This window comes from Rhinolophus ferrumequinum, chromosome 14 (assembly GCF_004115265.2).
Source record: "Rhinolophus ferrumequinum isolate MPI-CBG mRhiFer1 chromosome 14, mRhiFer1_v1.p, whole genome shotgun sequence".
Lineage (NCBI taxonomy): Eukaryota > Metazoa > Chordata > Mammalia > Chiroptera > Rhinolophidae > Rhinolophus > Rhinolophus ferrumequinum.
The window spans coordinates 62,457,825-62,529,913 of NC_046297.1; the positions used below are offsets into that span (position 1 = coordinate 62,457,825).

The 72,089-nt window shown below is 40.1% G+C and overlaps 1 long non-coding RNA gene across 4 annotated transcripts; it reads right to left on the minus strand.

Annotated features, from left to right (window-relative positions):
* Nucleotides 1-9,258: 9,258 nt before the first annotated feature.
* Nucleotides 9,259-46,517, minus strand: LOC117033550 (uncharacterized). 4 transcript variants are annotated; one of them, XR_004424923.1, is made up of 7 exons: nucleotides 46,412-46,517; nucleotides 46,142-46,267; nucleotides 29,906-30,001; nucleotides 25,592-25,685; nucleotides 19,836-19,938; nucleotides 12,681-12,855; nucleotides 9,259-10,261 (listed from the first exon to the last, which is right to left on the minus strand). It is a non-coding gene; the product is annotated as an uncharacterized LOC117033550 (long non-coding RNA). The 4 variants fall into 4 exon arrangements; XR_004424922.1 differs by lacking the exon at nucleotides 46,412-46,517 and adding an exon at nucleotides 12,515-12,629 and having other exon boundaries at nucleotides 12,756-12,855; nucleotides 46,142-46,373; XR_004424921.1 differs by lacking the exon at nucleotides 46,412-46,517 and having other exon boundaries at nucleotides 12,756-12,855; nucleotides 46,142-46,373.
* Nucleotides 46,518-72,089: the final 25,572 nt, after the last annotated feature.

Genomic DNA, 72,089 nt, shown 5'->3' on the forward strand with positions numbered 1-72,089 from the left:
ATAAATAATCTATTTTTAATTAAAATATCGTTTTAGGGTTCACATGCACTGGAAAATTTAGTGAATGAATTTAACTATCAACGTTATGGCTAGTTAATGTACACTGATGTTTTTCTTGGCATTAAAATAATATATGCTGATAAAACTACTTTTACTGGGTAATAAAATAATCCTCATCTGGGGAGGCTTTCTAGTGGATACTTTATAGAAATCTAGGGTATTAACACTTACGAAGAATTGAAAGGGGCCTATGACCATTTGGTCCAACCTCTTTACTTTTCACAGGGGGCTCCTGAGATCCAGACAAACTGTAAAAGTCTTGAGCCATTTTAACTACTATCAAACTATGAGTTCCCTCAGATTGCCAAAGCAATATAACAGGTCCTGCCATAGTGGCCTTCTTTGCATTTAGTATTTTTTGGCTAAAATAACACTCTCAGGATATTTTTTTTCCTCCTCATAGAGACCGTATTGGTATGATTTAAAAGTTTGAACTTCGGAATCACATAGACTTGAGTTCAAATTCAGATTACTTATGAGGTCTGAAAATTAAGTTCGTGAACTCATCCTAGAAAAAGTGCTACATCCCTCATTGCTGAATATCACTGTGGTCACCTTTGAAGTACTCCTCTTGGGAAGCTATGCACTGACACCAGCGCCTAGTCCACCCTTCAAAGCAATTTTGGAACTCTTTTCCTGAATGGCCATCAGAGCTGTCATCATATTACCCTTGATGTCCTCAATGTCATCCAAATGTCTTCCTTTCAGTATTTCCTTTATCTTCAGGTAAATAAAGAAGTCATTGGGGGCCAGATCCGGTGAATAGGGAGGGTGTTTCACTACAGTGATTTGTTTACAGGCTAAAAACTCCCTCACAGACAGTGCCGTGTGAGCTGGTACATTGTCGTGACTCAAGAGCCATGAATTGTTGGTAAGAAGTTCAGGTCATCTAACTTTTTCACGCAGCCTTTTCAGCACTTCCAAATAGTAAACTTGGTTAACGGTTTGCCCAGTTGGTACAAATTCATAATGAATAATCACTCTGATATCAAAAAAGTTTAGCAACACGGTTGCAACAAGTTTGCACACTTAATTGTCAGACCTCATATAAACAATGGAATATGGCTTGGCCATGGAAGGGAATGGGTTTTTGCCATCTGTGGCAGCATGGATGGACCTGGAGGGTACTGTATTGAGTAAAGTGTAAGACAGAGAAAGATAGATGTTATACGATTTCCCTTATATGTGGAATCTAAAGCACAAAATAAACAAAGAAAACAGAAATAAACTCATAGATACAGAGAACATTGATCATTGCCAGATGGGAGGGGTTTGGAGGTGTGGGTGAAAAAGAGGAAGGGATTAAGAAGTACAACTTGGTTGTTACACAGTAGTCATGGGGAGGTAGGATATAGCATAAGGCATATGGTCAATAATGTTGTAACAACTATGTACGGTGTCAGATGGGTACTAGATTTGTTGGGGTGATAGATGAGAGAGGGTTAGGTGGCTGGGTGGAAAAGGTGAAAGAATTAATAAGTACAAATTGGTAGTTACAAAATAGTCATCGGGATGTAAAGTAAAGCACAGGGAATGTAGTCAATGATACGGTAATAACTATATATAATGCCAGGTGGGTACTAGACTCAGGTGAATTAACTTCTTAAATTGTATAAATATCTAACCACTATACTGTACGCCTGAAATTAATATAAAATACCATTGAATGTCAGCTAAAATTGAAAAATTTTTAAATGGGGGAAAGGTGAAAGGGAATAAGAGATCCAAATTTCCAGGTTTAAAACACGTAAGTCATGGGGATGTAATGCACAGCATAGAGAATATAGTCAATAATACTCTGACAGCGTGGTACAGTGTCAGATGGTGGCTGGACTTATGGTGATCCATCACTCCTTTATGTATATAAATAGTGAATAATTACAATGTACCCCTGAAACTAATATAATATTGTATGTTAGCTATATTTTTAATAAAAATCTTTTTAAAAAGAAAGGTTATATGACACTATAACTCTCTAGTACAAGGTGCTCAACTCTTCTTCTAAGCCCATCACTTCCGTAGCATATGGTATGGTCTTCCTTTAAGCGTCACTCACCAGGGCAGTGCTGTCCACTAGAAATTTCTGCAGTGATGGAAACGTTCTGTGTTTGTACTCACCAATATTGCCATCACTAGCCTCAAGGACTATTGAGCACTTAAAATAGAATAGCGTGTTGGAGGAGCTGAGTGTTTTCCTTTGCTTAATTTTCGTGAATTTAAATGTAAATAGCCACATGCGAGTAGAAGCTACCATACTGGTCAGTGCAGGTCTAGAGGTTGGATGGACAGATATTGGGAGCCTGCCTCTCTACCTCTCTTCTTTCCCTTTCCTCCCTTTCTTCCCGCTTTCCTCCTCTTTCTACTGCAAGTTTATTCCCTATATATATGCTAAAGTAACTCAGGCCACATAAGCCTTCTTCTAAGGAAACATATTTGCTTTTTAATGGAATCCTTCTAGGGACGATTCCTAAACTGGAAAAAGATAAGAATGTCATAGAATCCTGGTCAGGAAATCCTCTGAGGTTAAGTAACACCCCTCAAACCACACCTTAACAGGTAAGTATCCACTCTGCCAGTTTAGAACACAAGGCATAATAAAGCATCTCCTATATTACTTACATTGACATTTCTCGATATGTGGAGTAATATCTTATGCCCTTTAAATAACCTGATACAGATTTTAATGTCAATAGCTTTTAACGTGCTTTAAGTTATTAAGTGCTTAAGTCATTACGTCTAGACGGTGTTCTTAAAACGGGTAATTATTTCATTTTTAAAGGATTTGCTCACCTAGCTCTAGCCCTTCCACCCCCAATCCCCATGTGTCGTGTGCTTAGAGATACTACCCATGTCACACTAGTGTCTTTGAATTGTGTGTTCATTCATTGCACTAACACTAAGTTTTCTTCCTTCTACTAGTACTGGAGGAACAAAAAGAAGAAGAAACAAGATGAATACAGGCACTTGTAGAAGATAAAGTGTTTTACAGGTAGCCCTTAGGAAGGTTTCCTAGTTTCAATAGAAATGTCCCTCTTCCGTGTCTCCTGTCTAGTGTCTGGGCTGGAGATTTTGTTTTGGGAAGTCTTTGTCTCACAGTTTCTGAAGTCACATCCCTCAACAGTGACTTCTGAGGGCATGGCCTCTGGTTCCCAAAGCCCAGCTCTGTTCCTTCAAGATCTGACTCTGGAAACACCAGCTGGCTCCTGACACAGTCAGATAGGAACCAAAGGGCAGAGCCTTCTGGGTAGCTGAGTATAGGGCTGCTTTGTAAAGCTGTTGCTCCAATAAACTACTTCCTAAAACTGTGCCCAAATGTGCACTTTAACCCCCTATGGTGACTACCAGTTCCCAACTCCTCTTAGCTCTCTGAAGTATCCTTTTCGTTTCTTTCTTTTTTTTTTTGATGATGTGAATGGTTGTTTCTTGTACCCTTGTAAAATCCTTGACATTTAGTGTGGCGTAGTACCAAAATAGTTTGTAGCTCACTGATAAGCAACTTGATCAATTAGCCAAACATCCTAAGAAAATCATGGTGTAGATAAGGAAAACTGTTATCTATTCATGCATTAATAGTTTGATGTTTCCTGTTTTAGGACGTCTGTCTGGAGATATATATATATATATATATATATATATATATATATGCATATTTTCATTTAACAGCAATAAGAATTATTAGTAAGTTGTCAATACCAGTCTTACTTGTAGGTGAGGAAACTGAAGCTTATGTAGTTCAAGAAAATTCTGCAAGATCTCCCAGCTTATCGTGGTGCAGTTGACACATACATCAGGTCTGTATGGCCCCTGGAAAAGCTTTTTCCACTTTTCATATATTGAATCCACTTGAAATATCAAGCTGGTGTGAAGTATTTAATTCAAACTTCATATTTAGATCTCCGGGGCCTTTACCAGTGAGTTGTATTTATTCATTACAGCAGTTCTCACAAGACTTGAAAAATACAGATATTTGTTTGAATTAGTTTGTGTCTTTGAAAAACAAAGTGCTTCTTTAACAGTATTACAAAGTATACTTTTTCATGAAGTAAAAGTTTCTATCATCCAATTCGTCCTCATTATAAAGTTTTTAAAAATGTGTGGGTATGGGAATACGTGTATGTGTGTATTTTACCCCCACATACACACGTGTAAGTCCAACGTTGAAATTTTACTTTTGTTCCTAAATTTTTCCTTTTAGGATAAAAAGGAATCTCATTTTTGAAGACATTGGCTTAAAAAGTTAGTTCCCACTTTGGGTTCATCTAGCAGTTTGCCATGCAAGTTTGATAAAACAATTAACTTCTGGGGCCTCAAGCTCTTCACCTGTGAAATGGGACTAATGGCCAAGTTACTGTTCTACTTTTTTCTCATGGAAGTAAAGACTTATACGTGGATTGACATAACCAATACTTTGCCCTTGAAAATGAAGCCTCGTTTCTTACTGGGAACTAAAATTGTCCTTTCTTGACTTCTGTCACTTACTATTCAATAGTGATACATAAATCACATGTTCATATAACCTCGATATCATGCCTGGTTTCATATTTTCAGCATTCTCTTCACCATGAAAAATCCAGAACCTGCTCTTCTTTATTTTGTTGTCCAGAAATATCAAAATATATACCACCAGGCTTTGCATACTTGAGAAAAGAGAAAAACCTCCAGCAGTCTGAGACAGGCCTGTTTTAAGAATGCTGCTACAGCCGTCACTGCAGAACGACTGACCACAAGGTGGCAGCCTGTAAGAATATCAGGGCTAAGCAGAAGTCCTGAGCAATAATTAATTGCCTTGGTGGCTGATGTCCTCTGGCTCAGCCATCCTGACATCAAGTATCTGCTAAGGTGATAGCTGCCAAGAGGTCCATCAGCCAACCGTCTAGGAAACCACTTTTGGGCAGTGCTTTCTAAAAAGCAGTAACATCACTCTTTCATTTTAGAATGCCACAGCTTTCAGGATGCTTTATTCCACTCAAGAATCTAAAGCATACAGTGGTTAGAAAACAAAGGGGGGGGGTGGGGAAACTGTTCCTTATATTTTCCTATTGTTTAAAGTCATTGCTTCTCAGCCTTGACTACATTAGAATATCCTGGGAACTTTCAAACCAATCTCTGGGGTAGGGTCCCAAAGATTGATTTTTGAAAGCACCCCAGGTGATTATAAGTGCATTCAAAGTAGAGAACCATCTTTTCAATCTTCTCTATTCATTCATTCAGTCACCGTTTATTGCCTACTTCCTCATGTGAGCTTTGAGCAAGGTGATAGCAATGATGTAAAATGAGATTCTGCAATTGTCCCAAAGACCGCACAAGTTATTAGGTTGGTGCAAAAGTAATTGTGGTTTAAAAGGTTAAAAACAATTGCAAAAACCACAATTACTTTTGCAGCAACCTAATAGTAACTCAATTCAGTGGAAATCGATTCAGCAATCATTTATCAAGATCCCACGACACGACAGGGACTATGGGAGAGATGGAGGAGGCTGAGACGACAGAAATTCCTCGTGTTTAGCACTTCTGTTCTAGTGGGTGGTATGTACCAATAATTATGTGGGGCAGAATTTGGTATTATTAATGTCTCATCTTTCTATAACACTTCACAGTAGCACAAAGCATTTTCATCAACCTATATAAGTGGAAGCTCACCCAGTAATTCCTGAGACTGGTAAGCTAGTTAGCATTAACTAAAGTTCAGAGAAGAAGGTGGACGTGTCTTGTCCATAAGGAGCAAACTTAGGTCCTCACACCCAAGACTACGGACTCCGTGGCCAGGGCTCATTGCCTCATTCCATGCTGTGTTGGGGGGATCAGAAAAGAGTGCTTGATTTTCACTGTAAACGTATTTGTCCAAGGGTGTATTTGTGCATTTGCCTTGGGAATTTTAGTTCCTGGAAAGTGAGGAGAGGACCACTTCTATCCACATATTTCCTGGGGTCCTTCCTCTGTCCGTTCAGAGGCCTCGTCTGATGCCGTGGTCACGCTCGTATCCTTTTTATACGAGCTCCTCTTACTTCCACCAAATTTCTGGTCTGTAAAATGGTTCTGGATGTCTATCGTCTTGAAGAGAAAACTGAAAACACTGAGTTCCATCCGCAGATCTGCTTGCCGTAAGCTTCTGTCAGCCGCAGAAATGTTTGATGAGGGGACAAGGCAATTGCATGTAAAGAAGCCAGACAAGTCTTATTTTCAGAGATTTCATTCTGTTGCTAATAAAGTGTAAAGCCAAATGCCATCTGGATGGCGACTGGCACATAAGATGATGAACACGTTTTAGGAATTAACCTTATGGCTGATTTGGAGGGTTGACTCTTATGGAAGTGACGTGTGGGTGAATATAACTAACTCATGGAGTACAGAGTTCAAAATGATATTAGAATCCCTCAGGGTCAATAAACAGAGGAAGATCATCCTGGGTCACTCTTTTATTTTCCCATAACAGCAGAATATCGGCTAAGTGACTGATTCTCAGAGGACCTATGACCTTTCTATTGCATTGAAGACCTCACTGTTAAAATCCCGCTGTGGGGCTGTGGAATTATCTATCTGTTCCTTAAAGGCGGTTCGAGGGTTGTCCAGATTGAGGTGCCCATAGCCTACGAGAAACACTAAAAACTTGGAGTACATCCAAGAGAAGTCATTCGTATGATGAGGAATGTGAAGACCATTTGCAAGAGAGACAGTTGAGGAGCTGTTCAGTTTTAGGGTGAAGAAGCAAAGACTCAGAAATGAAGTATCTTTACATATGGAAACATCTATTTGTGGAGGTGAAGTTGTATTCATTCTGTCTAGCTCCAGAGAGAAGGACAATGACCAGGTTTGGAAGTGACAGGGGGGCAGAAGTCCACTTACCCTGCTGTGGAAGAATATGAGAGTTATTAAGCAGGAGAAGCGGTTGCTTCATATTTGTTAAGGGAGTTTCATGAGACTACGTTACGATTGTGCAGTGGGAATTCCTCCGTTGGGTAAGAAGTGGTTTTAGTGAACTTTCCTGGGATTAAGACCTAAAGATGGTGTAATACTCATGTTGCTAATTATGCTTATCATCTTGTCTAAGCCATTGAACTGTACTCTCTTAGGTGAGAGAACACACTTGATTGATGTTAAAAATTAGCCAGAAATGTAAACTGGATAGGTAATCCTAACCCACACTTCTAGGGATGGGGCACTCAACTACTCCCTGTCAAATGAGCATATGTATCATGTTTTTGTTTTTCTAATGTCAAATCAGCTGCGTACTAGAGGGGTCTAAGGGTCCCACGTACCTGTTTCCAGTCTACCTGTCAACCTCATATGGACCTTGACCTCTCATGCTTTATCCTTAAGTCACCTCCAACGGCGGGGAGTTTTCTGAGCACACTTCTTTATCAGACCGTTTGCTTAGGCAGTTTCTAGGTTGAAGAACTACTCCATCTGTTCCTCCACTAACACCTCTACCCACCTTACTTGCCCGTTGTCTGCTCCTGACAGTGTCATCTCAGACAGCATCTTGACTCCCAAGGCTGTGTTCATTGTTACTCCTCTGCCCCCGTGGTACCTCGTACCTCACACTCCGCTCCTTTATTCTCCTGGCACAACATCACCAATCAGTGATGACACGCTTTCTTGGCTGAGCCTGGATTCAACTTTAGAATCCTTTTCAAGACATTCCAGGCAGCCACTACTAATGAACCAGCGTTGACAATTCAGATGAAACCTGCCTGCCAGTGTCAATTTGGAGCATCCTGCACTCAGGACACTTTTCCGTGTTGTACTGAAAGAGTTCATGAACTTGCTTTTTACACAAAGCTGTAATCACCATTAGGGGAATTGCTGTCATTTTTAATTGTTTTTTTCATTCCCAATACCATGCACAGTGCTTGATACTGGTCTTCACAGAAGAGCTCTTCCTGCTATAGAAGTAAACTGGGGGATTTGGCTGGGAGCAGGCTAGAAAGTGGCAAAGAAACTCATCATAGAGGCCGTGTTATGGAAAAAAACTAAGAATTTAAGATCACATTGAAGGGGTTCAGGTCCTGCTTCCCCATTTTATTACCTGTGGGACCTGGGAGGTCACTTAACCTCTCCGTACTTTAGTTTCCCCATCTATAAAATGGAGATGGGAATTATACCCATTACACAGTGCTGCTATAAAAAGTAAAGGATGATATGCATGAAGCACTGAGTTTCGTTCCCAATACGTGCTCTTGCTTCTACTTCCTCTTCCGTGTCATCTTATTCTTCTTTCTCTTTCTGTTCCTCTCCATTCCTCCCTTTCTTCTCCTTTTTCTCATTGTGATTCATACATTTTTAATGTGGATTAATTAGTGCGTATAAGATGTAATTCACTCCTTTCTTCCCTTTACGCCTAACCGAAACCACACTCCAGAAGGAATTCTAGACCTTATCGTTGGGTTGAAACCAAAAGTGGCAGACCCTATTCTAAGGTAACAAAAGTGGCTTTCTGGAAAGAGACACTCCCTCTCCCTCTTTGGATTAATAAGTTTGAAATCAAAAGCCTTCTTGCTGAGAAAAAGGGAAAGGCTGATATGTGCAAGCATGCATGCATGCCTGGGACAACAAGTCAGTGTGGGGAGTTCTCAGGGAGAGCCAGGATGTGAGGCGTGGCTGGAGATCAGGAGGAAGCCAAGACTTCCACACTAACCTTACACATCACCTGGGCAAGTCACTCACTAAGAATCAAACCCTTCCCCCCTTGCCTGGGGATCCCTGAAGTGCTTGTAGGTTGAGAGTGTCACATTGCACTTTAGAGCAGGAAGAGGATTTGCCATTTTATCTCTTGGCCTCTGCGTCTCCTTTCTCGATGAGGACTTGTGCTGCCTACTCTGGGGTGTTGTGGGGACGATTAATTAGCTAATATTGGTAAAGGGGCCCTGGTAATGACTGCTAAGTGTTTGTACCGTGTAATTGCCATTTTTCCCCCAAGAAAATATTCACATCGTTACTAATTAGGCTTTGTGGAAGCACCTCATGCCCCATTATTTTACAGTTGTCTTCCAATTAATTGGCATCAGTACCATTTCAAATGGCACTATTGCCTATTTCCCTGGTTTAATTTTCGGAAATTTTATGGGAAGCCTGGGCGTTGCTTCTTATTCACTGTAACTTGAATAATTACAACGTAAATATAGCTTTGGGTGGTGATATTGTCAACAACGAGATTACTTTAGAGGTTTCAATTAAGACCACTACAGCACTGCAGTTCACGTGAAAGTTTATTATGGTGCTTGAGCCCTCTGAGCACTTCTCCCCTGGGTCTGCAGCTTATGCCTCAGTGTCTGTACACACGCGTAGGCGTGTGTATGCATGTGTGTGTGCCCACGTGTGCATATGTGGGTGGGTGAGTAGTATAATGATCAGGAGTGTAGCATAAGACATGACGTCAACAGCAGAGTCCTCCTTTGGCGTAGTCTTCTCTAGGGCACAAACCAGAGCAGCTGATAAACTGTTCTCACCAGAGGACAAGGGGAGAAGGGGTGGTAGATAAGGGTAAAGAGGGTCAAATATATGGTGATGGAAGGAGAACTGACTTTGGGTAGGGAGCACACCATTCAATATACAGACGATGTATTGCAGAATGGTATACTTGCAACCTACGTAATTTTATTAACCAATGTCACCTTGCTCCATTTAATAAAAAATAAACTTTTCTCCATTTTCTTACTACAACCTAGAGACGTGAGTTGGCTCAAATCAAGCATTGTTTGTTAAATGTCTATGATGTTATCAGCTATTGGAATAGACGTGTTTCATACTTTTTTCAAGTTTTACAAGTCAGTGAGGCGTCTCACGTTGCCAAAATGAAGACTCACAGAAGTTCAACAAGGTGGCCAGGGTCCCGTAGCTGGTAATTGATGAAGACAGGGCTCAAATGCAAGTCTGCCAGACTGTGAAGGCTAGGCCCCCTCCACTCTCTCTTAGACAAAATCGCTGAACTTTTTATCTGGAAGTGAGTCTTGGTCATTTCAATGGCCAACATATATCTTCTCCGGGAAGCCTTGAAGAATCGCCTATCTAAATGCATCTTCTCTCCTGGATCTGATGTTCTATCACTTCTCATAGTCTGACTTTTATTTTTTACTTGTTCCAGTGGGAAGGGCAATATAATATGATGGTGATGAAAGCCTGGGCTTGGAGACGTCTGGATTGTATTTCTCACTCTGCCTCTTCCTGTCTGGGTCATCATGGCCAAGTTTCAGCACCTACTAAGCTTCACATTGTTGATGTAAAGATGAAAAGAAAACATGTGTGGAAAGTGCTTAGAATGATTGATGGCACTTAGAAAGCACACAATACATAGTGGTTGGATGGATGGATACATAAAAAGTATGAATGAATGAATGAATGAATGAATGAATGAATGAATAGCAGACATCTTTGCTCATTTGTAAGATTACTCCCCAAATTCTTTTTTTTCTCTTGAGGTTTATTGAGAAATAATGTATACCACTGTATAAGTATAAGGCATATGGCATGATGGTTTGAGCTACACATATTGTGAAATGACTACCACAATAGGTGCAGCTAATATCCACCATTTCTCATAGAGACAATAAAAAGAAAAGAAAGAGGAAAAGAAAAAAGAAAAAAAATTCCTTGTGATGAGAACTCTTAGGATTTACTCTCTTAACAACTTTCCTATATATCACACAGTAGGGGTAACTAGCCACCATATTGTACATTATATCCCTAGTTCATATTTACTCCCCCCAATACTTGTCCCTCAAGCTTGTACTTATATCAGCTCAACAAAAATAATTAAAAAAAAAATAAAAAGGAATCTCAAGAAGATTTGAGAAAGCCTAGTGTATCTGACTAAGGCAAAGGCTTTCTGTTCCTCTGTGGTGGGAAAACTGGACTAGATCGCACTAATTATGAAAGGATAGCCAACATCTTGACCAAAATTACCACTAAGGTAAGAATACGGTGATTCGTGATGAGCTGAAATACCTATATGGGTCTGTTCTGCTGTCACTTCTTCAACCCCATTTCATATGTAGAGGACAGAATGACAGGCCAAAAGGAGGCTTAGACTTGAAATCACGGGATTTGTATCAGAATTCCACCTCACCATGTGTAATTATCTATGTGACACTTGGACCTTTGCAGAACCATCCACTATAATAATAGTAAATTGCACAGGCAGTGGTCAAGACTCCAGGAAATGGACTCTAAAGTGGGCCGTGTTCTGTGTACAAACATCTGTCCGGGAGTGAGAGGAGCAGGATTTGGGTAAAGTTGACTGCAAACAAAGGGGAATTTCTGGAGGTGGGGTGGCCCTCCGGAACTGAACTGAAAAGAGGGCCAAGCCTCTGAACCCTTGGAGATTGTCCACAGGAGAGAGGTGTAACTTTGGCCACTGGGGGACAGTTCCTGGGGAGGAACTCGGCAGTGACATTCCAGCAGCTGCAGGAATGAGGTTTTCAATCCTGGGGAAAAGTGTGAGAGGAGCACCAGGCCTGCATTGCAGTGATGAGATGAGGACGTGAACTCAGGGAGTGTGACCCTGACGACTGCATCATGATTTTTGCCTCTGCCACTCAAGGACTATTCTCATTTCCATTTTGCTGAAGAAGCTATAGACTCTCAGAGCTAAGCTGAATGCCCTAATGACCAGCTAGGAGATTGTAAGGCCCAAAATACGCCGCCAAAGCCCACGCACATTCCCTGGGCCAGTGTGTCTATCTACTTTGACAGCAAATGAGAAGTCACTCAATAGCTTGCTCAACGAGTCAACACTCCATAGCTCTCTAAAACTCGTAAGGGAAATTGTATACTTGAAGGGGACCGTGTGCGTGCGTGTGCGTGCGTGTGTGTGTGTGTGTGTGTGTGTGTGTGTGTGGTTTCAGAACAAGCAGAAGCTAATTGTTTCCTCAGCATAGTTAGTGCCACTCAGGACTTTAAAGGAGTAGTAGAAGGCCATTTCATATCATTACAACCCACTTTATAGCATTACAACCCACCACACATCAGTGGATTCTGAGTCAGGTCTTATAAATGTAACTCCATATAATCAAACCTAATATAGGCTTTTTGAGTTTCACTCACTAGCTCCATATTATTTCAACAATTATTGCATCCCAATGATGTGCTCGCTAGGACTATGGAGGTAAATGGAGCTTAGCGCTTGGTGACAGGGCTATGCTAAATCTGGACTCCAAGATCATAAGCTGATTCTGTAGATATGATGGCTCAGAGAATAAAAAAGACAAAGAAACATCTCTGAAACCTCAGCCTATTCCACCATCCCAAAGCTGACATGAATGCTGCAAAAGGAAGGGAAGAAGGGAAAGGCTTTAGGAATAGCCACGACATATCTGCTCTCGTCTCTGAAATGTCCTACAACCCAAGACGCTGTACTCATGCGTTCCACTGGCCATGCGTTCCACTGGCCTCTTGCTCAGCAGAGGCTGAGCAAGCCTCTGCACGGTTAACTGGCTCGATTGTCATCTTATGCACTCACAGGATGCCAGAGTCGCAGCCACCTGAGCTCGTGAAGCACAATAGCTACCTTGGGGCTTCTCTCCATAGCAGCGCTGGTCCAGGCACCCATCCTTCGCCCCTCCTGTGCCTGCCTGCTGGGAAAGGCAGGGTTTCACTCTATCCTCTTCCTTAATACTTGCTCTTACCTGCCCGGACCTCCCCAGGATCTGTGTGTCTTCAACCCTCACAACTAAATGTGAGAGCAGAGTCTGGCCGGTTACCTGGTTTGCAAACAGAATGCCGGGGCTTGAGTCACGGTTCCATCACTTGCTGGTGGCTGGTAGGCTACTAACCTAATCTGGGCTCTGGTTATTTCATCATCTGCAAAATGGAGAGAGGGGAATAATAACCGTGTCACACTGTGGGGAACAAAGGGGAGAAAGATATAGCTCCAAATGAATGGCTGAGTTCAGATTAAACCGTCACGTATTGGGCATATACCAAAGGCTGGGTATGTGCTGGAAACATTATCTCGTTATCGTAACGATCAACTGACACTCCAATCCCCTTCTGTGCAGTTGAAGAGATGGAGGCTTACAGAGATTATTTAACTTGGAGGAGGTTACCCAGCTCTGGTGCCTATGCAGTGTCCAAATATCCAGTGTCACAGAGATTAGAGACTGCCTGGGCCTCCAAGAGGGCAATGTGCCCTACCTAGCAGGTGCTGTGACGAGGTGATGTCTAAACCCTGCCGACGCTGAGGTTATGATCTAGGTGGCTTGGTGAGGACCTCTGCTGGTGGAATTTGGGGTGCAGGTGTGAATGCAGTGAGGCTGGAGGTTGGGAGAAAGGATCTGAGAGTTTCATTATTTGTTTAGTTACTCATTGGGTGCGTGGGGTCCTCCTCATTTCATGCCACTGCTCTGCTCATGTCCTTTAGGGGCTTCTCAGGGCTGTTTGGACAAAGATCATGACACAATCAGGTGCTGCGTAGTCTGCCACTGCCTCTTCCAGACTCATCTCACCCCCACTCTGCTCCCTTCCTCGGGGCTCTGCACACTGGGCAGACTCAGTGTCTGCTCCCACCTGCCTTTGCACGTGCTGCTTCTTCCGCCTAGAACTCTGTCTTGTCACTCTGTGTCAGTTAACTAAAGCCTTGCCATCCTTCAGCTGTCAGCCCAAGCCTGTTTCTCAAGGCAGGCTACCCACCGCTACCCCCGGGCCAGCACAGCTTCCTGTGTGAATCGCCATTTCGGGCCCGTCCTCCCTTCCTTCCGAGCACCTCCCTCACTTTGCAGCTATACATTAATATTTGTCTTTCCCTTTCGATTGTAAGCTCTCTAAATACAGGGACAGGATAGCACCGCTGGCAGGGCCCTTAGATGTCCTGTAATCACTGATACCTATTATGTCAACATTCTCTAAATCACTCACTGAATCTCAGTCTCCACTCTGTGTGAAACCAGCATACGGTAGGTACTAAATAAATATTGGTGATTCACCTGCAAAAAACCTTCCATTCCTTCAGAGCCCTAACTCAGTTCATATCTATCCACTTCTTAATGGGTCAAATGACTAATACTAAACACGTGGAGGAAGAAAGGAAGGGACAGAACTGGCACTTATCATATACTTTACTGTTAGCAAGGCTTGCGTTTCAACAAGTGCTTCTCATTTTTTGGCAGGGTTTCAACCTCTGGGGGAGACTGTGAGGGCTGGTCCGTCCATGTAATCAGGAGCCCCTGTCCATAGGAAAAGCACTTCTTGGTCTAGTATGGAGGGTAGAAGCATGGGCTTTGGAACCAGACTGGTTGGACCTAAAGTCTGACTCCACGACTGATAACTTCATGAATTTAAATGAGTTAATGTCTGACTCAGTTTTGACATCTGTAATATGGGGGTAAAGTAGTTATGTTGCAGAGTTGTGAGGATTAAATAATTTAATCTTTATTTTATAAGGTGTTTAGAACAGTTCTTGACATATAGTACACACTATATAAGTACTTGCTATTATTTTATTTGTTTAAGAGACAGATCATCTTATGCCTTTTCAGGTGCCAGCCCCAATAATCACTTCCTTTCTAAGTCTCCTAGGAGTTCTAGCTTTTTCGGCCTCATTCTGACCCTACGTGCTGAAATTTATCTCCTGAGCCTAAATGAATTATGACAATGTTTCTTGTTTGTTTGTTTGTTTGCTTGTTTTTATTCTCTGTGATTTCTATTAACAAGAAAATTTCCTTTCAATTTCAAAATTCAAATATCAATCTCAAATTCAATTTTAAAGTGATTTCCATTGAAATTTCCCCACTGGTGGAAAACAGTTCTATAGTCTTGAATATACTTGAGTTCTGCCCCGATAAGATTTGGTTGAATAGATGCAATCAGCCCCCCAGGAGCAGTGCAAGAAAGCCCGAGAAAGGTGGCTTTTGCCAGCATTTGAGTAAGCCCAGTTCAGTTTCACAGTGCTAAGTGGAGTTACAAGTTGCAACTTTAGCTTTTGTGCCATTAACTCTTTCCTTTCTCGTCTCTCAATGGACTCCGTGGCTAGCAAGCTGACATTAAAAGCAAAGGAATGTTAATGAAATGCCTTTGTAAGATGGGCTGCCAGGCCAATTGAAAAACAGAACCAATTATTAAGGTCGACTAGAAGCACAGAGGGTTGAAACATTTAAGTCTGATCTGGCTAAGCCAGAGAATATCGTTGGGTGGGAGGACAAAACCCAGAGTCCAGAGCTACGATCTGAAACCAGGTTCCACCACTTAAGCCTTTGGGGACCTTGGGGGAAGCCCCGTCCTCTCTCTGGACCTCCCTCTGGACATCCCTAATGCAATGCTTCAATCATTTATTCAACAAATATTTATTGAGCTCCTACTTTGTTCTGGGCCCTGCTGGACTAGATGAACTGTCAGATGTTTTACAACTGAACCCTTTTTTGAAGTACATCTGTGAAATCTCAAAATATGGTGAACTTGGGGGCAAGGACACCTCGGAATCCGTGTTTTAATCTATACAATTAACATATGGCATAAAGTGTGATGTATAATATGCACTCTGGAAATATTTGGTGTTCTCTTTAAAGATCCAACTTTTGCCTTTCTTACTTTCTGGATTATTCGTGTACTGTTTTATTGATTTAGGTTCTCATATTTAGTAGTTCCTTTCTTTTATTTACTCTGCGTTCGTTTTGCTCCTCTTTTCCCAACCTATGTGATGGAAACACAAATCACTGATTCTTAGCTCCGTTTTTATTTTTTTTTATGTGTAAGTATTTAAAGTTGTAAATTTTTCCTCTATCACTGCCTTAGCTATTTTCCAAAACTTTCGACATCCTGTCTTCGCATTATGATTGAAATATTTCAGTGTCCTTTGTGAATTCCTTTTTTTGACCCATGAACATTTAGAAACGTGCTGTTTCATTTCCAAATGTTTGCATATTTCTGTTTTATTTTTTAGTTATTGAATTCTAATTTAGTTCCTTTATATTCAGACACAGAGTCCGTAGGCAGTGTGCTATTCCCTTTCAGCTCTAGAAGAGACTCACTCTACAAATGTATAGTCCAGCCCAGGGCCAAGGATCCCCAGAGATTTCCCCAGGTGGCATTCTGGGGACACCTATCTGCGCAGTGCCCTTCTCTTTGGTACACGGCCCAGCCAATTCCAGGGGCTATAGCAGCATTTGATGCTACTTTCTGCATCCTCAGCTCAGCAAGGCTGCTTTTCTCATCTTGGGCTCTATCACCTCGTGACCTGTGGCAACCTCAAGGCAGAAACTGAGAAAACACTGAGCTCACCACATGTGTTTCCTTCTTTGCCAGGAGACAATCTACACTGACATCTCCCACCCCTCCTTCCCCAACTCTCCCCCCAAATATTGTTTTGTTCAGTTTTAGAGTTGTTTACAGTAGAGGAAGCGGGGAGCAGTCTGAAACCCATACTCTGTCATGGCCAAACCCAAAGTGTTACTTTTTAATTTAATCCTTTGAAGTTCCAAATATTAAACAGAAGAAAGTGGTTTAGGAAATTTAGGTTTTAAAATTCATGTTTTTAAAATTGAACAAAAAAGTACTTATTTTTACCAGGGGTTTTAACTTAAGTTTTCCTCGCATTTCTAATAGCCATGTCTCTCATTTTATGAACTCGAGAGGGAAACATTATTGAGCCATTTTTTTTTTTTCATTTGTGAGCTTCCATCACTCTGAGCAACTAACCTGAACCTACAATTGATTTATAAAACCTCTTTCCGACAGTACCTGAACAGTGCTTTTTACTCATGCTTTTTAAAGATAACACAGAGAACTATTGAACAATGACAAATTTAATACATAACATCCACTATGAATGGCTAGCTAATTGGTTTACTTCAGCACAACATCATCTCACACCACAAACGATGTCCTGATGTAGCTATAACATAACTGGTTGGTATCTCCCACCTCCTCTCCCTCAGGTAATGCTGAGTCCTTTAGTAAAACGTTAGGATGTCCTTACTGATCCAGGTGTGATTCTGCCTGTTTTGCTGAATCTCTTCTGTGTTTCATACTTGTCTATGCCAGATATGCCAGATAATGCTGTTTCCTAAAAGCCATTACTTTATGTCTTTATTGAAAGCCTAACTCCACAGCATTTTCAAACTCTTGGCCTTCAGTTCCTTACATTATAAACAGAGGCCTCATTTATTGCATTTATGTTAAGCCATTCCTGTTCCGACTGCCTACTGCATACATCCATGAAAACACTGAAAAATGAAGGTTTTCTGTTTTGTTTTTTTCCCTCCTCCAGAGACCCTTCTGCAGAATTACATTGCTAAAGCTCCTCTCTGTAGCAAGGGGATGGGGGTTTAGGTTTCTTGGCTTTTGATGAAAAGAAAAAAAAATATCCAAGTTTCATACTATCTGAAAAACAATCTGTTTCACTGTGTCAAAGGTTATTTACCTAATACTAAATCCTGTGTCACATGGTGAGAATAAATCCTATCTGTGATCGTCGCAGGTTTTCCCCTTTAGTTATTTTATGCTCATTTAAAATGGTACAAATGAACTTAATAGCATCTATTTTTGGATGTTTGAAAGCTTTTCTTTTTCTTGTGGTTCCTTCCTATGTTACAAAAAGTCGAGAATACTGGACAGTGAATTCTTGGTGAATGAGATATTATTGTCTTCCATTCACTTGTATGGATTCATCAACCAGCTACAATTGAAAATCATGAATACCACTATTTTGGAGGAAAGCAGTATGCTTTGTACTCAGAGGATCCAAAATAAGCAGACTCCCTGCCCTGAAGTTGCTCAAAGCATACATGAAAAGCCCAGACAAATGCAAAATTAAATGAGAATTTAAAATTTTGTTAAAAATACAAAAAGAAATAAAGGAAATTTTGTGAAAAACAAATGATTGGCCAGGTAACGTAGACAATTTAGGGAAGAAACAGGATTAGTGCGAGCTGAGAAATCTTTTTACAGAAAGACTCTGCTGTCAGGAAAAGTTTGTTCAACCTCTGCATGCTTATTACACCCTAAAAATCTTGATGCTTAAACCCCATGATGTGTTTAGAGGCAAAGGTTTAGAACACTCTTGGTGGTTTGAAATACAATGGTCTGTACTGTCTAATTTGATAGTCTGTCTCCTTATTTAACATATAACCCACCAGACTGTGTTCTGCTGTCTTTTTCTTTGTAGAGAACCTGATCTGTTTTCTAGAGCCCCAACCCTCTACTTCCATTCTTGCCTCCTCACTGGTGATGCAATCAGTGATGGAACTGGTTCCATATTCTGAATCCAAAAAAGGTTGCAGGCCAATATGGACTTCTATGGCCAGACCATAAGTAAATGAGGAGCGATGGGCCAGGAGGAGCATTTCTAAACACACCCCACACTATAATTGGATTGTACAGGGCCCTTTGGAACTAAGTAATTGCAAATACAGTTACTGCTTGGAGGCCAGACTGAGCACCTTTCCTCCGGCCATGCCCCCAGGGACAGCTATGTGTGGAATTTAAAGAAGAAACATCAAACGAAAGGGAAGACTGATAGTCATATGAAAAAAAGGTTCCCCTTGTCTTTAGCTGTAGAGATCGCATTCTAAACGTATCCTTCTACTCTCTTACATATAATATACCATATGCTTTCCAAGGAGGTAAATAAATCAGAATCAAAGGCTACAGTGCTGTTCTGCAATGGTGAGTTGGGGAAGAAATGTGTGTACTTTTGGATGTTGGTGTTTCCTAGACAGAAGTGAACACTGGAGCTAGGACTTAATGCTTCAGCATCCATATCTCTTTGGGAACACTCTTTATCCTGGTTTGAAAGCATGCACTGAGAAGTGAAACATAAGCTCCTTTTACAAAACCCTATTTAATCAGGTCTCTTGCTTATCTACAGGTAGGCATAAGCCAGCGTCCCCAGAGCTGAAACTTTGTTTGTTTGCTGGGCAATAGAAATGTATACCCTCCCACTTCCCACTTCACATGGTTCAGAACCTGGATCTTAAATGATGGGCAGAATAAATGCTACTTTCAGAAATAGCCTCTTCACCTCCAGGTCAAATAACTATTCACTTTATATTTTTCTTTGATCAAAAAATTTGGAACCATTTCTTGGTAAAAAAAAAAAAAATAAGGTTGGAACTCTATGCCTCGCAATCCATTAGTCAGTTGACCCTCTAACACTTATTGAATATTTTACCCCACTGGTAGGACATTTTTATTATGTCACACTCCCATGTATAATTGAGACTGTACTTGAAGTTTTCAGTCGGATCAATTATTTATTAGACCCCATACCTGCACCACAGTTTTAATACTTTAAGCTCAGTGTCTTAACCTCAGCACTATTGGCATATTGGGCTGGGAAATTCTTTGCTGTGGAGTGCAGAATGTTTAGCTGCATCTTTGGCCTCCATCCTCTAGATGTCAGTAGCACATTCCCCACCCTCACCCCAGGCAAAAATGTCTCAAAGACATTATCAAATATCCTCTGGGGGACAAAATTGCCCCCAGCTGAGAACTACTGTTTTAGCCTAAAATTATATTTTGTATCTTAGCTAGAACAAATCAACTCTTACCCTTCATTTCCCCTCAAACATATATATAAGTTATTCTCTTACATTTATTATTCTCATGGAATTTTAGATTCATTTTCAAACATGTTTAAAATATATTTAATTTCTATATGAATTTGGGGGGAAATGGCAGTTAAAATATTAATTATCTAACAGAGGTATATTTCCATGTATCCCATTGTTTTTCTACATTCTAAATTAACATGTAGCTCTGTAATTTGTTATGCATATTAAAAATATTACTATTTGTCCTCCTGTTTAATTCAAACTTGTACCCATGTAGATATATAAATTATTATTTACATTTCATAGGTGAGACTCAGAAGTTGGTTGGAGGAAGGTAGAACTCAGGCTGTTGACTTAGACGTTAGGGCCTTTTCTTTCACCCTCTGCCTCACTTGAAGGTCTACAATTGGGAAACAAGAAAAGGAAGATATAGAAGATAGCATGAGACGTTTCCTACATTTAAAAGCAGGGCTGAAAGCAAAACTTTCATTTTTCAATGAGAAAGGAGATGTCCCCTCATGATTTAGAGTGTCCTAACATCCGTGCTTTCCCTCCTGGGCCGGAAATCGCATACATTTTCTTCAACTGATGTCGAGCTCTATTTTAAAACTCAGGAGATTTGTGCAGCGATTCCTTTTATTAGAGATGCTTGGGTGAAACTCGGAGGCACTGGTATCTTGTTCATTCTAACAGGGCTCTGGAACTTGATTTAAAGGAGCTGCAGCGAGTAATTACAAGGTGGTTGTCATGCAGGGTCTCAGCTCCCGCTCCCCGCACAAGAACGCAGGACATGGTGAGGCCAAACAGGAACACCCACGGAGCCATAGGTAGGGGAGTCATACCACTTTATTCTCGCTAGCAGCTGGGTTAGAGACACAGGAAGCAGGAGCCACACGATCTGCAACCTGCCATCCGCTTCTCTGCCAACCAACCCACCCCTTGCTAACTTCAATCCGTGCTTGCCAGCCACCATCTTCTTGCTAGCCCCCATTTGCTGCTAACGTAGCCACAGCAGTTATATTAGTGGCTAATGGCTCACTGGTTACAGCTGACGGCCAACTAGCCACAGCTGGTGGCCATTCAATCACAGTTGATGGCCATTTACTACCTGAGCCAGCCCCTTTCCACGTGAGGCCGAGCCTGGAAACTGCACTCCTGGCTCTGTCCCCACACTCCACACCTACAGGGTCTCGCCTCACAATCTACGTGACAAGCGTCTTCTGCGAGGGGCCCTGTGCGAGGAGCCTGGAGGTGAATGCAATATCCTGGACACAGCCAGGCTCTCTCAGGACACCACCAGTCCTTCTGGGAACAGCCAGTCTCCCCGGGCATAGCCAGGGCCTCTCAGGGCACTGCCACTCTCTCTGGGCACAGCCAGACCCCCTGGACACAGCCAGGGCCTCTCAGGGCACTGCCACTCTCTCTGGGCACAGCCAGAATTCCTGGACACAGCCAGGGCCTCTCAGGGCACTGCCACTCCCTCTGGGCGCAGCCAGACTTCCTGGACACAGCCAGGGCCTCTCAGGTCACTGCCACTCTCTCTGGGCACAACCAGACTTCAGCTGCGTTGGAGACACAGGGAGCAGGAGCCACACTATCCGCAACCTGCCGTCACTTCTCTCTCCCAACCAACCTCACTTGCTATCTGCAATCCGTCGTGCTAACTGCAATTGGCTCTTGCTAGCTCAGCCACCATCTTCTTACTAGTCTCCATTTTGCTGCTAGTGTAGCCATGGTGGTTATATTAGTGGCCAATGGCTCACTGGTTACAGCTGATGGCCAGCTAGTCACAGCTGATGGCCATCCAATCACAGTTGATGGCCATTTACTACCTGAGCCAGCACCTTTCCACGTGAGGCCGAGAGCCTGGAAACTGCACTCCTGGCTCTGTCCCCACTGTGGTCACGAACAGAAACTCATTCTGATCACAAGACTTTTGACTTCTTCCCCTCTTTTTCTCTCTCTGCCTAGATCTTAGGAATAGAGGAAGAGCTTGGAACCTAGAAACTACTGCGCCCTCAGATGCTTTTGCACGATCACCTATGCATGCATGATCGTGAAAAAAAGATGTCTCCGTTTCTTCTGGCTCAGGATGTGTCTATAAGGGAATTAGTGCCCTGAAGTAGGATGTGGAAGATGAGGAGGTGTTGGAAACAGCAATGGCACCTGGACAAGTGAATCAGGGCCATTTTGGGTGGCCACATCAGCTGGAGAGGAGGAAAGGCGGTCTGGAGCAGGTGACCATATCGTGCCTGAGAACAGGTAACAGACTACAGGAAAGGTAGAGACTAGTGGCTCGGATTAGATAGGATGTAATGCACTCAACACAAATTAACACGGGTGTACCAAGAAAAATGATTGAAAATCCAGTGGATTGGCAGCATCACGGGAAGCTGTCCCCAAATCACTGGGCTCCAGCTTCTGAGTTAAGTCCAAGAACAGACAGGGAAAGGAGTTTGGAAGGACAAAGAGCACTAATCAAAGTTTTATAGGAACCACATAATTGGAACAAGAAACTAGATCAAGGAATATGTCAGAGACTCAATTATCTAGGGTGGAGAATGAGATCCCAGAAGATAACTGGCAAATATTTCTTTATTCTGTATCTTTATGGGTTAGACGGACCTGCTTTCATCACACCACCAGTGAGAGTTTATTCATTAAATTGACAAATGCTTTTCGAGCACCTACAATGTTTGTACTGGGTGATATGAAAAATGATGTAGGGTAGAAAAGATTGGGAGTGCTAAGTGTCAAATGAAAATAAATATGGACTTAGCTAAAGAAAGACTTTATTTCAAAAGACTATTGCAATAGGGAGAATGCTCCGATGTCAGAAAACTGCACAATTAACAGAAGAAAAAAAGATTTTCTTTTATGGGGTGGGGTGGGCAAAACTAGCAGGAAATTGTGGGAAGTTGGGTAAGTGGGTGGGGTGCACAGGTGGCATTATTGGGGCATTTTAATAAGGAAATGTTTTCCTTTGTGGTTAGAAAATTCAATTCTCAGAATCAGCTGTTAAGGGGGAAACATTTTTTATCTTAGTGGTTTAGCGCTTGAAACTTGAGGGCAAGCTAAATTTTAGAGGCTTATGGGGAGGAGAAGAGCTGGAGTAAATTTGGTCCAGCCAAAATTCAATGGTTACATCATGGGCAATTGTGAGCACTTGGTCATAAGGGAGAGTGTTTATGTAAAATGTTAAATAGGGTGGTCCAGGCTGGGCTGATTAAGAAGGTAACATATTAGCAGAGTTGAAGTTAGAACGCAAAGACTTGAGAACTTTGCGCTCTCAAGGGGGCAAAACATGCTGATAGTGGGAGAAAAGCATTCCTGGCAGAGGGAAAGGCTAATGCATGGGAGGATAGCTATTGTATTTGAAACATAGAAGAATGGTTTATATTTTTCAAAGATTGCCCCGATAATATCTGCCATCCCACACGGTCCTTTACAGTGCAGCCTCGGCACATTCATGCAAACAGGTGTTTATTTCTCCATATCCTTAAACCTTGCCAGGCTCTGCGACAGCTTAAACCAATAGAATAAGATGGAACTGTCATGGTGCCAGTTCCAGTGTGGCCCTTACCTGGCCCAGAAACTTCTACTTCCTGCCTCCTGTAGCACTTGCTCTCGTGATGTTGACCACGAGAACACTGCCTCCCCCAGCTGTCATGCTGTGAGAAGCCCAAGGCACATGGAGAGGCGACTGAGCAATCTTGGATTCCCAGCCCACTGAGCCTTCAGATAACTTCAGACCCAGCTGACACTGGACTGCAGCCATACAAGAAACTCTGAGCAAGAATGCCCAGCTGAAGTCAGTCACCGTATGGAGCCACAGAAGATAACAAAGGGTTGTTTTAAGCCACTTAATTTTGGGGTAGTTTGTTAAGGAGCAATAGCTGGCTGAAATAAATAGCAAGAGAGACATGGTAGCTAGAGGGGAGTGAGCAAGAGGGAAATTAGGAGGAGATGAAGTCAGAGAGAAGCATGGGGAGTCCAGGTGGATATTTCCTCATCTCTGGGTTTTGCTCTTAGCAAAATGCAGGGCCATTGCAGGGTTTTGAAAGATAAGTGACAGTATCTGATTTACATTCTAAAAGGATCTTTCTGGCTGCTGTGTGGGGAGCCAATTGCAGGTCCTGTGGTAACAATCCAGGTGAGCAATGATGATGGCTCCGATCCAGTTGGTAAGAAGTTGTTGACATTTGTATATATTGTGGAGGTGGAGCAAAAAGTATTTCCTGATGAATTGAGAAAAAGATAGCTCAGAATGCTTGAATACCGGAAGAGGGACGTTTCCATCCTTAACTGGGGAGAGGAACCCTGTTGGAGAAGCAGGCTCACGGAGGAAGATCGAAAGTTCAGCCTGGGATATATTAAATTTGAAATATTTATTGTTGATGTTCCAGGGAATATATCAAGTAGCAATAGAACTTCATAGGTTTGGCATTAGAGAAGGTGTCACAATTGGAGATATATACATGGGAATTATCATCACGTGGGTTTTTTTGAAAGCTGTGAACTAATGAGGTCACCTAGGGAGTGAGAAAAGAAGGACCTTAAGGATTCACCCCTGAGGCATTTCAAGAGGAAGGGCCTGGGAGAAGACAAAGGCAGTAAAATAGGCTGCGAAGAAACCGTCAATGACTTGGGAGGAAGACCAAGAAAGTGAGTGTTCTAGAAATCTAGGAAGGAAGTGTTTCCAGTAGGAAGGAGTTACCAGCAGGTCAAATAAGAGGAGAACTGAGAATTGACCTCAGTATGTGGTTAGCATTGTGGTCTCAGCCAAATCATTGCATTCTCTCTTTCTTTCTCTCTCTTTCTCTCCATACCCAACTCAGCATTTATTGGGAATTTATATCATGTCACGTACTTCCTCTGCTTTAGGCATACGAAGGTAAACGAAACGTTCTCTTAAGCAGTTTACTACCATTCAATCTATTAAACAATATTTACTACAATTACTCTGTGTAAGACACTCTGCTAAATACCATGACGGATGGAAATACTATGACAGATATAGGATACGTGTTGAATCTAATTAGAAATGTTAGACAGAAACACCCAGACTGTTAAATTGCAGTGAACGTAAAGCCTGCAAGAAACATCACAGTGAAGTTTCTGTTTTCAGCAAGTGGCAACATACAAGACTAAATGCTACAGATGAAGGGATAAGTTGCCTACGTTGGAAACATCTGGAAAAGCTTCAGGAAAGGCACACAGATAGAAAACTGCAAGGGTAGGGAGCACGTGGCACAGGCATTGGAGGTCAATAATAGGCAACTTTGGAGGAGTCAGAAAATGAATATAAAAAGTAAGTGTGACACCATGAACGAAACAGGAGGCCATATTCTAAGTGACATAAACCAGTCACAGAAAAATAAATATTGTCTGATTCCACTTACATCAGAAATCTAAAATAAGTCAAACTCATAGAAGCAGAAAGTAAAGGTCCCCTGGTGGTTTCCAGGGACTGGGGGGCAAGAGCAGAGGGGAGATTGTTATTCAAGGGGCATAAAATTTCAGTTCTGCAGATGAATAAGTTCTAGAGGTCTACTGCCCACCATCGTGCCTACAGTTACCACCGCACTGCACTCTTAAAAATTTGTTTCGAGTTTTGTGTTACAAGTTCTTACTGCAATAAAAACAAATCATTAGGAATTTTAAAACAGCTAAGTGGAGATGCATTATGAATGAATGGGCTATTGTGCATGATTTTGGATTTTGACCTTTCTCTGTGCTATGACGGGGGTGGGGTCTGATGGCTAAAGATGTTTGGGATCCCTGGATGCCTCAGAAATTTCTATTTTAGGGTAATCAACCTGGGGGCAGAAGTTAGGATGGAGTGTGGTTGGGGAATGACGAGTTTCAGACATAATATCACTGAAATGAATTGTTACTACGAATAATACAGACATTTTAAAGTCTGTTCAACCTTGTGGAGACTTTCCCTCTTCATTGATGTGTCTGTTCTTGTACGTTTAGGGGTGTGTATGTGTGTGTGTGTGTGTTGTATGAAGATCTATTTCTTAACGCATTAATTCATAAGTACTCACTTTTTGCTTCCAGGAATAGAGTCCACCCACTTCACATTCAAGCTGTCACTGGTACTTAAGAATTTAATTGCAATGCTTGGAGTTTTCTTATATCCTACAACAAAAAGAGATTGATTTGTTTTAAGATTAATTTTTCTCCTGTTTTCGTTATACCATCACATCATCTACCAACACTGGCATTTCAGTGTCTTTTGTTCTGACTCTTACACTTCCTTTTTGAAAATCTAAACTCTGAGCATAGTGCCTGGCACATATTATCTCTCAAAACTAATAGTTCATTATTTTCCTTTACCCCTTTTCTAGATGTCTGGACAAATTATCCAGTAAACATGTCACATGTAGGTGCTTTTATTTTTAAGTCACTATTAACCTTTTATATTGTATTAAATCTCTTGACCTTGTCCTGTAACTTAAAAATCTCTTTTTCTTCACATTCTCATTTACTGAACAGTATTATGTGGGTAACCAAAACCTGAACATAACCCACCCACCATCTCAACCTACTCCTAGCTGAGGCAGACACTGATTTAAATCAATGTAGCTGCAATAAAATAATGGATATTATACAGGTACAAGTAAATTGCTAGATTTCTCATTTCTTATTTCAAATTTTGTTAATTGTTATATTTTTCAATTTTTGATAAATTGGTTAAATTAAAATATATAAATTTATGAATTTTTCCAAAGTACCTATTAATATTACTATTATATTATTAGATATCAATTTTATTTTATCTTTCCACTGTTTTATTCATGAGTTTATGTCGTCATCTTCCTTCTCCCTTTTAACAGTTTTTAAGTATTTGTCTATTTTATTTTTTTATTTTATTTATTTTATTTTATTTTATTTTATTTTATTTATTTTATTTTATTTTATTTTATTATTTTATTTTATTATTTTATTTTATTTTGGAAGGGGAATGGGACTTTATTGGGGAACAGTGTGTTTTTTCCCAGGACCCATCAGCTCCAAGTCAAGTCATTGTCCTTCAATCTTAGTTGTGGAGGGCGCAGCTCAGCTCCAAGTCCAGTTGCCATTTTCAATCTAGTTGCAGGGGACGCAGCCCACCATCCCTTGCGGGAGTCGAACTGGCAACCTTGTCGAGAGCACGCACTCTAACCAACTGAGCCATCTGGCCACTCCTTAAGTTTTTATTTATTGTGTACATATTTGAGGGTAAGCTTATTTTTTTTGGTATTCCCTCAGTAATAGCATGGATTACTACATTTTTGCTGGTCAATTACTTTTTTGGTACTATTTCCTCTGCTTTAAATACATGTTTTCATTTTGTTATATTAAACATCTCTGTAGGCTACAATTTGTTATGTTTTTATTTTGAAATTTTGGAATTTAGAAGAGACTCTTTTTACTAGAAACTACCAGGATGTTCACAATGAATGGTGTATCGGACACATTTTGGATTCTCTTTTATCCCATGAACTTACTTTTGCTATTCCTAGAGTTCTCTTTCCAAGCATCTATTATGTGCAATAGATGCTTCAAAATAGTCTTCCCTTTTTAAACTCATCTGAAAGATTACTAGAGCTCATCTGATTTTCCTTTTATTTTAAAATATTACGTGGGTTTTTAGAACTCCTTCTATTTTCCCTCTTATTTATTTATTTTTTCTTCTGTTTTTTAAATTAGCAGATTGCTTCTACACTCAGAGATACAGGAATCTGGGCAATCTTCTGGCCTCAACCTCTGTTGAAGTAGATGATGTCAATTTTAACAGAACTGAATCCAAGTATCCTTAGGCCCTTCCAGTTGTCCTGATGGATACATTGGGGGACAGATCCATGGAAAGCAGGGCTGAGTCAATGATTCAACTCTCTCCCAGCTGTGAGCACATATATTCCAGCTCACAGACAGGGTGAACATAAAGGAATTCTGGAGAAAGAACTGCTTCTGACAAAAACCTCTTGTTGAAAGATACAGAGGTGAGAAAAGAAAAGGCTTTATTTACTATGAGTAGAAGGGTCCGTCTACAAGAAAGAAGGTCCTGACATCTGGCAATGAGCATAGATTTTGTACACGACCGATCCCATGGTCCTGAGGCTGGTCACGAGACTAGTGGACCAAGAAACAGGAATGTGTTATGAGGGGTCAGGCCGATGTTCTCTAAGGTCACTTAGAGGTTGTCAATTTTCCAAGAAGTGAATTCGAAAGTTAGGTCTTCTCAGAAAATGTGCCAGGAAAGTAAACAAAACTGAGAAAGTACCTTTTGTACATTTTGTGGTTTGTTACCTTGAGGTTGGCAGCTCTGTTTTTGCAGAAAGCCCTGTACCCTTCATACTCTCGTCCCTCCAGGATGCATGTATCCCATTGGAAGTCTGTTCTGCCCTACGTGGACAACAAACCACCTCCACACCATAAGTGCCACCAAAACAAGACAAGGGCTGACGCAAATCACAGATACCACTTTAACTCCCCAAAGCTGAACAGGGTCCCCCATGTTTTCACTGCTTGTTAGCCGAGAAGTGAAAGGGAGAGGTTATTTTCTGGTGTCTGGGAGCGACTGGATGAAGTCCAGCAGCAAATGTTGAAGAAATGTCTGGACAGGCAAGAAAAATAACCTCAGGACAACTGGTGTCACTGGGCAACCGAATGGCCCAATCACTGACTGTGGATCCCTAAGGTTTTGTTGTTGTTTTTGTTTTTTTACTTGATTTACAGTTCTAGTTTGTAACTGCTAAGCAGGAAGGTTGTCTTTCCCTTCCTCTTAGCTCATGCCTAATTTCTCTTACTGTAAGAGTGAACAATGACAATTCCTGGAAAGGTAGAAACGACAGCCTAATTCAATGCATGGATTTGTACAACCGCAGAAAGTGGAAGAATCCGCAGCATCTGCCTCAACCAAATATAATTTCATTACTTGCTTCTCAAGCTACCTGTGAAAAAGGGACAATTTTACGTTTTAAACTTCTAATCCATCACAGCCTGATTCTTTTATAAAATATAATAAAAATGAGCTACTAGAAAAATTACAAAAAGGCATAAAGTGAAACTCTAAACTTTTTATTATTAGATTGAACAGACATGCAATTTCTTTGTCAGACTGCTATAAAGCTTCTAAAGACTTCCTCTCAATTTCCATACTCATCTTGTCATAGATGGATAACAAAAATTCATAGGCCTGCTTTCGTTTTTGGATAGCTTTGGAGTAGCTAAACTCCAAATTTAGACATTCTGAGGGAATACTGTGCTAATCTTTTTAAACACACATTTATTGAAATTTCTCTATACCTCTATACCTTGCTCCTATCTATCTATCTGTCTATCTATCTATCTATCTATCTATCTATCTGTCTGTCTGTCTGTCTGTCTATCTATCTATCTGTCTGTCTGTCTGTCTGTCTGTCTATCTATCTATCTATCTATCTATCTATCTATCTGTCTGTCTGTCTGTCTGTCTGTCTGTCTGTCTATCTATCTATCTGTCTGTCTGTCTGTCTGTCTGTCTATCTATCTATCTATCTACCGTCTATCTACTATCTGTTTATCTATCTAGTATCAACTACCTCCATCTTTCTATCATCTATCTTCTATCTATCATCTACTATTTATCTACTATCAACTATATCTTTATCATCTATCTGTCTGTCTCCTTTTTTTCTACCGTCTATCTATCCACTTATCTCCTATCTTTACCTTGTATATCATTTTTCCCCTAATTCAAATTGTATGCTTGAATTCTACTCTATTCTATTCTATTCTATTCTATCCTATCTCATGGATCCCACAACAATTGCTGGAAAACAATAGCTCTGGTCATGAATGTTCATTTTATAATTTCCTGATTGAAGATTTAAAAATAAATTTAAAAAGTCACATTAAAAAGTAAATCTATTTATATTTTAGGCTTGCTCTCCTTTATTTCTTGCTGTAAATCTTTGGAGTCATGTTTTGATTGTCAGAAATTCCTTTGTTCTTTGGTTATGTCTTAAGATTTTCACAATGAAATGCTTAATTGACCAGTTTTCTTTGCTGTTTCCTTTTTTTTTTTTTAAAGAATCATTGTTCCTATTTTTAAAATACTATTTCACTTGGTTTTATTCTTGAATCATTTATTACTTGTATTTTTTAAAGGTGAGGGACTCAGCTAACAATCTTTTTCAGTCCCTATGTATTATCTCTGTTTTCTACATCCTGCTAGCATATGTCCAAATTAGCATATCTGAGGCCGAATGCTCATCATAATTGTTTTGCTTGTTTTAGATTTGTGTTGATTTTCATCTAAACCCTAGACTTCTCAAAGTCTAACAGGCAACATCTGCAGTCATTCATAGTCTTATATCTTATATATTACTTACTTTCTCCTGGGGCTATGTAAGATTATGTCTTTGCGTTTGTACAGGAGGGAAACAAAATCTTTTTTCTTTCAATAGTTTTAGGTTCCAGTTAGAGCTCTGTAGCAAAGACAGACAAACAAGAGAAAAACAAACAGAAATCTGTTAACGTGTGTATCTCATATATACAGAAGAGAGACTCAGGAATGAGTAGCTCAAAGGTTTGGTCAGAACTCGATTAGCAAGGGAACAGTAAATTTTTAGAGAGTGACAAGACAAAGGAAATGAACTTTGGGTCTCCAGGGGCTGCAAATTGTGAGAATTGCAAATATAAAGGAAAGTGTGCTGGGGGCAGGGGAGGGGGGCTTACCTGGTATATTAAGAATATGCAGAGTATGGCTTGTTGAACGAGGGGGCACAAGCACCCATCGGAGATCACTTTGGAGAAGTGACACTCGTGCGGTAATTTAGAGTGAAAGCTCAGTTCCAATCCACCCAAACAAAAGAAGTGGAGTTACAAGATTTATTACTTACAGACTTCAGAAAGGGTGTGTGTGTGCAGGAGGTGGGAGGGGGCCGGGGCGGGGGGGGGGGGGGGGGGGCGTAATGAGCTGGGGGAAGGGCAATCCTTTGTCCCAGGTCACAGACATGCGGACATAGAGAGCAAGATAGCGAGCCTCTATTACTTATGAGGTGGTTAGGGTGGAGGTCACTGATGTTTTGTGAGCTCAGCTTTACGTGATTATTTTAAAAGGTGCTCGGAAAAAGCAAAGCAAGAACTTGGGGTGGGAATCCGAAGCTCAGGTCCTTAACAAATGTCCAGACTCGAAGTGAGCAGTTATGTAGTAAAATGCCGACATAAGCAGCAACTCCGAAAAGCTGTTTTCTGGTCACCAAAACTAATGGTAAGTGAAGGCTAGTTAGTCAAGTTTGTGATGTCGATATTTCTGGTGCCACCTGCAGGCTGATAGAGGTCTACAGTTGTCTCCGGTGATTAACTTTTGTCCTTCCTGGTACAGAGGGGACATACTTGTCATTTAATGTACTGCTTTTAGATACCTAGGGGGAAGACAGAGAGCATTTTTTTGTCAGCTCCTTTTTTATTGCCTTCAGTCTAAAGTAATCCTTTTGCCAAATTGGTATATTTTGGAGTGGCGAGTTCAGTTACCCTTCACGTTTAAGATTGTAAAACTTGAAAATGAGAGGAAGACTTCTCTTTTAATGGTGCTTTTAAGAAATATCAATGATAAATTAATATTAATGTACACATGAGATTTAATATCTGGAATTTTTAGAGTGCAATGAAAAATTATTTTATTTTCCAGAAATAAATGCAGATCATAGAACAAAAGCAAGAGTGAAAGAGTCAGAGAAATAGAAGATAAAAATATATATAAAAATCCATTCTGAAACTAGACCTGGATTCAAGAAGAAAACTAAATTAGTTACTTATATAGTATAGAAATTAAGAGCATGGATTCCAGAGCCAGACAACCTGGTTTCAGATCCATCTGATGTCATTAATATAATCGTGATCAGGACCATAAACTGGTGAAGAGTGAAATAAGTGAGGATTAAAGTTAAACCTTCCTTACGGTATTGTGAGGATTAAATGAGTTGCTATATTAGAATAGTGGCCTGGGAACTCTGGATATGAAGATGAAGGTGACATACTTTCTGCTCTTTGAGAGCTTTAAGAGTGACTATCTTATACACAAAATACAAAACAGTGAACGTTAAATACTCTAAGACAGACAAACGGATGGGTAGATAGTTGGAAATAAACAGTGTGGGCATCAGGGGTTCTCCTCAATAAATGAAGAAATTCAGGACTAAAGAGTTTGTGATTCACTTTTCATCCCTTGGCTGACAAGACCAGGGCGGGAGTACAACCTAGTCAGCTATCTTCAAGTAGCAGGCTGGGACTCTCCTTGTCCATAATCTCAGCTTCTCTGATTACTAGCTGTATGCTCTTTCAGAAGACTCACCCTCTCTGAGCCTTAATTTCTGTATCAATGAAACAGAGATAATAATAGTACCTATCTCTGGAAATTGCTACAAATTTTCCAAGTGGTGTGGTAAGTGCTATAAAAGAAAAGAATAGGGAATGGAGTCATTTCAGCCCATTCAGATGTGGAGAGGTTGAGGGGGGAGGTGAGACAAGGGACAAAACCAGGTATTATCTAAACTTCATGAAAACACACGTTAATAACGTAGCTAGATGGCAAGAGGGCATTGGCGGCAGAAGGAAAACACAAGCAAGTGTCTAGACATGGAGGAAATGCAAGGGGATAAATAGAGCTGGATGGCAGTCTCCTAAGAGCTAGCAAAACAAAGGAGGCAAGCCCAAACATGACGGCTTGAATGTTATGTAGTAAGACTGGTTTCGAAGGGTACCAAGGCAAGAGTGAAAATTGTGAACAGATTAGTCGCAAAATCAGATTCTCATTGTAGTTCATTCGCTCTGCTCCATGGAAACCAAAGTGTGAGAAAGAAGACTGGAAGGAAGGAGACATTTACGAAGGCAGTGCAGTGGCCTTGAAGGGATCACGTAATATAATGATTGGGCCAGCATCAGAGGAAATGGAGAGATGTGGATGGATGCATTAACTGGGGCAGAAGAGAGGCTACATGTAAGGAGGTTGGGGTATAGGCTCTTTCCCATACAGAAGAGCCAACTGGGCTGAGGAAAGAGACATGATTTAGCCTAAATTCAGGGCTAGATGACGAGAGACTAGACCAGAATCTAGTTTAGACTCATGACTAGAGACTAGAGGAGATGAGTTTATTTCTTTTGTTGTTACTTCTGCTTGAAACTGTTTCTTAAAAAATCTTTGTTCCCACGTGACCAAACTATACAGAATTTCAAGTCAAGAGGGCGAAGTAGATAAATGCTGTTGTGCTCACCTCCTCTCAGGACCATGTCAATTGCAACTAAACCATAGAACAACCATTATTGAGAATCGCCTGAAGTCTAGCTGAACTGAAGCCCTTCAAATACGGACAAACAGAAGAAACCACCTCAAGACTGGTAGGAGGGGCAGAGATGTGGAACAGGCTGGTCCCACACCCTCATGTGACCATTAAAAATCGTGAGAGGTGAGAGACAAACAAGGTGGCGCAGTAGGTAAACACTGTGTTTACCTGCTCTCACAACCACGTCAAAATTACAACTAATCTACAAAACAATCATTATTGAGAATCACCTAAAATCAAGCTGAACTGAAGCCTTTCAACAAAGGGTGTACAGAAGAAGTCACCTCCAGACTGGTAGGAAGGTCAGAGACTCAGAACGGGTTGCTCCCACACCCACATGTGACCATTAAAGATCGTGAGGACTATTTCGGCTGTGGGGGTCCCGCCCCCAACCCCTAGAGGAGCAAGAGATCCCAGTCCCACCCCAGCCCAGGGTTCCAGTCTGGGGAGAGAAGTCCCCGTAATTTCTGCTTGTGAAAACCAGGGGAGACTGTGACTGAATGAGACAGTGCGGCTGCCACCCCCAGGTCCTCCTCTTAAAGAGACTGTGCATGGACTTACCCACAACAGTATCATTCACTCTGAGCTCCAGCACTGGGACAGCAGCTGGAAAGGCGGCAGGGACAAATGGTGGGGAATTGAGTTGTCTGGCTTGGGACCTGGGCTGGCGAGGCGGCTTTCTCCTGGATCGGGCAGCTGGCGGAGGCCATTGTTTCTTTGTTGAGCCTTCCTCCTTCCTGGCCTGCGAACACAGGTAGCTGTTATTTCTGAGTCTCTGCCATTCATTCACCATGCCCTGATGATTTGAGACCTGGCCCCCCCCAACTTTTGGGCATAGCCAGGCTGCTTTCAGTGGCCTTTTCATGCTGACCGCCTGCCTTGGCTCAAGCTTCATACCTACCTAGACTCTCAAAGGTTCACAGAACCCAAACAAGCAGCATCTAGCTTGAGGGTGTCCTGTACCTCTAGCTGAGCAGCCCTAAGCTGGCACGAGTGGCAGCCGGCCTTGGTTCATGGTTTGGCCTCTCAAGGCGCTTCCAAGCACAGCACAGGAAGCAGCCATCTGTGGATTTCTTTCTGGCTCCTGCTGGGTGGCCCTGGGTGGGGCATGGGCTGTGGGTGAAGTCGACCTACAGTGGCTCCCTCCAAGGTAGTCCTGGGGCTGGTGTGATCAGTGGCCAGCTTCAAAACAAGCTGGAGCATCACCTAGTGGTCTCCAAGTACCATACACCCAAGGAGCAGATAGGGCAGGCACCAGAGTCCTGCTGAGGCATATCCTGATTTGTAGGATCAGCCCCTGCACAACAACCCTTCCACTGTAATCAAGGCCAGTCCTCACAACCAGCGATCCCGATGGTCAGTCCCTTCCATTGATGTACAATTATCAACCAAGGCTCACCTACAACAGGAGGGCACGCACAAACCATGCAAGGGACACACCTGGAGTACATGGCTCAGGTGACCAGAAAGACTGAGCCACTGAATCCCACAGCACACCTACTACATAAGGCCACTCTACTAAGATCAGAAGACATAGCAGCCCTACCTAATATGTAGAAACATAAACAGGGAGGCAGCCAAAATGGGGAGACAAAGAAACATGTCCCAAATAAAAGAACAGAACAAAGCTTCAGAAACAGAACTTAGCGAAATGGAAGATAAGCAATCTTTCAGACGCAGAGTTCCAAACACTGGTTATAAGAATGCTCAGTGAATTCAGGGAGAAATTCAGTAGAGAGATAGGAGGCATAAAAATGGAGATGGAAACTATAAAAAAGAACCAGTCAGAAATAAAGGATACAATAAGGTAAATGAAGAATATATTACAGGAAATCAACAGTAGGTTAGATAAAGCAGAGGATTCAACCATTTATGTAGAAGATAAGGCAGCAGACAGCACCCAACCAGAACAGCAAAAAGAAAAAAAAACCCAAAAAATTAAGGAGAGTTTAAGGGGCTTCCAGACAATATCAAGTGTACCAATATTCACATTGTAGGGGGACCAGAAGGAGAAGAGTGAGAGCAAGGAATTGAAAACCTATCTGAAGAAATAATGACAGAAACTTCCATAACCTGGTGAAGGAAATAAAGATCCAAGTCCACGAAGCACAGAGAATCCCCAACTAGATAAGCCCAAAGAGGCCCACACTAAGACACATCAAAATTAAAATGCCAAAGGTTAAAAACAAAGAGAGAATCCTAAAAGCAGCAAGAGAAAGGCAGTTAGTTACCTACAAGGAAGCTCCCATAAGACTGTCAGGTGATTTCTGAACAGAATCTTTGCAGGCAAGAAGGGAGTGGCAGGAAATATTCCAAGTGATGTAAAGCAATAACATACAACGAAGATTGCTCTACCCAGCAAGGCTGTCATTTAGAATTGAAGGACAAATAATGAGCTTCCCAGACAAGAAAAAGATAAAGGAGTTCATCACCACCAAACCAGTATTACAAGAAACATTAGAGGGACTTCTTTAAGAAGGAAGGGGGTTTAAGGAGGGATGAAAGGGGAGGGAATTAAGAAGTAAAAATTGTTTGTTATACAGTAGTCATAGGGATGTAGCATATTGCATAAGGAATATAGTGAATAATATTGTATTAACTAGGTATGGTGCCAGATAGGTACTAGATCTATCAGGGTGATAGATGGGAATGGAGTTGGGGACAGGGTAAAAATGGTGATGATATTAAGAAATACAAATTGGTAGTTAATACAGTGTGGGGAATATAATCAACAAAGTTGTAAAGGTCATGTAAGTGCCAAATGGGCACTGGACTTATCAGGGGGATGACGTCATAGACTGTCTGGATGCCTGACCAATGTGCTGTACACCTGAACCTGAAGTAGAGTAATACTGAATCTCAACTATAACTAAATATATAGGTATATATAGTCACGGGATGTGGGGTACAACATAGGGAAGATAGTCGATGGTATTGTAACAGCTGTATAAGATGTCAGAGGGGTAGTAGCTCAGGGGGTGGGTTATCACTTTATGAGGGGTTTAAATGTCTAACTATTACATTGCTTTATACACTTGAAACAAATAAAAAAAAATTGTGAGGGATATCTTGGCTGAGGAGGTCCCCCCACTGAGTAGTGAGGGGTCCCAGCTACTCCCCAGTCCAGGGTTTCAATGGTGGGGAGAGAAGTCCCCATAACTTCTGGCTATGAAACCAGCAAGCATTGTGGCTGAGTGAGTCCCAGGTGCTCCTCTTAAACAGACCACACACAGACTTACTGGCTGATGGAGTCACTGGCTCGGAGCTCCAGAGCTGGGGCAGCATCTTGAAAGGCACCAGGAACACACAGGGAGGGACTGAGTTGTCTAGCTTCAGGGTGAGGGCTAGAGGGGCTGCTTCGCCCAGATGGAAGAACTGGCAGAAGCCATTGTTTCTTTGTTTAGCCTTCCCCCTCCTGCGTGCAGATGCACGCAAATGCCAATCTGAGTCTCTACCCAACTGGCTATCACCTTTCATTTGCCCTGTCCTACTGATTCTCTGAGAGCATGCCCCACCCAACTTTCAGACACACCTAAGCTGCTTTCAGTGGCTTTTTCATATAAACTACTTGCATTGGCTCATGTGGCAGACTTTCCTAAAATCTCTCAAAGGTTCACAAAACCCAAACAAGCAGCATCTGGCTTCGGCATGTCCTGTACCTCTGGCTGAGCAGCCCTAAGACCGCACTAGTGACAGCTAGCCTTGGTTCACAGCTTGGCATCTCCACGCACTTCCAAACACAGCATGGGCAGTAGCCATCTCTGGATTGATTTGCAACTCATGCCAAGTGACCCTGGGCAAGGCACAGACTGCTGCTGAACTTGGCCTGCAGTGGGACCCCTCCCAGGAGGCCTTGGTGCTGGAAGTCCCAGTGGCCAGATGGACTGGGTCGGAGCATCACCTGGCCACCTCCAAGGATGACATACCCAAAGGGCAGACGAGGCAGGCACCAGAGCCCCGCTAAAGTGAACCCTGCAGACACTGCACAACAGTTCTTCCACTGTAGTCATACCCAGTCCTCACACTCAACAAGCCTGAGGGTCAATCCCTCCTATTGAAGTACAAACAGCAATCAAGTCTCAGCTGCAAATGAAGGGGACAGACAACTCACACAAGGGACATATCTATAGGACCTGGTTCTGGTGACCGAGGAGACTGCACCACTGGGTCCCACAGGACACCTTCTATATAAGGCCACTCTAAGGCCTTCTACTAAGGCCTTCTACTAAGGCCAGGAGGCATAGCAGCCCTACATAGAAACAAACATATGGAGGCAGCCAAAATGGAGAGAAACATTTCCCAAATAAAAGAACAGAACAAATCTCCAGAAAAAGAACTAAACAAAATGGAGACAAACAATCTATCAGATGCAGAGTTCAAAACACTGGTTATAAAGATGCTCAATGATATTAAGGAGAATTTCAACAAAAAGATTGGAAACATAAAAATGGAGACAGAAAACATTAAAAAGAACCAGTCAGAAATAAAGAATACAATAACTGAAATGAAGAATATATCAGAGGGAATCAACAGTAGATTAGATGAAGAACAGGATTGAATCAGTGATTTAGAAGATAAGATAGCAGAAAACACCCAGTCGGAAGAGCAAAAAGAAAAAAGAACCCCCCAAAATGAGGAGAGTTTAAGGGGCCTCTGGAACAACATCAAGCATACCAACATTTGCATCATAGGGGTACCAGATGGAGAAGAGAGAGAGCAAGGAACTGAAAATCTTTTTGAAGAAATAATGACTGAAAACTTCCCGAACCTGGCAAGGGAAATAGACGTTGAAGTCCAGGAAGCACAGAGAGTCCCAAACACGATGAACCCAAACTGGCCCACAACAAGACACATCACAATTAGAATTCTAAAGGTTACAGACAAAGAGGAATGAAGAAGTATAAGTTGGTTGTTACAAAGTAGTTATGGGGATGTAGGGTATAGCATAAGGAATATAGTCAGTAATCTTGTAATAACTATGTGTGGTATCAGATGGATACTAGGTTTGTTGGGGTGATAGGTTGCAAGGGGGTTGGGGGACAGGGTGAAAAAGGTGAGGAGGGCATTAAGAAGTACAAATTGGTAGTTAGAAAGTAGTCACGGGGATGTAAAGTAAAGCACAGGGAATATAGTCAATAATATGGTAATAACTATGTATGGTGCCAAGTGGGTACTAGTCTAGTCAGGGGGATCACTTCTTAAATTATATAAATGTCTAACCACTATGCATACATCTGAAATTAATATAAAATAATATTGAATGTTAACTGTAATTGAAAAATTAAAAAAGGGGGGAGAAGGTGAAGGGAAATACGAGGTCCAAATTTCCAGGTATAAATCAAATAAGTCACGGAGAATACAATGTACAACATAAGGAATATAGTCAAAAATGTTGTGATAGCGTGGTACAGTGTCAGATGGTTGTTAGACTTATGGTGATCACTTCTTTATGTATATAATTGTTGAATAATTATTGTGTACACCTGAAACTAATATAATTATGTTATCTATATTTTAATCAAAATCTTAAAAAAAAAAAACCCACAACAAAACCGAAAACGAAACAGACTTTCCCCTTTGACTTGGATCTGCTGACAAAGGAAAACATAGACACTTCCGCTTCCTGTTCTTTGTCTTATTGTTGATTAGCTGAGATTGAAATATCAACTCTTGGAGCCTAGCTCCAAAACCACTTCCTGTTTTGATGACTTTGTGGCCGGAAATAGAACACCCCGCCCAGCCATGCACCCCGCCCCCAAACCACTCAAGTGCCCTATAAAAGCAGAAAGGTCTGAAAATCTTCAGATGGGGTTGAGTTCCCTACTGCAATAGTCTCAATAATATCTTTCTCCTAGCTTGTCTGTTTTATGTCTTTGACAGTTTGGTGCCCTGACTCAGGAACATAACTTGCCTTCAAATTCAAGTCTGCTCCAGCCAGGTAATAACAGGCCTTTTGGAGCTTTTTGTGCTCCATTCCTGATTGGAAATCCAGGAACTAAAGGTGAGTGGTGATCCTCTCCTATGTTCCAGCCTCTTGTCTGTTGGTAGCATGGTAAGAATTTGATTTTGGGTTTTTTTGAATAGTTAGTTGAATTTTGGTACTATTATTTTTTAATAGTCTGACCATTTGGCAATCTCTATACATGAATGAAATGATTTATAGATATCTTATGTCTGTTGGGTAGAGGATGACAGAAAATCAAATTTATTACTCTTTTCTCTTTGCTTATCTATTTTCCCCTATTTTTAACGCAAATCAATTAAGAATTTGTACCCACTGGGAAGACAAGGGCTCTTTTTATATGAAAAGTGAATTTTGTATTTCTAGGTTTACGCCTGACCTAACGTATGGGCTAAAATTTTAGACTTGAAGCTATAAGTTCTCTGTGCCTGTATGTATATTTATGTGTCTGTGGCATGTAATATTTTCATATTTTCAGGTAGTATTACTAAATTAGATTATAAAAAATTTAATGTGTACTATTCTGATTGACTTAGAGCTAAATTACGTATTACACAAATGGAATATTGCTAAAATTCCCAAATATTGAAGAAATTGAACTTCTAATACTTTCAATGTGCTAAAAATATATTCTTATAGCCACTAATTCAAAAGTTCTAAGAATTCAAGTTTACGTAATCTAGGCAATTTTGGCAAATGAGACTAATTTAATATTGTTCGTTTAATAAAAACAGTTATACCTTCTGAGTTATCTTACAAGCACATATTTTTATTCTGCTTGGGTACCTTCTTTCTCAACTTATAAAGATTTGCTCATTTAGTAAGCTATCTTTCCAGTTACTGTATTTTTAAGATGGTAAAAAAATGTAAATTTGTACTTTGTCAAATTAACTCATTATTCTGACAAACTTTATTTCAAAAGTAATTGTCTTATAGTATGTGAGATTGAAGACAGTTTCTAAAATCTTTCGTTAACTGAAAACATTGGGCTAATCGTAAACTGAGTTAATTCATCAGATACTTAGAACATAGTTAAGTAAGATAAAATATTGAAGCGTTAATTACAAAATTTCATTTAATTTTTACACACTTTTTGACTCCTACTTTTATATAATACGGAGAGGCTATATATTTGGGTCTGTTAAGGGATGTGTTTATCTTTGCCATGTTAAGAAGTTGTACTATAAAGGATATTTATAGCTATCGATAAGTTATATGACATATATTTATAATCTCTGCTAGTCTGTTAGAAAATATTGGTGTATGAAAGACAGTTTACATTTTTCTATTGACAGAAGCTTCCTCCCTCATCAAATTTTAGTTAGGCTCTTGTGAACTTTCTTGTAGTCTAGGTTTGGACCTTAGCCCGCTAAACCCAGTTTTAGCAAAGAATCCTTCTAAGCCAGGTAATTTAGGCCCCACCCCCCACATCTGATTCAGTTCCTGTCCCCTGCCCTAGATATCTGGTCTGCTACTGCGTTTCCCTGAAAATAAGATCTAGCGGACAATCAGCTCTAACGTATCTTTTGGAGCAAAAATTAATATAACACCTGGTCTTATTTTACTATAATACCGGGTATAATATAATATAATATAACGACCGGGTCTTATATTAATTTTTGCTCCAAAAGACGCATTAGAGCTGATTATCTAGCTAGGTCTTATTTTTGGGGAAACGGGGTATTGGTAAGAATCCTGTTAAACCAGTTTAGCAAAAATCCCCCTACCCTTGATAACCTATCAAGTTTCTCGTAGTAATTTTCCATCCAGTTTCTCCCTCACTCTGTTCCTTGGCTGTACATCTCCAGCTGTCTTTGCTGTATTCGAAATTGAGCTCAGTTCTTTATTGAAGACTCTTTTCTCTCCTGCAGTAGCTTTAATAAGATCTGTCTTTGCCATTTCAACAAGTGTCCAGTGCATGACATTTTTTTATATCACCTCCTGGTTTTCTCTATACAACTGAAGTTACTGTAGTAATAAAAGTATAATCAATATATGTGAATGAGACTCTAATCGGAGCAATAGTAGCAAAGAGGAAAAAGTATGCGGGATTTTGTTAAGAAGAGGAGAGTAGTTTTATTCTGCAGTAAAATAACTAGTTGTTCCAGAATGAGAAAGAGAAAAGTATATGATCTGCCTGGATAGGGAAAGTTGTAGGTTGTTCGTTCGTGGAAAGGAAATTTTATTTCTTATAGTCAAATCTAGCTTAGGTTTAATGAGTTTATTTATAAGATTTTTAATAAGAGCATTAGTTTCAAAACTAGAATTTTGTTTTCTCTCTATTAAATAACAAATTTTTCTTGGATTATCGATCTTAATAAGAGCTTGTAAAAGATTTTTCTTTTTTTATTATATATATTTTTAAATGTTTTATTTTTTTTATAATAGAGATTATTTTTTTTAATTATAAGGGATTCTATGGGCTATATAAGAGAGCTGAGATTCTTTCTAATCATGTTACTGCCTATGTCTACTTTTAAATTTTTTTATTATTTTGGTTATATAGATAACCAAATGTTTTTTAGAAGTCCATGATCCTATTTAACCAAATGTTCAGACATTTGGTTAAATGTTCAGGACTAGTCCTGACAATGTTTTGTATTTTACTTTCCAAAAATCAAATCCTACATACTATCTTGCATTGTCAAGGAAAACAACGTAAATCTAGACTTAAGTAAGGAAAGACGTCATTAAGCAAGACTTGCAACAAGGAGATGCTCTAAGCCTGAGCCAGAGAACTTTCAGGCAAGAGGTGGGCAAGCAAGGTTTCTATATAGAGAGACCTGGGATAGATGCCTATGGAAAGCAGAAGAGAAAGGCAATGCTAAAAGCTGGTGTGAGGGAGGAAACCTTAAACCTGAATTGTATCAAATATTGTACTAAGGAAAGGTGAGGCAGGAGACTTGGTGTGTGGTTAGGCGCAAGGGGTTGGGACTCTGGGCGTGATATGGATCAAATGAGAGGGGATGCAGGAAGTGCAAGCAGAGCTGAGGGGGCCAGAGTCCTCAGGAAAGCAGCCGATGGTTGTGTTCAGCACAAAGTTTAGTCATCTTGGCCATCCCTCTTCTTGTTCAAGGCAGACTAAGAGAGACTGTCCTTGAACAATACAGGGATAAAGACTCTCAAAAGGGATGGCTGGGTGAAACAGCCCTTCAGGTCAGCATTTTCTCAGTGATGTCCCTACAGGACTAGTTGAACAATGTGTTTGCTGTGCTGGCAAGGGCCAGTTGTCTCAATGTCTTTTCAATCAGGCATCTTAAAAGTGGGATTCCTAAAATGATAAAAAAAAAAAAAAGAAATGTTAGCACAACGGGAAGTATTAAAGAGTCAGAAGTTGAATCCTCAGGGTATCCAGTCCAGGGAATTTCAAGAGGTTGGTGGACAAAACCATTCAACTTGGAAGCACAGATTTTTGAGTCATATTAGGCTCTTAATTATGTTGCCCAAAGTCTGAGTTAACGTCTTGAGGTCAGCCATAGCCTGAGCATTTCACCAGACCTCCTTAGTGACCCAGCCAGCACCTTGTCAAGGGAGAACTTGGCCCACGCATAGTCTGCTGCCCTGATGAGTCCTTCTGAATTTATAACAAGGTGTCAGGCTTTAGCCTGCAGTGTTTCTTCCAGATCCTAGGAGAAAGAGCCAATTACAAAACAATCTAGAGTCCTAATAAGGATCTGGGCAGTCAGGTTTTAGATCTCAGTGACTTCAAGTCAAGAAAAAGGGAGAAAAATTGGACAGGTTAATTTGGAAAGTTGTAGCAAGATATTAAAGGAAACTGAAAGAATTAAAAAATTTGATAAGAGTTCACAATTTGTGCAAAGTAACAGATCCAAATCCAATTTATAAATAGGTATCAAAACTAGTTTATCCACAGTGGGGGAGGAAACCAATGAAGTAATCTAGCAGAAAGGGCAGAGTTTGTATATAGATGGATTACCTGCAATTTACACAAAATAGCTCAGAGAAAATGAGGCTATGGTTAGTTGATAGCCAGATATTGAAGGAAACTTGATGAACTGAATATCTGGTAAGGGTTGACAATCTGCACGAGGTGAGACAATCCAGTCCAATTTAGAGGTAAATACCAAACTGATATTTCCATAGTGAAAGAGAAAGCCCAATTACCAGACAAGACAAAGTTTGCTTATCTATCAATCACCTGAAATTTAGAAAGACGTGCAAAAAGCTCAAAGACAATGAATAGGACCAGAATCTGACATCCAGAAGAGTGTGCTATAGTTTCCCATTGAAACACAAAATTTCTCTCGGGTCTGTCTTCCCCTTTGGATCCAAGACAATCTCAAAGAAAGGTTACTCTTGATCACAGATAAGGCTGGTCTCACTACCTGTGGCCTGGTCAGCTACATACATGCAGCAAGAATGACAATTTCCCACATAAGTCTTAGATTTGCTTCGCTGGAACTTTCATGAAGAATGTCAGATTGACCTTTGCAAAGTCTCTTGAGGATAGGAGCCACGCCAAGACTCCACCATCATTGTTCACCTGCAGTACCCACAGACTTGGTGGGAATTGCTCTCTTCCTGAAGTCCCCAAAATAGCCTAAGATTCCTGAGCCTGCCAGAAGGAAAGCGACCTTCCTCGTTCACCTGTAAGGCTGGGAACCCTAGAAAGCCAGTTCCCAGGCCAGTCTTCCCAAGACAGACTTCGTAAGCATTGGCCCCCAAGTCAACCTGAGTTCCTCAAAAGTGTCTGGTCATAGCTGATGAAATGAGCATCGTTCTCAAATGCGACATCGTAGGCAACGCAGAAGCAACGCTTCCAATTATGTCCTATTAACAAGGTGGACAGACTCTTATGAATCTGTGCAAATAGCTATGTTGCCACGAAAATAAGAACTCTCAGCAAGAGTTTCTGAATTTGGGGAAGGTGAGTCAGGGTAGAAAAGATACGTGTTTCCTTTCTGTTTACAAGAGCACAGTCTACTAAATTGTTGTGAGTGATAGATAGCTTACTAGAAATTGGTTCCTTAAATCCAGAAAATAGAACATTAACGCATCAGCACTGTTCCAAAGTCTATACTCATCCATCATCAGCTCACTCATTCCTACGCAGTCAAACCTGTCTGACTCTCTCTTGGATTAGCTGTCTCATGAATCCATCTCCTTCTCAGTTAAAGTTCTGGAAATCCTGACTTAGCCCACCAGTATGGTCCCAAAGTTATTTAAGCAATGCCATCAGAAACCTTTGCCCAAGAGTACCTGGCAGAGTCCTTTTCCATGGGTCTTTGAGACAGTCCTTTTTGGTTGAAGACAAAAAGGACTGACTCGGTAGCTGTCTTGGCTTCACTGCTTGCGAAGCATCAGAGGCAAACACAAGACTATCTGTAGATGATGAAAGACTTAAAATGGCCAGGGTTAATGGATTTTTGATAATTTTCAAAAGTGAAAAATTTGATGACAGTTCGCTATAAAAATAATACCATTGATAAGGAAATTTTATTATTTATGTGACAGTGAATGTGAATTGAAAAGGTTTTAGATAAAATATGCATACACAAAATGATTAGTCCTACTTTCAAAGAACAGTGGATATTACATCTAATTAATGAAAATGCAGGAGCATGTTTACAGGGAAAAAAGCAGATGTAATAATCCTGAAACATAATAGGCCATAACTATGCCAAAGAGATAGTTAGAATAAAGCCATCACATATCTAGATTATAAATCAGAGAGGTTCGGTAAACCTATTTAAGTTTAAGGAAAACATATCCGATTATAATAAAAATGTATTTTTGCAAGGTTGATAACTCAGAAGACATCGATGTATTTATTAACCCAGCAACATCAAAGTCGTCTCATTTGCCAACAACTAACCTATATCACATGGGCTTGAATTTTTAAAACATTTTGGTGAGTTTATATAAGAATATTCCCCCCCCCATTGAGTATATTAGGAATTTAATTTCTTTAACTTCTGGGAATTTTAGGAATATTTAAAATTATATTGGCTCTTATTTATCTCTTAACCAATATAAAAGAGGTTTAGAGTTTAATGTGGTAATACAACTCGTAGGTAAGAAAATTTTACACATGTATTATACACACACATACCTACATATATATATATATATATATATATATATATATATATATATATATATATACACACACATACAGAAGGACTCAAATAGAAAGTTTATAGTTTTAATTTTAAAATTTTAGCCATGATTCAGGCATAAACAAAAACACAAAACTCCCTGGTTCATATTAAAGAGTTAACTCTTGTCCTTGCCTCACTTTTATATTTTATAAAGATTGCATTGCTGGTAGATATGGCTAATTGAAGTAAATTCCTCACTATGAGGGCTGAAGCCTCTTTACCAGTATTTGTGGAGGAGACCTTTGACATGTCCTTCGTCCTGACGTGTAATCCTATGGAGACTGTAGACTAAATTTCAGGAGAGAGTGGGAGGACAGACCAAGCGGCCATTTGGTATCTCCAAAGTCCATTTGAATGGAGAAAACCTCCAGTCTGTTTCTAATGGCGTTTTGCACCTCAGGCTGTTGCTCTTGGCAGTCCCGACGTCCTCCAGAGTCCCAAGAATGGTAGAGGGACTTAAATCTCGAGTGACTACAGGGAGTAAAGGGGTTGGAGTGAGAAAAAAAAGGTCTGGCAGGGCTGGACAGAGGACGCAGGATGCAGAGGTCTTGAAGGAGGACACTAATGGATTCCAGGGAGCTGAAGCAAAGGTCAAAGGAGGGGAAAAAGGAGGAAGGAGAAGTTGCGGGGTGGGTGATGGGGAGAGACAGGTCTTAGAAGGTGTCGTGGAAGGAAAATGGTCTTTGAGAGACACAATAGTCTCTGAAACGTTTTTGTGAGAGAGACATTTTTCTGTGTCTTTGTACCAGATAATAAAAACAGAAATCTATTTGGGGGATGAGGTCTTGGAACCAGGGATTCAAGAGCCCCGCTCAGAATGAGCCAATATAGGAAGGTCCTAAGTTTTCCAAAGAGGCCATTGATATTCTCAGTGGTCTTCAGTAAAATTTTGCCATTTTTGGAGAAACTGGGTAGGATTACTACCGTAACGGTGGAGCGCATCCCCCACAATGAAGAGATCTGAAGGACAATAATTAAAATGACAATCTCCCGGTGCTAAGGTCTTTGGACTTTAACTCAGGTATAACTTCCAGGGAGAAAGTAAACCTTCAAGGACACTCCAAATAGCAGAAGGAGAAAACAGAGAAGTAGAAGAAAAAAAAAAGAGAGAGAGACCAAAATAAAGGAAAAGTCAAGCCAAGTTTTTACCATGCTACAACAGACAAAATTTAGAAAACTGGGCTAGGAGCTATCACTTACCACTGTGGAGCCTGATTTCCCCACTCAGGAAAGGATGCCGAGTCTAATAAAATGGCCTTACTGCTTGGATGAAAAACGCAGGGTCTGAGGGGTAGTCAACATTCCATCAGGATCACTGCATCATCACTGTCAAAGAGAAAAAAAGCAAGCTGGACCTTAGTATGAAAGACTTCATTAGAGGCGACTGCAGTAAGAGGAGAGGAGCGTCTTCACAGGAGGATGCTCACGACTAAGCCGGAAACGTCTCAGGGAAGGGATGGGTAGGCAAACCTTTTAAATGCAGAGACACCTGGAAAAGATGACTGTAGAAAGAAGGCGGGGTGGCGGGTGGTGAAGCTGGTGGCAGAAGGGGGTTTTTGAAACTTGACGAGCTTCATCACATATTGTACTGACAGAAAAGTCAACAGGAAATGTGGGTTTATGGTTAGGCACCCGAGTGGGGTCTGCACCTAAAATGACGCAAACAAGTAAAAATGCAGGCAGTTCACACAGAATTGAGGGCCTGGAGTCTCCAAGTGGTGTCAAGTTCAAAGTTTGATTCAGGTGGTCAGCACCTAAACTTGTCCCAGAGGGTCCCTGGAAAATCACAAAGAAGGTTCTAGAGAATTGTCAATGTTTTTGCTGTTCATGATTTGTTTCTATGTATCCAAGTCCTGGTGTTGCTTTGCCTATTAGACAAAAGCAGCCTAAGTGTTATAAGTCATAATTTCAAATACTTTTTAAACAATATCGACTTGGTTGTAACTTTCTTTCTTTCCTTTGAACCTAGTATATTCCAGGCCAGTAGTTTTCTATTGGGAATTCACAACATGTACCTATTAAGTTTTATTAATCTACTGATGTTTAAAACCTACTCCAGATTTACTGAATTTACTTGGTAATCTTGATATATTCTTGGCATATTCTAACAATGAGCTAGATATACAGGGCATCTGATGTCTCAGGATTTTTATGTATTATACATTAAAATACTTTCTCTGTAAAGATTATGTTCACCCATTTTCATAAACTAAATGTAATAGCAACCTTTATTTCAAAATAGATTTAAATCTTTGTGCTTATAGATATGTTGTTTAAAGTTGTTTTGGATGGACTTTGTTTTGCATGCCATGGAAACAACCAAATATGCTTGTCAATTACATTATTCTTGTAATGAATTCTCTTTAGATCATTCCCTTCTGAAAAATACCAATAATAAGTAAACAATAGCCATTTTCAGTCTTTTGTCATCTACAGATAGTTTTGTTTGTGTGTTTTGTTTTACTTGTGATGTTTCCATGAAATCACTTGCAATCAGCTATAAGGCAGAGGGTTCCATCTTCAACAAAGAAAAACTGTCTTAAAGCCTGATGGAAAAGGACTATGGTAGGTACTCTTGGGTACAAGCTTTTGATGGCATTGCTTAAAACAACTGTGAAATCCTACCAGCGGACCAAGTCAGAAGTTCCAAACCTCTAGTGGAAAAGCAGATGTGTTCATGAGACTACTGACCCAAGATCAAGTGGAAGAAGAATTAACTACACAGCAATGAATGAACTGATAATGGATGAATATGGACTTTGGAAGTCAGGATTTCCAGAACTTTAACTGAGAAAGAGACGGATTCATGAGACAGCTAATCCAAGAGAGAGTCAGACAAGTTTGACTGCGTAGGAATGAGTGAACTGATGATGGATGAGTATAGACTTTGGAACAGTGCCGATGCGTTAATGTTCTATTTTCTGGATTTAAGGAACCAATTTCTAGTAAGCTATCTATCACTCACAACAATTTAGTAGACTGTGCTCTTGTAAACAGAAAGGAAACACGTATCTTTCCTACCCTGACTCACCTTCCCCAAATTCAGAAACTCTTGCTGAGTGTTCTTATTTTCGTGGCAACATAGCTATTTGCACAGATTCATAAGAGTCTGTCCACTTTGTTAATAGGACATAATTGGAAGCGTTGCTTCTGCGTTGCCTATGATGTCGCATTTGAGAACGATGCTCATTTCATCAGCTATGACCGGACACTTTTGAGGAACTCAGGTTGACTTGGGGGGCCAATGCTTACGAAGTCTGTCTTGGGAAGACTGGCCTGGGAACTGGCTTTCTAGGGTTCCCAGCCTTACAGGTGAGCGAGGAAGGTCGCTTTCCTTCTGGCAGGCTCAGGAATCTTAGGCTATTTTGGGGACCTCAGGAAGAGAGCAATTCCCACCAAGTCTGTGGGTACTGCAGGTGAACAATGATGGTGGAGTCTTGGCGTGGCTCCTATCCTCAAGAGACTTTGCAAAGGTCACTCTGACATTCTTCATGAAAGTTCCAGCGAAGCAAATCTAAGACTTATGTGGGAAATTGTCATTCTTGCTGCATGTATGTAGCTGACCAGGCCACAGGTAGTGAGACCAGCCTTATCTGTGATCAAGAGTAACCTTTCTTTGAGATTGTCTTGGATCCAAAGGGGAAGACAGACCCGAGAGAAATTTTGTGTTTCAATGGGAAACTATAGTACACTCTTCTGGATGTCAGATTCTGGTCCTATTCATTGTCTTTGAGCTATTTTGCACGTCTTTCTAAATTTCAGGTGATTGATAGATAAGCAAACTTTGTCTCGTCTGGTAATTGGGCTTTCTCTTTCACTATGGAAATATCAGTTTGGTATTTACCTCTAAATTGGACTGGATTGTCTCACCTTGTGCAGATTGTCAACACTTACCAGATATTCAGTTCATCAAGTTTCCTTCAATATCTGGCTATCAACTAACCTTAGCCTCAAATTAAGCTTTCCAGTTTTTCTCCCTTCTTCTTGACATGGTCAATGAGAACTAAAATCTGATTGCCAGATCTTTATTGGGACTCTAGGTTTCTCTATAGCTAGTCCTTGCCTCCAGGATCTGAAGAGTCACTACAAACTCAAGCCTGAGGACTTGTTGTGAGCTGAGAACTAGGACTTGTCATCCCAGCTGACCATTGGTAGCTCTTTCCCTTGATAAGCCACTGTCGTGATCACTAAGCCATCTGGTGGAATTCTGATGTCGTCCACGCCCTGATTGGAGAAGCAACCAACGCTGTGGACAACATCAGCAATGCAGTAGACATCTGAGCTTCAAAAAACTCAGTGAGTAGTGAAAGTCTGAATACACAAACAGGCAATGGCTGGATCATAGATACAAAATAAAACTCTGACACACCACCTCTATAGCGACCAGTCTGAGTCCAACCAGAATCTGTTCAACATCAGCCCCAAATCAGGACCTGGTCAATAATTTCCAGCTTCCCCAAGCTTGGCCCCACTTCTAACTTAGGACTGACCATAGAAGGCCACACATTCATTCCTAACCAATCTTATAGGCTTGCCCACTTCTAGTTAACCTGCTTGCAGACTCTGCATGCCAATAGCCTCCAGCTAGGGCACACCTGAAGACTTCACACTTAGACTTTCCCAGTATTCTACATTCATTTAAGTTTCTGCCAAACTCAGAAATGGTGGCAACTCTTGCTATAGCAAGCTCTGCATAAATACCATTTGCTTGTTTTCATTTGAGTGACCCTCATTTATTGCCTGTTTTCTTGAAGGTTCCACAAAGACACTGTTTACACTGACTATCACCATGGACTCAGTCTTCACCCAGGGGTAGAACCCCTTGTGACTTGCTGCTGGCCTCTAGTGAAGTCCACCGTGACATAGTAAGTCAGTACAGGTCTGCCCTCTCTACTCTCTGTGTTGAGTTACTCTGTTATTTATTCTCAGTTTGGCACCCCGGTTTTATTATCAGTTCCCATTTATTTGGTATCCTGGGTGGGATCAAGCAATTCTTTACATCCCTTTTTGCCTCATTTGTTACCATTTTGTGGTGTGCTGTCTCGAAGTGTTATTTGTCATGAGAAGGAGAATCACAGGGTAGAACACAGGCAGATGCCTTCTAAGCCTGTGGTTTGTGGCAGCCTACAGACTGGTGACTTTGGAGAACTCTGCCCATTTGGATAAACTTTACGGTAGGTCACTAATAAAACTGGATGAGGTTCTCTTTCTGTCTCCAGTTTTTGTCCTCAGAGGTTGTTGGGTTTTTTTGTTGGTTTGTTTTTGTTTTTCAAAGAAAACGTTCTCTCTGGTATTCCACCTGCCTGGGGTGCACGTTGTGGGGTCTGTGTTTGGAGGCAGCCAACCCTCAGTTTGGGGATCTGACGTACGAGATACACAAGCATTTTATTTCTACCAACCATTGCCAGTTCTCACAGGTTCTTCTAAATTCAAATCTCCTCCTTTTCCCAGGAAATTCTTGCTTCCTGTATTTGTTCTCAATACAGTCCTGCTTCTTGCATCTATCTTTCCCAATGACATAACTCTCCCAGGTATGATTTAGGTCTTCAGTGGCCACTCTGGGGGAACATCTGACTTTAACCAAATTGTTCATGTGAAAGATTCTTTAGAAAAGAAGAGGAATACGATTTCTCAGTCCAAACAGGCAGCGTATTTTGATTGGGATGCAGAGACCTCCAAACATCATTTTGAAAACAAAACAAAACAAAAACTGTTCCACTAAAAGACCAAAGCTATGAGCAATTTCACAAACTAAAGTAACAACCAACGAATTTACCAGGCAAATATTCTTTGTCCTCCAGCTGCTTCCTGATACTGCTCCCCTTTTCTCTCTTATCCTCCAGATCTGACCTCTTTCCTTCCACATCTCTGACAACCCTTCTCTCTTCTTTCCCTTGTCCAGATCTCTTATCTTTTCCCAACTTTCCTAAAACCCCCAATGCCGGTTGCTTCTAAAAATTCCTCCTTTCCATGTGCCAGGTATGCAGGGAACTATAGAATGTAAATCTTGGACTTGAGCTGACTTAAGAGCTGTAAAGATTTCTTTAAACCTAGACAAGACCAACAAATATTCGTAAGATAATTTAGAATTCTTTTCTTTGCATATGACCCAGAGTTACTTGATGTATATCACCTTGTACATGTGTTGGTTGGAACATCAGATGCTAAATTCTAGTAGCAAAAGCTGATTGAACTTACCCAAAAAGGGCCTTACAGGATCCTTTCTTTCACAATAAGCTTGAGAGTCAAAAAGTGGCTTGAAAAATAGGGCAAAGTATCCTAAACACCATAATTGAAATGTTCCTATTAAAAATCGATTGGACCATAATTCAATCATGCAAAAAGAGCAAACTTTAGGATATTTTTAGGATAGACTAGAAAATATCTTTCAAAAACATTCGTGAGTTAAAAAAGAATGCTAATGCAGCCTCTTTATCTCATTTTGTCAATGGTGCTAAACCTGAAATTGGGCACATAATTCAAAGAAAGATATTAGAACAGGAAATAACCCCTTTATCTGAACAAAAACAACCTGGCATAACATTTTGAAATGGTTTTAGAATAAAAATGAGACAGACCCAAAATAAATGTGTTACCCTAAAAATCAAACAGCAAAGTACACCACTTCCTAATCAACTACGCATTGATAAGGAAATTTGTATATATTGAAAAAAGAAGGGACACTAAAAAAAAAATCGTCCCATCTCACCAACAGCCCCCCCCCAAAAAAAACCCCAAGAACAACAAACAAGCAAAAAACCCAAGACCAAAACCAACCAACCAAAAAAACAATCCCTCAATTTGGATCAATGAGGGTGCTCTGAGGAAGGAAAATACCCCCAATATTCTTCCTTGCTTTTAGACATACGAGGTGAATTATAAATATAGGTGGTCATTAATTCCTGATAGATATGGGTGCCACTCTTTCTACATTAAATCTTGTCACCATTGCTCAACCTTTTCCTCAGAGTAAACATACCACACAGGTAGTAGGTATTTTAAATAATCCACAGATTTTTTGTTTTGTTTTCCTATCTCCCAGCCCTTAACTGTCACCCTTATGTCCTTGACTGAAAACAACATTCCTTCCTGTTCTGTGATGGCATCTTGCAAATTTAATCAGGACATATTTACTTTGCAAGTGTGTTTGTAATATTAAGTGTACATCAGAGGAACTAGTTCTTGAAATTCCAGAGGACTCCTATTCATAGTCAAGTTATGTCTGCTCTGGCTGCACCTTTGCCTTCTCCATATTATTTAATACATACCCCCATAAAGATCTTGACACCACACTTGATACTTAGTGGACTAAACATTTCAACACCGGGATTGGAACAGAACAAAATTCTTTGCTTTTGTTTCTCTATAGTACCTAACTCAAACACTCTCCTGTCATCTATTCTGCCTAAAGCCACCTCCCTTACTGTAGTGGGTCTTTGCTTGCTCTTTTCAGTGTGCCTCTACTTGAAGTAAAATCATCTTACTGGAGCTTTTCAACTACCTAAAGATCAGAGAGTAAACATGTATTCAGATAGTAGATATGCTTTTGGAGTACTGCATGACTTTGGGATGCTTTCATAACAAAGTGGGTTCTCATTGCTGAGAGGATCCTCCTGAAAATGGACAAAAACTTAGGGGAAATTTTACATGTATTTCTACTTCCTAGAGAGAGGGCTATTATAAAGATTGAGGTCCATGTAAAGAGAGATAATAAAAAGCTAAAGGAAATGCTCTAGCAGATCATTGTGCTAAATAAGCTGCCTTAGCCAAGTTTCTGTTCCTATCTAAACCCTCAAAGGATAAATCTCTGGAGGGATTCAAAGAGGCTATTTAAAAATCAGCATTTAGCCCCCGATTTTGAAAAGGAAGAATGGAAAGAATCTGGTTGTATCCTTCACTCAGATAATCTCTGGCTGCTTGGTGATACCAGATCATTTCAAATGGATATTAACTAAATTTCTCAATGAAAACTGCTCAGCAGGGAATAAATTGATTGCTATTTTAAATCAACATTGGTGAGGAAAGTTTTAAAAAGACAGTTGAGACTATTTTCAGGTCATGTATCACCTGTCAACACCTTAGTCCTGGAAAAACTGTAAAGGTGGGGCATGGCCAAGATTCAAAGCAACAATTACACTTTGAACAGGTTCAGAAGGATTTTATCCAGCTTCCAACCTCTATGGGATTTGTATAGAGTTTAATTATTGTATATCTATTTTCAGGGTGGGGTGAAGCATTTCCGTGCTGAAAAGCTGCTTGATTTTGTGTTTTCAACTATTACATCAAGTGATTGATGTACACACCTGACAGAAACCATTCTAACAGAATCCTGTAAGACATTAGTTCTTACTCAAAAACTGTACTGTCCTTATTACTTATAATCTTCTGAAAAGGTTGAAAAGACTAACGGTAATCCTTAAATTAAAAGTAGCAAAACTTTCTGAAACCTTTGAGCCCACTTAGTTCTTACGGCGTCTTGTGGCCATTCCCTCAGGGACACATTGGTTATCCCTTTCTGAATTGGGACCAGAAGGTCCAAGCATTCGGGGATTTAACTCCAATATTAGAGTCTGTCCTGATTCATGGTGACATGGCAAAATATTGCAAGTGACTCTAATACTATACCCAGTTCTTTCACCAATGGGTGTAGGGTATCTTTTCAAGACATTTTGTTAAACCATCTCTTCATGATCTTCAACCAGATTATTTCATCTATTGGAAGAGACATCAAAGGAAAACTGCTGCTCTTGATTTCATCGGAAGGGACCTTATCAGGTACTGTTAACAACAAATACAGTAGTGAGATGCCAGAGTCTTTGCTTGGGTTCATGTTTAACAACTGAAGAAGTAATTCAGAATTCCATTCAATTGGAAGGCTACTCAAATAGGGGATTTTAAATTGAGTTTATTCAGAGACATTGTAGACACAGCTGATCTCTGGAAAGAGACAGTTGACCAAAAACCTTTGGAACAAGCAGATGATTTTAGACAACGGACAGCTTCTGCCCAAGATGTTGGAGCAGGATCTCTGTCTGATTCTTTTTTATTTTTTAAAAATCTATCTGCTAATAACCATTCTTCTCATTTTCTATAGACCCTTGGTTGTCATCCACACATAATAGCACTTTCTCTGTTTCTCCCCTCTTATATTGTTAGGTCAGAGCATACGTATTTTAATGATATTCTTAGATTATCTCAAATAGCACTCAGTCTTACTGACTGCTGGATATGCCATCCATCATTGGATCTCATTATAAAACCTCTGGGCAATTCCAGTCTCAAATAAACCATAAGGAAATACAGCTGATAGCATTTTTACTTGCACCTACATGGAAACATGATATTAAACAAATCAACTGGTAAATTACTTTACTAGTGTCCATCTCTCCAGGGGAAAAAAAAATATTACAATCTATTGATCAAACCCTATGTAATTCTAAATTTTATTTCCATGACCTTCTTAGGGCAACGGGCCAAATACTTGCCATCAGGAAGAGACTAATCAAGGTCCAAATATTTAACACGACTGATGTAAGGCCTGGGTTCTGACCTCATGTCAGGATTAACTCCTTTTTTCCTAGATCTCCTTGTATCCCTACTGAGTACTACTTCCTTTGTGACCAAAATGCCTGGTTCTGTTTGCTTCAAACTGCCAAATGTAAGTGACCGGGGCTGACTCCCTGGCTATAGCAAGCTAATAGTCTTTGCTCATTCTTCTTTGGGTGTCTTCATTTGTTTTGATAGCAGTGCTGTTTAATCTAAAAATTTTCTTCTACCAACCACTTGATACCCACTAGATTTGTGACCCACAGTGTGTGACTCTGGGTTATTTGCTTTAATTCAAACTTTTATATTAATATTTCTCTTTTTCATTTCAGGCATCCCTGTTTAAGATGTCTGGACTTCAAGATTCTAAAACAACTTACCTGTGCTATAACCTTCCAACAGATGGCTCAACTAATTTTACAGAAGCAAGACCAATAAGAGTCCTAGAAAGACTATTGGATCCTTCTTCATTTTACTCAGGAGTTTTATGCTTGTTGCTTAGTTGTTTAGCAATCTGTTATATCATTTATATTGAGAAAAAAAGGAGGGGCTGAGAATGTTGAATGTCACCTAAGCTCTGTGTTCCTGGAAAACAGCTTAAGAAATCCTCCATGCTTACACCTGGGACGGATAGGGGGTGGGCAAGGGATGGGAGGTAACAGCAATCATATATTTTTTTTCTTGTGCTAAAAATGTTCATTTTCTAAAATTGACTGTGGTGATGATTTCAAATTTGTGGCTAGACTAAAAATCACTGTATTATACATTTGAATGAGTGAATTGTATGGTATGTGAATTAGATGTCAATAAAGCTGTTAAAAACAAAAGAAAGCAAATGATCCATGTTTGCAGATGTTTAGCTCTTTGGAATCCTGTCTTCTGACCATAAGAAGTTGAGGAGCCCATTTTGAATTATCTTTATCCCTTTTAATTCAAGTTGCCAGCATTTTCACCAACATGATTCTCTTAAAAATTTTATGGGTTTTCTATGCATCTGATGAGAGTTTCACTCTATGTCCCAAAGCTACATCCATGATTATTTTTGAGTCAGATCTTCATCTAATTCTGCTACCTGTAAGAATACAGAGGACCATTAGAAGGCTTTTTGTCTTCCTGAGGGGGTCTACTATGCACCACCTTCAATATTTCAGAAGTCTTAACAAAGATCTTACAGTTATCTATTACTATCGTATAATAGTTCATCCCCAAAGTTAGTGAATTAAAAAAATATTATTTAAAAAATTTCTGATAATTTTGTGGGCAGTGGGGGAGATTCCGATGCTGATTTCACCTGAATTCACTCATATATTTTTTCAGCTAGAGATATAGCTGAACTAGAGGGGCAAAATGACCTCACTCACGTATTTGGCTACTGGCTAGTGGCTGAGATTCCTGTTTTTCGCTACATGGTCTCTCATCTTCCAGTAGGCTAATTCAGTTTCCTTTTATGGCTGTCTCAGGAAAGTTCTCCAGGAGAACAAAAGCAGAAGGTGCAAGGCCTCTTAAAGCCAGACCCCAAAAGTTGTGTTATGTCATTTCTGCTATATTCCATTGGCCAAAGCAAGTTACAGGCTACTTAGGTTAAGAGGATGGAGAATCATACTCCACAGCTGGATGGAGGGAACGTCAAAGTGACATTGAAATACAGCCATGTCTTAGTGAGATAGGAGTAGTTCTGGACATTAAACAATCTATCACAATATTTATATATAAGGATTCTGGACTTTATTTTTTAGTGCTTGGGGCATCTCTGAAGGGTGTTAATAACAGGAGATTATATGGTCAGTTAGCATTTTAGAAAGATGACTCTGAGGGCGTGTGAAAGATGAACTAAAGAGAGAAAAGATTAAAGGTAAAATGTATTAGGAAGAATAATAAAATAGTCTATTTGGAGATGATAAAGGCTTGAACAGGAATTGAATAAGGGGATATCTGGCGGATTTTTGAATGACTCAATTCTTAGCAAGTTTCAAGATTTTATATATTAGATCAGTGCAAAAGTAATTTGGGTTTAAAAGGTTAAAAATAATTGCAAAAACCGCAATTGCTTTTGCACCAACCTAATACCATGATAACTCACTCAACCATGACTCTACGTGTATATAATAAATTATATATCATATTTTAATAACACATGCATGTGATATAAAACTATAAGTGAAAGCAAGGAAATCATGAGCATAAATTTGGGATGGTGACTATTTGAGCGGAGAGATGCAAGCTACCATAAAAGTTCTGGATATTTGATTGGGAGGTAGGCTTATACTTTCTTATTGTTTAAAAAGGAGAAAGAGAAAGGAAGATAGATAGTTATAGGCCCAAGATGAGAGCAGTGTATGAAACAAGGATTGTTTGTGTATCTGACTCATGAATGAAAAAGATCATGCTAATCCGCTTTGTGCATCTCCAGAGCGATGAATTAGTAGGCGGCAGTTCTGAAACTTGCTTGATGGGAATCATTTATCCACAGATACGCTATGGGAGGTGCCAAGGCACTTATCATTTCCGTTCACAGATAAGAAAATTGAGTTTATGAGCTGTAAAACAAATTTGCCCTTCTTTCTTATTACGCATTTTATATCTTTCGTTTCTTAGTGATTTGCTCTAATTTTATTAGCTCATAACCAGTCAACAACATTTGATGAGAACTGGATACTTTACAAGGTCTTGTGACTACTTTAAAAAGAGCAAAAATCCACATTCTAGTCTCCAGAAACATGCTCTCTAATAGGATGGCTGCAAGCCACCTGTGGCTTTCAGCTCTTGAAATGTGGACAATGGAGCCAAGGAACTACATTTCTAATTTTATTTAATTTCAGTTAAAATTTAAAATCGTTCCTATTAAATAGAACTATTGTTTTGGTTGGACGACATTTCATTTACACTGCTGAACATTTAGCATCCAAACAGATGTGCTGTAAGCATAAGGTACACACTGGACTTTGAAGGCTTAGTGTGAAGAAAGAATGTCAAATACTATTTCGTTAATAACCTTCTATGTTGATTACATGTGGAAATGGTAATGTTTCATATGTTAGGACACATAAAATATACTATCAAAACTAAGCACGTGTGTTCTATTTCTAACGTGGCTGCTAGAAAACTCAAAATTCCCTATGTTGCTCATGATGACTTCTATTTGACAGCGCTGTTTTAGAATTTCTTTGTCAGACAAATATACAAAATCCAAACTTTGAAACACTGTACGTGCCATGTGATCTTACGATCATCGGAAAGAAAATAATTCTCCTGTTTTGGATTTCTGACTTTTAAAGCTGCCATTGACGCTTTCCTAATGTGGGTGGTCACAGTCTAAGCCCACTTTGAGTGAGGCTCTGGGTTGGGAAGCAGAGAGGGGCTGTCCTTTTGTGGCCGTGTCAACCAGATAGATAGCACTCATGACTAATTAGAGGCCTCTGCTTGACTTGTCTGTTTAATCAATCTCGGCAGCCATTTATGGCTTGCTTGACTGAAAAAGTGGTGGAGAGTATTGTTTTAAAGAACATTTCTCCGTTGGCTCCTCCCAGAGCAGAGAATTCTCCTCTGGGCCACACAGATTACCTGTGCATATGCCAGTGAAGTAAAAGGCAGGAGGTGAGTGGGAAGAATAAAGCTGAAAAATATGAGCACTCAAAAGCAGCCCGTGCCTTTTCATATTGGTGTCACTCAGAGCATTGGGGTTCTCTTTGCAGAGCCTGGAGTTCAACCCACTTGGAGGGAGCTGTGTGCTGTCAAGACATGTGGGAATGACAGGGGACGCAGTCCTGAAGGGACAGGGACACACACACACAAACACATACACGTAATATATAATTTAAACATTTTCACCCTTCCAAATGAAGACCTACAATAAATGTCTGCATTTCTTCATGTATCTAACATTTACCCAATACCTGACACAGCTGATGGATTGGTAGTAGATGGAAGAGAAAAAGAGGAATGAAGGATGAATGCTAGGTTTCTGGCCTGAGCAACTTGGTGTTGCCATTTATGAGATACAGAAGATTCAGACTGAAGGTCGAGGTGATAGAGATGACAAAAGCTGTTGTGTACCTGGACATTTTGAGAACCGTATAGTACATTCAAATGGAGGTGGTGTGGAGGCCTGGTCCCTTTCCAGAACGAACTATATAACCATCTCTTGAGTGATACTCTAGTGTTGGCCTTTTTGTTTTTTAAATCTTTCCCAGGTGATTCTACAGTGTCGCCAGCATGAGAAGCCTGGCATAGATTGTGGCACTGCTCACGTGATCTAGAATACGGTTGGGGAAACAGGTTTTAGAGACAAAGAAGAGCCATTCCATTTTGGACACGTGAAAAGGAGGATATGGCACTATTCTGAACTTGTTGCCTTACAGCTGCCGAACCGTCTGTTCCCCGCGCCTTCCCCCTGACATCACAAGGAAGTGTCTCGGAAAGCTGAGACCCGATGGAATGATATCGGTAAAGCTTCCTTGAGGAAGTGTCCCAGAAAGCTAGGAACCGAGGGAATGACATCGGTCAGGCTCTCTTATCTGATGGTTTCAGTACAGTGATTCCATCCCCTGGGGTTGTGCACAATGGGGGCTTTCGGAAGAACAGCCAGTCAGGCACATGATTCGTGGACCATGGAAAAAAACAAGCTTTACTTCCTTGTATGATTACTAATAAAAGCCATGCGTTGGCCCGATTCGGGGCTCAGTCCTTGAGGCTTGAGTCCCTTGGCCCCACTTGCACTCTACTCTTGTCTACTGTCTTTTGCCGCCCTTCTCGCTTCCCACTGCTCTTGTCGTGCAGGACACGACATGAACTGAGATTCAGGGATCCTGAATTCTAGCCTCTGCAACCTTGTGGAGCCTCAGTTTCCTCACCTGTAAAAGGAAGAGACTGGACTAGATGAGCAATCTGTCAGTCAACTACTCTCTAGACGACTGGGGATCCCCAGTCTTTGACAATATACTCGAAGTGGTACAAGGTATAGCACAGAGCTTAAAAACATGGATGTGAACCCCAGTACTGCCCTTGTCCAACTCTGTGACCCTGGATAAGTTACTCAACCTCTCTTATGATTGATTTCCTTAGCTGGAAAGAGTGGATGACAATACCTGCCGCCCGAGTCATCATAAAGATTAAACAAATTAATACCTGTACTTCACTTGATGACTCTTACCTGAGAGCTGGTCAATAATAGTAGTAACTATGAGCATTATGTTCTTTTATGTCCTTTTTATTTAACTTGTTAACTCTGAGTTGCAGGGAAATCAAGAGACGAGCACATAGAAAGTAGACTTAGTTGATTTTACACGGTTGGCTAACTCCTCTACAGGTTCGCATGGCCGTATTTTCCAACCATGCTTGAACGAAAAGAGATTACAAAAGCTTCACAGTCAGCAGAGTTAGTTATCATTCATCCTCCACCCTCAGAATCTCTCTAGTACAGTACTTGGATAGTGGAATTATCCCGGGGAGCTTTCCAAAGCATTTTCAGGACAAAATCTTAACTTATAAAAGGGGAAAATGAGTCTCCCATAAGAATACATGACTTCTGGAAAGTACAACAGCAGAAATTGTTTAATTAACTTGTAATAATTTCACCATCCCCCGAACCTACGCACAAATACATCTTTCTGTCTAGAAATTCGACTGCCAGAGAGCTTGTGTACACATTTTGCGAGAAAGGGAACAGAAGACTGGATATTTATTGTGGTAAGTCCTGTGCTTTCTTTATTAAAATTTTAACAGCCAGACAGCATTTTAAATGCATGGATTCTTTTGAACCCTTTAAAAATCGATTTTAGGTATATGTAATTATTTACTTCTTAAGCTGGGTGTTGTGTGCACAGATACTTATTTTGTTATTCTCTATCTTTTCACATGTCTAAAATACTTCATAATGCTTTCCGTTTTGACAATGGTATCTGCTGTATGACCTCAATCTTACAAAGAACTCTGTCACTTTCTGTGCTACATTCAGACCCCCTTGTGTCTTATTTTAGTTTTTCCAAACATATTTATATTGGGAGATAAACATTAATTTGGGTTGTAGTTTTCAGTACATTTTCCCATTATTCTTTCCCATCAAACACAATTCCCTTATTGCTAAACGAGGAGAAGGAAAAAGGGTTTTGTTAAAATGTTTTTGATAATTTAAAATTTCTTATATATAGAAATATACAGAAATTTCTTATATATAGAAAATATACAGAAATTTCTAAATGTAGAATATAGAAATAAGAGTGCAGAAATATTTTTTTAAAAAAGTCATGAATGAATCTTTAGAACAATAACCCACGTGAAGCTTCCTGGTTTTATGAGAGAAGGCAGAACTAGAAGGAAACATTTTGGTCTTTTTTTTTTTTTTTTGTAACATTTTTCCCTCTTGCATCTTTTGCTCCCTCCTGCAAATTGATCCTTTACTTCTCTTTTCACTTCCAGCTTCCTGAACTAATTCCTTACTGTCGTCTCCAGCCTTTTAGAATTGTTCTCAGTAAGACATTCTACTCTTCATTGGCTGTGAACAGAGTCGTAATCAATCCATAGGCGGTGAGAACTGAAAGTCATCTTCGAGGTAGAGTGATCCTCAAACTTGATCAGGCATCAGCATTGACCAGAGAGTTGGTTAAAACATACAATGTTGGGTCCAGGCTCAGAATTTCTGATTCAGTTGATCGGTGGTGAGAGCTGATCATTTTCATTTCTAACAAGTTCCCAGGAGAGGCTGATGCCGCTGGCCACACTTTGTGAAACACTAATCAGTGTTGAGAGATTAGCGCTCTTCTATGCCTCGCCTGCTATTTATTTTGTAATTGAAGAAATGCTTACAGAGCACTCTCATGTGATAGGGAAGTCATTTAATGTATCACAGTGATGCTACCATGTGATACTGTTCTGATTCCCATTTTACAGATGACAAAACTGAGAGAGATAAAGTAACTTGCTAAAGGGCACAAGGCCAGTAAGTGGCAGAGCTTGGGTTCAAACCCAGCACTTCATAGCCTTCGGATTGGGCTTTTTACCCGTATGCTCTGCTGCCTTTCTCCCAAACTTCAAAGGAATAAACAGGGTGGAAAGTGGGAACACAAGAAAGGAGCAATTATTTTAAACAGGAAAGGTGCAGAAAAGAATTTGGGAATGTTGGAAGCATTTTCATTGGGCCATAAAGGAAGAGTAGATTTTCGACAAGTCGAGATAACAGGAAGAATATTCCAGGCTCAGGAAAAAAATAAATCCTGCACTAAGACACGATGAAGGAAAATGCATGAAGTATTCTGGGAACAAGGATGGTTCTGGTTTGGCTGAACCATAGTTTGCCTAGAGATGGTAAGTAAGAAACGAGACTAGAAAATATTGAGGGACCAGATTACAAAGAGCTTTGAGTGCTTGCTGAGGAGTTTAGATTTATTGTTTCCTACAGTAAGAGATGGACAAAAGGGAGTCACAGAAGTGTTGTAAGCACGAAGGTAGCCAAGTTCACTTCCATTTGGGCATCCATGTGGAGAATGAATGGAGGAGGATGCCATTCCTTAGAAAGCTGCCCAAGAATTCATCTGAAGGATTTCAGCTGAGGGGTGGCCTGGATGCAGATCATAGCGTCAGAGAGATGGAATGGATCTGAGAGGGGCTGAATTTGAGAACTATTAAGGGGGCTAAATCTAAAATGTTTCAACATCAATTAGATAGAAACAGATGATACAGAATGAAGGAAAGAAAGGTGAGTTCAAAGCAGACGAAACTTTTTGGCACAGCTACTTGTGTGCCAGCCTCTGGAACAAGCACCAGAAATGCAAGGATAAGTAAGACACGGGTTAGGTGCCTGCCCAGGTGGTGCTTCTGGTCTGTGGGGAAGTCTCTATGGCAACCTCCCTCATCACTCCTTCCGTTAAAAACACACTGGGAAGTTGCATGACCCAGAGTGCAATTCTCCATACTGAAGCTTGGTTGGACTAAGTAGTTTTGGATTCAGGAGGGTTCCTTCCCATTAGGAAGAATAAAATTAACTAGCTACAGTCAGCATGTCCCACAGAAGACAAATGCCTCTCCAGCAACAATCCTTTCCGCCCGTACACAGACCTGACATTTAGGCATCTATTGCTCCTTGTGCAGCAATAAGTCTAACTTGAGCCTCTTGAAGTCATTAGAGGAATGAGAGCTTTTAATGAGCTCTAGGAGAGGAATATGGTTTACAAACCATGTTACCTGCAGTGAAGCAGCACCAAGGACGTTAGTGTTAAAATGTCTGAGAAAAGTGCTCGAGGAAGGCCAAAGCCGTTATAAAAAGCGAGGCATCGCTGCTGTTTTAGAAAAACAAATTAGATCATTCTTTTAAAAAGGGTCCACCCTAGAGTTTATTTACTAAGACCTCATAATAGGTTTTATCCTACCGCTACTTTTTTTTTCCCCCCTTCCTCCCCGTGGTGATTAAAGATTAGGCTGAAGAACAGGCAGCAGGACCATGCTGTGAGCTGATAAATGCATCCACTGGCTTATTTTTCTGCAAAAGGATGCTACTGGGAGAGTGGACGGCGATCTCCCCTACTGTCTTTTTTTTTTTTTTTTTAAGATTTTATTGGGGAAGGGGAACAGGACTTTATTGGACAACTAAGATTGAAAGAACAACAAATTGACTTTGAAAAAGTCCCCTACTGTCTTATTAAAGCAGGTCCTGGTTGGGACTTCCGAAATAGAGGCCATTCAAGGTCCCGGCCTCACCTTTTCTTGACCTGTGGCTTAAGGATAGATCATCCCCCTATGGCTTGAGCTTGGAATGTCCCTTGTTCCACCCAGTTCCCTGTTTTAGAAAATTACCCTGAACTTTACGATTAATACCCTTAGGCTTATTGATCACAATCTCTGTGGTCCACAATCTTTTCAGGGTACTCCCATCATTGTTCCTGGGTGGCTGACGCCACCAGAGAATCACATTGCCAGAGGGAAGGCTCCATGCAGACCCCTGGAAACCTCAAGTAGCCTCTGGAGGAACGCCCTGATTTTCCCTTAAATAACCCAACCCCTTAAATAACCCAACCCGGTCTGAGAAGGTTAAGGCAGATTTTGGAGGTGTTAACCCGCTGCTTTCTCAGACCACCATTGCTCTGATAATAAAGATTTATTCTATAGCCCAACTTCTGTGTCGGTCTATGCAGCATGAGCCCCAGACTCAGTTACCCTCTGGTTTCATTACCAACAGAATGTTCCAGGTAGCCACTATCGAAGAATAGGAGTTGACAAACAAAATGGAAAGTCTTTTCTCCAACTGATTTACAGGATTCCCAGTTTTTGTCCAGGTAGGTGTGTTATTTACTAAACACTGTATCCTTAATTTGTAAGAGTGAAATTCTAACAGAATTTTACACATTTAATAGTGTAGTGGGGTGGGGCAACCAACTAGAAACGTTGCAAAATATATTTTAGAAATACACACTAAAGAATAATTTGTTCTACGCATATTAACAATGATCCTCATAATTGCTTTATTTCTGTGCTTTTTTACTCGATTTTTTCAATTCAGTTCTCAGAGAATTGGAGGAAAGAATGAAAAACAACAAGTACTGTTTCTTATTAGGGTTTACCGAATTCGAATTGAATGCAATAGTGGCCCTTAAAAGATAAAACTGATTTTATGTTGATTGTTTGCTGGGAAGGAAAGAGTTAAACAGCAAGTCTCCATTCCATTTACTCCTTTTATGAGGGTGGTGGGGGAGGCTAGGTGAGGGAGGAGAGACTCCCCAGAAAGAAGGATGCCTTGTAACTCAGTCTAATCTCCTTTCAACATACTAATGCTAGACCTCCTGCCAATCAAACTCAATGGTTTTTGCTAACAGGAGAATTCTTATCTAAAGAATGCTTTTAGCAGATTGTGCCCGGTTGTCTAGTATTGTTTATAGCAAACAAATCTGGAATGTATGGGTTTATGAGCGGTGCTTCCCTGGAAGAAGTTGGATAAGCCAGGTAACTCTCGGAGTAGAAAATGGAGAAGTTTCAGGAGTTAGTGAGGTGCTCACACATCTTACTTACACACCCATCTCTTCATCTGGACCAGAGCTCATCTGATGTGGGAGGAAAGGGGCTGGGCCTCTCCCTGCTTTGCCTGTGTTTTGTGATTACTTGTATTCTTGAAAACATTAGTAAATTTCGGTATTGGATGAAATCTTGGGTTCCCATGAGTCTCTCCCAGTAGACGGTCTGTGGAGAGTACATCTCACTGTGGAGAGTACATCTGCTCCTTTAACTTTTGACTTAGTGTTTCCACTAGGAATGAGAGACTACAGCTTTATTTCTGTTTCTCTTCACATGGTTGCAGGTCAGGAATCAGCATGGAGTAGATGTAAAGACAGCCATTGTTTAAACTGCCCAGTTTGTTGAGGGTGAAAGCAAATAGTGGGGTAACTATCAAGGTCTGTGGGTGATGTTTGTGGATTCTTGAGCCTCTAGAGAGCATATATTCAATTTATAGTTTAGGATGGCAGTTTGAAATATGCCACAGCTTCCCACTCCTGCTCCAAATGCAAAATGACAAAAATGAGATATAAATACATGTGTACGTACGTACATACATACACACGTACATACACACATAGTACTAAATCCATAAACGTGGTGCCCATACAAGAGTCATTGCATGTACCAGGAACTGTGAGAAATCCCTGAAAGACATAGAGAACATAGAACTGAAGACAGAAATCACTTCTAAAGCCACCACAGGAGGTCTGATAACAAAATTGAGGTTGGCAGAAAAACAACTGCAAACCTGGGAGTGACCTATATCCAGACTGGGAATCAACTCAACGATAACTAACAAAGTCACTCATTGGTTTTGCCCACAGAATAGGTTGGTGGTTGACCATATATCCCCATCTACATGTCTACTCCCAGGAGGAAGTAGAGAGGTGGGAGCTTGGGTTATAAATAAAAGAGAAACAAGAGACTGCATCCTGGATGGCTGGTCAGTCTAGAGCAGTTGCTCTGAGAATCATTCTCAGGGAAGACAGCCTTGTTAGGCACGGCTGGAGGAATGAGTCGCGGGAGACCACGATTGGCCTATTAGAATTTATTTGGTGTATTTGAGCTGTGGGAGGTCAGGCTAGAGAAGACTACAACCTCCCCGAGCAAAGGGAGGTATGCGGTTTTAGAGGAGGGGGTAAACGAGGTTGTTCCCCCTTCAAAGCTTCAGGGGGTTTTTGCTGCATTGTCTCTAGCAGCAAAGGGTTTCGGGGCATGACCAAGCCCTCCGGCTCCACATCCTGGGCCCCAGGCCTGCAAGCGGATTGCTGATCACAAGGCCATAGGCGACAAACAAAGTACAAAGCAAGACAGGATAAGATGGTTTCTACTTTCCAGGCAGCTTCTGCCGGTAGGTACTAGGTACAAAGCAAGACAAGATGGCTTTTAAGATAACAAGGTTCCTGTTCCTGGCCTAAATATAGCCTAACAAGTCTGAGCAGCCATTCTGTAGTTACCTCCATGCGGACACTGCAGAGATGCATCAGACAGTCTGACAGGGAATTTCCCGTGGAGAAATGAACACATGGTCTGGAATCACTAAACATCTGAGGAAAGACAAGGTTGGAGGAAGAGCGAAGAGGAACCTGAACTCAGGAGATCCAGCAGCTCTGGATCTGGTATTAGTCAGCTGTGGTGCCTAAGACTAGAATTCTGAGAAAAGACCCCCAATTAAGAAAGACTCTAGAAGAGAAAGGAACGGTCCCCTTAATATAACTTAATATATAACCTAGTGCACATTCCCGTCCTTTAATTTATCATTCAAGTCCTTGGTTGGCAGTAGCGTGACATTGTCACTCTACACTAGAACCCCAGGAGACAAAGAACACAACACAGCATAAACACCTTAACAATCAGTCCACCGATCAGCCTGACCAGCGTAAGTGAGAACATTTTGACAAGAGTTTTAAGTCATTAAGAACTTCTTTTGTTCTGGTGGGAAAATTGGGACAACGGTTACCAAAGTCACAGAGACCATATTTTCTAAATATATGTAGTGGTTCCCCACATGGGTCAAAATTGATTACATGTCTGAGAGTTCTTGAAATTAAAAAAAAAAAAAAAAAAAAGTATGCAAAGAGATTTTCTTTTTTATGACATTGGAAGGAAAGAAAATTTCTGAGGAGGGCTACCAACCTCAAAATGTCATGTATAAATAATGCTTCTGAACCTCCCAAGGAGAAAAACTCTAGGCTAGAACATAATTAGAAAAATTCAGGAACAGCATTGCTCAACTCCGTCATTCCGTGTTTTCCAACTAAGGAAGGAAATTCATTTATTGGGGTATAGAGGGTAGGAAAAAAGAGACTTTTAATGTTCACTTAAATGTCACTTAAAATTATTTCTGAAAACATAAAACTCTTTATCAAGACTCCTTAGGGAGGATACAGACAAAAAAATTCTTTAACCTAAAGGCCAAAGAAGAGCAAAGACAAAATTTGCAGATTTTTAAATTTTATAGTTCAAATTCTGCTTGCCTTCTTGTTTTATTTTGAGAAATTTACTTCCTTTTTCTGTGCTTGTATGTCTTCATTAATAAAACGGGGATAACATGGACCTGACGTATTTCTAAAAAATAATTATATAACACTATTTATTTTAGTAAATAAGCCAGGCATACGGAAAATGTAAATCTATATAATTGCATCTATAATATCTTGTCCTCACAAAAATGTTTAAGTTTAGTCCCCTGACACTTCATGTACTTTCTTGCTCATAAGAGGCATCCTGTAAATATTTGTTGACTGAGTGAGTGAATGAATGAATGGTCTTATATCTCTAGGTTGGAGAAGTAGTCAGGGACCAAGATGTGGATGGATTTGAATTCCGTGCTGAAGAGCTTTCATTTTGAGCAAAGAAACGTGTTTTTTTTTTTTTTTTTATCAAATTTGATATGGAGATATGGAGTATGGCGCTGAGTGTTGGAAATAGTGGTTGGGATATCTTGATGGAAAATTTCGTGAACAGAGGAGACGAAGCAAGTTTGGTGGGTTTCAGGATAGTCCAAAGGACGTTACCTTCTTAACTACATTTCTGTTTATTACCTCTCATGATGTCCCATTACGAAGGAAAAATGGAAGAAGCAAGGGAGGCAAAAAAAAAGCAAGGAACGGAATCACTGTTAGTTTTGGGGATACTATGAATAGCATGATTTCCCAACAGGCAATTCCAAGTGTCTATGCAATATCTCATCTTGTAGACAAAACAAGCCTGTAAGCTGGACACCCCTTGTCTGCTACCCTCTCTAATGAGGGAATAGAGACTAAGGATCGTTAAATACCTTTTGAAACTTTCCCCAGCTAGTGACTATTAGAGTGATTTTTCAAACCAAGGTTGATATAACTACAAAGTATTTTTTTCCTTCTTTTAAACCACACTTCTCCAGATTAGGGGGGGAAAAAAAATCAAGCTTCTAAGTATTACACGGAAGGCTCCCCACACACTGAGATGCTGAAATTACAATGAAGACCCACTCACCAACCTCTAAGAAGTTTTTTTTTTTTTTAATTTTTATTAAATTTACTGGGGTGACATTGGTTAGCTAAATTATATAGGTTTCGAGTGAGTAATTCTATGCTCTTTAGCTGCACTCATTTCTTAGGGGCAGATGGAAGGAATTGCAATCAAATTTCCAAATGTATTGTGGACTGTTCCACAAATCCAGCTTCCAGGAAAGATGCATAGTCATCTGTCCTCAGTATTTGTGAGCTACCAAAGCTGCACTGCAGTCTGGAATTGGACTAGGTGCTATTTATGTCAAAAGAAAGCCATGTTAAAGTTCTCCCTGGCTAGTTGACAATGTTCATGGTTTTCCTTTCCTTTTGTAAAAAGTGCAAATCTCTACCTTCATTTAATGCCATCCCAAAAGACCAGGGAGTCATTGCTCTCACATTTTTCAGTAGTAGCACCAAAATCATTCATTTTCTGTGTTGTATTCAGAGAACCCTGCCTTTCATGAACAGGGTGACAGTCATTCACACACTGACCTTGACATCTGGCCTGATCCCTTTTAGGAGTCACTGTGCCTTAGTGGCTGTTACTGCCTCTGACTCTTCAGTAGAATTGACTCAAGGTCTGACCTTGACCCCTCTCCAACTCTACTATCTCTCTCATAGCTGAGACCCGGCATAGACAAATACAGTTCCATTCCGTTAAAGTGCAAAAACGAGGAGAAGAAACAAGAAATAGAGCGAGGAGGAAACCACCATGCCCTCAGCTAAGAGCAGACGAGTTCCATTTGACGAATATCTGCTCTACCTGGAAAACCACACTGGAAGCTAAAAATAATGTCTGTCCAGTGGGTGTGGATGTGAGAAGGGTATCCAGTCAGAACCCCGACAATTCATATACCCTGCCTGTTGGCAAGCAGTGACACTTGATGGCTCTCAAAACCTCACCTCAATGGAGTACTGAGGACAGCCTACATACAGAGTCTATGAAAAAATAATAGAGAATAAGAATGAGGAGAAAATCCTGAAGTCTAAGAGAAGGATATATCTGAGAATTAGCCACTGCAAGACTCGGAATTAAAATTTTGGTCTCTGTTTGAAATCCTCAGTACACTCGTAGAACACAGAGAAAACTCTATGAGACTGGTGTAGAATGGTATTAAGACAGAATAGGCCGACTAGAACTATAAGAGAATAAATTGCAAAGGGGAGACAGAGGATGTAAGGAAGGGACACAAGAAATGCAAATGAAATGAAGCTAAACCTATCATGGAGATAGTGAAAACCAAACTTAAAGGATAAAATCAGATGTGTGGAGGACAGAATTGATAAGCTTTCCAGAAACAGGAAAGAAAAAGACAAATGGATGAAAACAAAGGGCACCCACCAGACGCTGAGGAATAAGATTGGAAATCCAGCTTGGTAAATGCTCTGAAATAGTAATAATCTAAAACTTAATTTAAGAAGATCCCCCTGAGCTGATTTCACCCCCCCATCCCCCGTATTCAGATTGAAAAGAGTCTGATCAAAATCGAGGCAAAGGGATAATTCTTTTTTGAATTATAAAGTTCTACAATATAAGCCCCACTATCAGATATCAAGACGTATTATGACATATAATAATTTAGCAATTATAATATTGTCCCAGAAATTGATACATAGACCTAGAGCAATGGAAGGTAATAAAAAACTCAGAAAAAGACCCAGCAATACACAGAAATGTGATATACGACAAAGGAGGCACTAAACCTAATGGAGAAAGAGTCGACTATTCAATAATATTGCTTCAATAATTTATTATGCACATATAAAAGCGATAGAGTTCTATCTCATGCGATACACAAAAATATTCTGTGAATTAAAGGCTTAATGTGTAAAGTAAAACTTTTGAAGACAATGTTATTACCTTGGGAAGGAAAGACTATCTTAAGACCCCACAAAACCTAAATCATCAAAGACAAAGAAGGTACAGTGAGTATTTGCAAATTTTATACATTTTTTTTGCCGAAAAAGGCATTATAAAAATGACAAGTAGTAGGCTTGTAAAGATTATAGTAACACATATAACTGGTAAAACTTTTGTGTCAAAAGTCTCTGTAAAGTCAAATCCATGGCTCAGCAATCCACTCTAACGCTTTGACCCTAGAGATCTTTTCAGAAGAAAACATATACCAGATCTTTACAGCCGTGTTGTGTGTAACAGCGAAAAGCTAAGAACCTAAATGTCCATGTACAGGAGGTTGATCAGATCAGTTTCAGTCTATTCAATATCATTTTTAAAGTATCCACACGAAGATATGTACACCAATACAGGTAATCTCAAAAACAGAATTTTGAGGGTGAAGTAAGTTGCAGAATAGTCTGTGGAACATATCATTTTCATAAGGCTTAAAACATGCAAAACACTACAATGTCTATAGTTTATAGTTTATGGATATGTATATACACATACATATAGTGAAGCGTATATGTAGTAACAGTTTTTAAATGTCAGGAAAGAAAATACCAAATTCAAGATAGCAGTTAACTCTGGTGGTCAGAGAAGCCTTCATTTGTCTTCATAAAGCTTTATCTCATAAGCTGGAGTAAGGGCGCACGGGTGTTTTTATGATTGTTTATACCATTTGCAAGCACAAGATATTTAATATAATAAAACACGAGAGTATAACAGTAATACAATTTACAATTCCAGGTTACTTTTATAAACATTTGTGAGGTTTATATTATAGGGGATGGGATAATGGTGAAAGCGAATAAAATGTACTAACTTCTGTTACAATTTAGAAATAAATGATACCATTTTCTTTTTGCCACTGATAATTACAGAAATAGAGCTTAAAGAGTGTTTTTTTCTTTTTTTTAAACTTAGCAATTATTTTTTATATGTAGAATTACAATAACAAGAAAAATGAACTCTTCGAAACACTGGGAAGATAAAAGCAAATGAAACTTTGTTCTTATAGAAAATGATATACAAGGAAGCAGAAAAACAAGAAAGCATAAAAGAGGTTAGTAGAAAAAATACCAATCACAGAAGCAGAACACAAAGTCATTTAACTGAAATATCCTGTACTTGACCTGTTTGGATTAAACATTTTTTTCTGGAGTTTAGAAATCTTAACCTCAAAATATGTTTTAGTCCATATGGCATAGTATAAATTTAGGATTTAAAAAGAAAAACAAATTTAAGAAGACTATTTATCTTAGGAAAACGTGTATTTTACCTATATATATATATATCTTGCCAATCAATTGAAGAATGTGTTAAATATCTGTTATTACTTTGCTTTGGGTCAATCTAAATATAAGTGAAAAAAAATTAGTAACAAAAGAACATAATGCAGTTTCTTTTCAATATTTATAACAAAATAACAGAACTTAAAATATGTACTAATTTTCTTAAAACATTAATTTAACATCATGCAATGTTAAAAATGACATGTTAAATAAAAAGTGGTGGAAAAATAACTTATCAGAATGATAGTTGGGCAAGCAGTAAAAATAGCGGTCAAGATCATAAACTCCAGAGCTGGTCTGTCTGTATTTGAATCTCAGCTCTGCTATTTACTAGTTTATAACCTGAGCAAGCTACATAACTATTCTGTTCCTGGTCTGCTCATCTCTAAAACAGAAAATAAAAATTGAGCTCAGACACTCAAAATACTCATCCACTAGTAAAGTAAAGTAAATTACTGTTTAAATAAATACATACATTCAAATATAGTCCCTTTTATTTTCTAAATATACCCATAGAGTATATCGAGAAGTGCTTACTAAGTAATATGTTATAGGGCAAATTCTTTACAAATCATTAATTCATAAATCATTTGTTGATTTTTTTTAGATACTATTCTAGATCCTTAGTATACACATTAGTGAAAAAAGGAAAAACATTCCTGTTCTAATGTATCTTATATCTTTGTGTTTATAGTCTTCTAGTATATATATATTCAAGTCCAAAACGCTTGAAAAGGAAAGAGGGCTAAGTAGCATATGGGAAAAGATATATTTCATTCATATATATATATATACATATTTGTATATATATGTGTCTGTGTGTATATATACACACACATTAGGGATGCCAAAAAATGTACACAAGTGGACACTTTGGTCAACGATGCTCAAGCAGAAGTTTGCCATCATCAGAAGTGTCTGGACGCTGATGGGAACCA